Below are 69294 nucleotides of genomic sequence, written 5' to 3' on the forward strand. Positions count from 1 at the left end.
TTCTCCCTGTCTCCCCAGTCTCCAGTCCCGCATTGCCCGTCACCTCAGGGTCCTTACATGCTCTGCCTCCCTGCAGAGTCTCCTCACACGCTTTGCCTGTCTACCAAGTCTCCATTACGGCACTGCCTGGCTCCACAGGCTCCACATCCGCTCTGCATGTCTCTCGAGTCTCCAGTCCCGCTATGCCCGTCTACCCAGTCTCCATTTCCGCACTGCCAGTCCCCGAGACTTCACAACCACTCTGCCTTTCTCTCAATTCTCCAGAACCGCTCTGCAAGTCTCTCAAGATGCAAGCCCATCTCTGCCTGTCTCCACAGGCTCGACTCCCGCTATGTCGGTCTCCCAAGGGGCTCTAGTCTCCGTACTGGCTTTTCCCCCAGAGATGTAGTCACGCTCTGCCTGTGATCCCAGGTTCAAGTAGAGTTCTGCCTGTCTTCCCAGTCCCCAGTCCCGACTTGCCCGTCACATCACAGTCCTGATATGCTCTGCCTCTCCAAGCCCGCTCTGTCTGTCTCTCCAGGCTCCACCCCGGTCTGCCTGGCGATCCAGGCTCCGCTCACGATCGCCCTGTACCCCCTGGGTCCACACCCGCTCTGCCTGCTTTCCCAAGATCCATTCCCGCTCTTCCTGACTGTCGAGTCTCCAATCGCTCTCTCCCTATAACCCTAGGCTGTAAACCCGCCCTGCCTGTCTCCTCGGTTTCCAGTCCCCCTCTGGCCGTCTCTGCAGGCTGCTAACCCCCTCTCTCTGTCTCCCCAGGCCCCAGTCCCGCGCTCTTTGCTCCCAAGTTTCCAGTTACGCTCTGCATGTCCCAATACGATCCTGTCCCGTTCTGGCTATCTCCGGAACTCCAGCCTCGATCTGCCTGTCTCCCTATGCTCCAATTCCGGTCCTCCTGTGTCCCCAGTCACCATTCCTGCTCTGCCTGTTACCCCGACTCCAGTCCCCCTTTGCCTCCCTCACCATGCTCCAGACGCGCTCCCCCGTCTCACCAGACTCGTGTCCCGCTCCGTCGGGCTTTCTAGGCTTCAGTCCCGCTCTGTCCGTCTCCCCAAGCTGCCGTGCCGCTCAATCTGTGCCCCCCCCCCTTCTGCCTGTTACCCCAGGCTCCAGTCCCGCTCTCTGTCTCACCAGGCTCCAACCCTGCTCTGCCTGTCATCCCAAACTCCAGTCCCGCTCTGCCTGTCTCCCGAGACTCCAGTCCCGCTCTGCCGTTATCCCCTGTCACAAGTACACTTCTGCCTGTCTTTGACGCCTCCAGTCCCGCTCTACCTGTATCCCCGGACTCCTGCCGGCTCAGTCTGTCTCCGCAGGCTATAGTCCCGCTCTGCCTGTCTGCCCGAACCCGGTCCCGCTCCGTCTGTCTCCAAAAGCGCCATCCGTCTCTGCAAATCTTCCAGGCTCCAGTCCCGAGCTGTCTGTCTCCCCACTACCCATTCCCGCTCTGCCTGGCTCCCCAATCTCCAGTCACGCTCTGCCTGTCTCCCCAGGCTACTTCCCCGCAATGCCTATCTCCCCTGTCTCCAGTACCGCTCTGCCTGTCTCTGCAGCCTCCAGTCCCGCTCTGCCTCGCTCTCCAGGCTCCAGTCCCGCTCTGCCTGTCTCCCCAGGCTACTTTCCCGCAATTTCTGTCTCCCCGGCTCCTGTCCCGCTCTGCTGTTCATCCCTGTCTCAAGTACCGCTCTGCCTGTCTCTGCAGCCTCCAGTCCCGCTCTGCCTCGCTCTCCAGGCTCCAGTCCCGCTCTGCCTGTCTCCCCAGGCTACTTTCCCGCAATTTCTGTCTCCCCGGCTCCTGTCCCGCTCTGCTGTTCATCCCTGTCTCAAGTACCGCTCTGCCTGTCTCTGCAGCCTCCAGTCCCGCTCTGCCTCGCTCTCCAGGCTCCTGTCCCGCTCTACTTGTATCTCCTGTCTCCAGTCCCGCTCTGCATGTCTCCATAGCCTTCAGTCCCGCTCTGCCAGTTTCCGGAGTCCCCAGTCCCGCTCTGCCTGTTCCCCGGGGCTCCGGTCCCGCAGTTCCGGTATCCCTAGGCCCCAATCGAGGCCTGCCTGTCTCCCCAGAACCATCCCGGCACTGTCTGTCTCCCCTACTCCAGTTCCGATTTGCCAGTCTCCACAGACTCCACTCCCGCTCTGCCTGCGTCCCCAGGATTAATTTCCGCTCTGCCTGTCTCCCCAGTCTCCATCCTCGATTTGCCTGTCTCCTCCGACGCCAGTCCCTCTTTGCCAGTGTCTACTTGCTTGAGACACGGTCTGCCTGTCTCGCGAGACTCCAGTCCCGTTCAGTCTGTCTGCCCAGGCTCCAGTCCGGCTGTGGATGACTTGCCAGGCTGCAGTCCCGCTCTGCTCGCCATCTCTGTTCCTAACGGGATCTGTCTCTCTCCCCAGTCTCCTTACACGCTCTGCCGTCTATCCAGTCACCAGTGCCGCTCTGCCTGTCTCCCTAGTCTCCAGAACCGCTCTGCCTGTCTCGACAGGCTCCACACCCACTCTGCCTGTCTTGGCGGAGTCCAGTCACGCTCTGCGTCTGACCAGTATCCGGTCCCGCTCTGCCCGTCTCCCCAGGCTCCAGTCACGCTCTGCCTGCCTCCCCAGGTTTCAGTCCCGCTCTGCCTGCCTCCCCAGTCCCGCTCTGCCGCTCTCCCCAGGCACAGTCCCGCTCTGCCGCTCTCCCCAGGCACAGTCGCGCTCTGCCGCTCTCCCCAGGCACAGTCCCGCTCTGCCGCTCTCCCCAGGCACAGTCCCGCTCTGCCGCTCTCCCCAGGCACAGTCCCGCTCTGCCGCTCTCCCCAGGCACAGTCCCGCTCAGCCTGCCTCCCAAGGCACTATTGCCGCTCTGCTCGTCTCCCCACGATCCAGTTATCCTGCGCCTGTTTCCCATGTTTCTTGCCGCGCTCTGTCTGTGCCAATCGGCTCCAGTCCCACTCTGTCAGTCTCTCAGGTCTCCAGTCCCATTCTGCCTGTCCCCCCAGGATCCAGTCCCGCTGTGCCTGTATCTCTGACCCCCAAACCCGGTCTGCCTGTCTCCCCAGTCTCCATCCTCGATCTCCCTATCTCCTCCGAATCCAGTCCCTCTTTCCCAGTGTCCACTGGCTTGAGACGCGCTCCGCCTGTCTCCCGAGACTCCAGTCCCATTCCGTCTGTCTGCCCAGTCTCCAGTCCCGCTCCACATGACTTCCCAGGCGCCTGTCCCGCTCTGCTTGTCTCCCCAGGCTCCAGTCCCGCTCTCCCCCTTCCCTCAGGGTCTTAACGTGCTCTGCCCATCTTCCCAGTCTATTTACACGCTCTGCTTGTCAACCCAGTCTCCAGTCCGGCTCTGCCTGTGTCCCTTGTCTCCAGACCCGCACTGCCGGTCTCCCTAGGCTCCAATCCAGGTCTGCCTGCCTCCCCAGATCCATCCCCGCACTGCCTGTTTCCTCCTAATCCAGTTCCGATTTGTCAGTCTCCCCAGGATTCAGTCCCGCTTTGCCCGACTCCCCAGTCTCCTAACCCGCTCTACCTGCCTCCCAAGGCTCCAATCCCACTCTGTCTATATTTTTGGCTACAGACCCCGCTCTGCACCTCTCCCCAGTACAGCACTTTCTGTTTTGCCTGTTCCGCAAGGGCTGTAGACCCCGTACTGGCTGTCCCCCCCATGTCTGTAGTCCCGCTCTGCCTGTGTACCAAGTCTCCAGTCCCGCATTGCGCGTCACCTCAGGGGCCTAACAAGCTCTGCCTCTCGTCCCCGGCTCCTTTAACGGTCTGCCTGTCTACCCAGTCTCCAGTCCGTCTCTGCCTATCTCTCTAGTCTCCAGGCCAGCTCTGCCTGTCTCCAAAGTCTCCACACACGCTCTGCCCGTATACCCAGTCTCTAGACCCGCTCTGCCTGTCTCTCAAGGTTTCAGAGCAGCTGTTCCTGTCTCTTACGCCGCCCCCTTCCCTCTGTATGTCTCCCCAGAGTCCAGTCCCGCTCTCCCTGCCTCCCCAGGCACCAGTGCCGCTCAGCCTGCCTCACAATGTTCTAGTCGCGCTCTGTCTGTCCCTATAGGCTCCAGTCCCGCTATGTCTGTCTCCCTAAACGCCAAGCCCGGACTGCCTGTCTCCCCAGTCACCATCCTCGATCTGCCTGTCTCCTCCGACTCCCTCGTCTCCACACTCGCTCTGCCTGGGTCCCAATCTCCAGACCCGCTCTGCCAGTCTCTCCACGCTCCAGTCCCGCTATGCCTGTGTCCCAAAGCTCCAGTCCCACTTTCCACTTCACCCCAGGGTCCTAACATGCCTCTCGCCCCAGGCTTCATACACGGTCTGCCCGTCTACCAGTCTTCAGCCCTCTCTGCCTGTCTCTCTAGTCTCTAGACCCGCTCTGCCTGTTCCCCGAGGCTCCAGTCCCGCTGTGCCTGTCCCCCCAGGATCCACTCACGCTCTGCCTCTCCAGGATTCAGTCCCATTCTGCCCGTCTCCCCAGTCTCCTAACCCGCTTTACCTGTCTCCCAAGGCTCCAATCCCCATCTGTCTATATTTCTGGCTGCAGAACATTCTCTGCATCTCCCCCCAGTATTGCACTCTCTGTTTTGCCTGTTCCGTAATGGATGTAGTATCCGTACTGGATGTACCGCCAGGGGTGTAGGCCCGCTATGCCTGTCTCCCTAAGCTGAATTATCGCTCTGCCTGTCTCTCCAGTCTCCAGTACCGCATTGGCCGTCACCTCAGGGCCCTAACCTTCTCTGCCCCACTCCCTGGTCTGCAGACCCGCTCTGCCTGTCTCCCAAGTCTCCAGACCCGCTCTGCCAGTCTCTGAAGGTTCCAAATCCGCTCTGCCTTTCTCCCCAGACTCCAGTCCGTGCTCTGCCTGTCTGCCTAGGTTCCAATCCAGGACCACATTTATTCAGAGTCTCTTGTCCAGCTCTGCCTGTCTCCCCGGGCTCCGGTCCAGCTCTGCCTGTGTCGCAGGCTAAAGTCCCCGCTCTGCCTGTCGCCCGAGGGAAACAGTCTCCGTTTTCTCTTTTCCCAAAGTCCAGTAGTCACTGCTCAGCCTGCCTCCCCAGGCTCCAGTCGCGCTCTGCCTCTCATCCCAGGCTACAGTTCCGCTCTGCCCGTCTCTTCACACTCGTCACGCTCTGTCTGTCTCGCCAGGCTCCAGTCCCTCTGTGTCAGTCTTCCCGCTCTGGCTCTCTTCCTAGTGCTACACTCTCTGTTTTGCCTGTTTCCCAGGGGCTGTAGTACCCGCTCTGCCTGTCTCCCCAGGCTCCAGTCCGGCCCTGCCTCCCTCCCCAGGCTTCAGCCACGGTCTCATTGCTTCCCCAGGTACCAGTCGCACTCTACCCGCCAACATAGTCTACTGACTTTCTCTCTCTGTCTCCGTGGCCTCCAATCGCGCTCTGCCTGTATTCCGAGTCTCCAATCCCGGTCTGCATGTCTCCCCAGGCTCCAGTCCAGCTGTGACTGTTTTCACTGACTTCTAACCCGCTCTGCCTGTCTTCAAAGTCTCCGATCCAACTCTCCCTGTCTCCCCAGATTCCAGTCCCGCTCTGCCTGTCTACTCAGGTTCCAGTCTCGCACTCAGTGTCTCCCCAAGCTCCACACCCCCTCTGCCAGTATTCGCAGGCTCCAGTCCCGCACTGCCCATCTCCCCAGTCCCTCTCTGCCTGTGTCCCCGGGTCCCACAGCCTCTCTGCCATTTCTTCGAGGGCTCTAGTTCCACTCTGCCTGTCACCTCAGGAACCATCTCTGCTCTTGCTGTTTCCACAAGCTCCGGTCGCGCTCTTCCAGCCTCCGAGTGCCCAAGTTCCGCTCTGCCTGTCTCCCCAGGCTCCAGTTCCGCTCTGCCTGTCTTCCAGGCTCCAACCCCGCTCTGCCTCACTCCCCAGAATCAGGTCCTGCTCTGTCTGTCTCCTCTCGTCTCCTCCCCCGCCCTGCATGTCCCCCAGGCTCAGTCCCGCCCTGCCTGTCTCCCCAGGCTCCAGTCCCGTTCTTTGCGTCTCCCCAGGTTCCAGTCCCCCGCTGTCGGCCTCCCCAGAATTCCAGTCCCGCCGAGCCTCCCCAGGCTCCAGTCTCCTTCTTTGCGTCTCCCCAGGTTCCAGTCCCTTCGCTGTCTGCCTCCCTAGGCTCCATTCCTGCTCTCTCTGTATTTCCTGGGCTACGGTCCCCGCCCTGCCTGTCTAACCAGGCTCAGCCCCGCCCTGCCTGTCTCCCAAGGCTCCAGTCCCGTTCTTTGCGTCTCCCCAGGCTCCAGTCCTGCTCTGTCTGTATTCACAGGGCTACAGTTCCCGCTCTGATGTTTCACCAGAGCTCCAATCTCCGTTTCTTCCTGTTGCCCCAGTGCTGCAGTCCCGGCACTGCCTCTCTCACCAGGGCTGTATTTCCCGCTATTTCTGTGTCCACAGGCTCCAGTCCCCCTCTGCCTGACTCCCCAGGCTCCAGTCCCGCTCTGCCTGAATCACCAGGCCCCAGTCTCGCTCTGCCTGACTCACCAGGCTCCAGTCCCGCTCTGCCTGACTGCACAGGCTCCAGTCCCGCTCTGCCTCACTCCCCAGGCTCCAGTCCCGCTCTGCCTGACTCACCAGGCTCCAGTCCCGCTCTGCCTGACTCACCAGACTCCAGTACCGCTCTGCCTGACTCCCAAGGCTCCAGTCCCCCTCTGCCTGACTCACCAGGCTCCAGTCGCGCGTCGCTTGCCTCCCAGTCTCAATTTTTTCTCTGCCCGTATTCCGAGACCCCAATCCAGTTATGCATGTCTTCCCAGTCTCCATTCCCGCTTTACATGGTTCCAAGGTTCCAGTCCCGCTCTGCCGTTCTCCCTTGTCTCAAGTACCGTTCTGTCCGTCTCTTCAGCCTCTAGTACCTCTCTGCCTGGCTCCCCAGGCTCCAGCCCAGCTCTGCCTGTCTCCCCAGGCTGTAATGCCGGTCTGCCTGTCTCCCCAGGCTCCAGTCCCGCTCGGCCTGTCTCCCCAGGCTCCAGTCCCGCTCTGCCTGTCTCCCCAGGCTCCCTTCCCGCTCTGCCTGTCTCCCCAGGCTCCAGTCCCGCTCTGCCTGTCTCCCCAGGCTCCCTTCCCGCTCTGCCTGTCTCCCCAGGCTCCCTTCCCGCTTTGCCTGTCTCCCCAGGCTCCAATCCCGCTCTGCCTGTCTCCCCAGGCTCCAGTCCCGCTCTGCCTGTCTCCCCAGGCTCCAGTCCCGCTCTGGCTGTCTCGCAGGCCACAATCCCCCTCTGCCTGTCACCTCAGGCTACAATCCCGCTCTGCCCTTCTCTTCACACACGAGTCATGCTCTGTCTGTCTCGCCAGGCCACATTCCCTCTCTGTGTATCTTTCCTGGGATAAAAACCCCGCTCTGGCTCAATTACTAGTGCTACAGTCTCTGTTTTGCATGTTTCCCAAGGGATTTAGTCCCCGCTCTGCCCGTCTCCCAAGGCTCCTAACAAGCTCTGCCTATCTCCTCAGACTCACGTTCCGCTCTGCCTGTCTCCACAGGCTTCAGCCACGGTCTGACTGTCTCCCCAGACACCAGTCCCAGTATGTCTGTCTCCGTAGTCTCCAATCGCGCTCTGCCTATATTCCGAGTCTCCAAATCCGGTCGACATGTCTCCCGAGGCTCCAGTCCAGCCCTGCCTGTTTTCACAGATTCCGAACCCACTCTCACTTACTCCCCCGTCTCCACTCCCGCTCTGCCAGTCTTCCCAGGCGACGGTCCCGCTCTGCCCAACTCCTCAGGCTCCTAACCCTTTCTGCCTGTCTCCCCAAGCTCAGTCCTGCACTGCCTGTGTCCCCAGGCTCCAGTCCCGTTCTTTGCGTCTCCCCAGGCTCCAGTCCTGCGTTGTCTGTCTTCCCAGGGCTACAGACCCCCCTCTGCCTGTCTCCCCAGAGCTCCAGCCTCGTTTTTTCCTGTTCCACCATCGCTGCAGTCCCGACACTGCCTCTCTCACCAGGGCTGTAGTTTCCGCTATTTCTGTGTCCACAGGCTCCAGTCCCGCTCTGCCTGACTCACCAGGCTCCAGTCCCGCTCTGCCTGAATCCCCAAGCTCCAGTCCCGCTCTGCCTGTCTCCCCAGGCCCGAGGCCCGCTCTGCCACACTCACCAGGCTCCAGTCCCGCTCTGCCTGACTCCCCAGACTCCAGTCCCGCTCTGCCTGACTCCACAGGCCCCAGTCCCCCTCTGCCTGACTCCCCAGGCTCCAGTCCCGCTCTGCTTGACTCAACAGGCTCCAGTCCCGCTCTGCTTGTCACCCAGTTTCATTTTTTTCTCTGCCTGTATTCCTAGCCTCCAATCCCGGTCTGCATGTCTTCCCAGTCTTCATCCCAGCTCTGCATGTCCCAAGGTTCCAGTCCCGCTCTGCCATCGGGCAGGAGATTCAGAAGTCTGAGAACACGGACGAACAGACTCAAAAACAGCTTCTTCCCCACTGTCACCAGACTCCTAAATGACCCTTTTATGGACTGTCCTCATTAACACTACACCCTGTCTGCTTCATCCGATGCCAATGCTTATGTAGTTACATTGTATATCTTGTGTTGCCCTATTATGTATTTTCTTGAATTCTGTTCAATTCCCTTTTCTTCCCATGTACTGAATGATCTGTGGAGCTGCTTGCAGAAAAATACTTTTCACTGTACCTCGGTACACGTGACAATAAACAAATCCAATCCAATCCAATCCAATCCTGCATCCCAAGACTCTAGTCCGGCTCCGACCGTTTTTCCAGGTTCCAGTCCCGCTCTGACCTTCTTTCCAGGCTCCAGTCCCGCTCTGCCGTTCTCCCCTGTCTCAAGTACCGTTCTGTCTCTCTCTGCTGCCTCTTGTACCGCTCTGCCAGTCTCCTCAAGCAGTAGTTGCGCTCTACCTATCTTTCCAGGCTCGAGTCCAGCTCTGCCTGTGTTCCCAGTGTCCTGTCCGCTCTGCCTGTCTCCCCTGGCTCTAGTCACGATCTGCCTGTGTCAGAGGCTGCATTCCCACTCTGCCTGACTCCCCAGACACGAGTGCCGCTCTGCCATTCTCCCCAGGCACCCAAACGGCTCTGGCTCTCTCCCCAGAATCCAGTCCCCGTTTGCCAATCTCCCCATGCTCCAGACCCGCTCTGTCTGAATCCCCAGTCTCCAGCCCCGTTCTGTGCGTCTCCACAGGCTTCAGTCCTGGCTCTGCCTGTCTACCCAGTCTCCATCCCCGCACTGCCTTCCACCCAGACTCTTCAACCGCTCTGCCTGTCTCCCCAGGCTTCAATCCCGCTCTGCCTGTCACCTCAGGGCTGGATCCCCAGGGCTGTCGTTCCCGCACTGCCTGTCTCCCCAGGTTTCAGTCCCGCTTTGCCTGTCACCTCAGGCCTGGATCCCCAGGGCTATAGTTCCCGCACTGCCTGTCGTCCCAGACTCCAGTCCCGCTCGGCCTGTCTCCGCAGGCTCAAGCGTCGCTCTGTCTCTCTCTCTCTCCAGGCTCCATTCCAGCTCCGCCTGTCTCCCCATACTCCTTCCCCGCAGTTCCTGTTGGGCCATGAATGCAATTTCCGTTTTGCCTGTTCCCCCAGGGCTGTAGTCCCCAATTTGCCTGTCTCCCCATGCTCCATTCAAGATCTGCTTCTCTTCCCAGCCATCCAACACGCTCTGTCTATCTCCCCAGACTCCGGTCACGCTCTCCCTGTCTCCCCTGATTCCAGACCCGCTCTGTCTGTCTCCCCAGGTTCCAGACCCGCTCTCTGTGTCTCCCGAAGCTTCACTCCTCCGCACGTCTCCCCAGGCTCCAGTCCCGCTGTGCCTGTCTCCTCCGGCTCTAGTCGCGCTCTGTCAGTCACCACAGGCCCCAGCCCCTCTCTGTCTGTATTCGCTGAGCGACAACGCCCGCTCTGCCTCACTTCCGAGTGCGACAGTCTCTGTTTTGCCTGTTCCCCAAGGGCTGTAGTCCCCGCTCTGCCCGTCATCCAAGGCTCCTAACAAGCTCTGCATGTCTCCCCAGGCTCACGCCCCGCCCTTCCTGTCTCCCCAGACACCAGTCCCGCTCTGACTGTCTCCGTAGTCTACAATCGCGCTAAGCCTGTATTCCATGGCTCCAAACCAGCTCTTCGTATCTTCCAAGTCTCCAATCGCGCTCTGGCTGTATTCTGAGGCTCCAATCCCTGTCTGCATGTCTCTCCAGGCTCCAGTCCTGATCTGGCCGTCACCCAGGCTCCTAACAATATCTGTCTGACTCCCTAGGCTCCAGCCCCATTCTTTCTGTCTCCCCAGGTCCCAGACCCGCGCTTTCTGCCTCCCCAGGCTCCAGGCCTGCTCTGCCTGTATTCCCAGGGCTACAGTCCCCGCTCTGCCTGCCTCACCAGAGCTCCAGCCTCCGTGTTTGCCTGTTCCACCAGGGCTGCAGTCCCGGCTCTGCCTCTCTAACCAGGGCTGTACTTCCGCTCTGTCTCTGTTCACAGGGTCCAGTCCCGCTCTGCTTGGCTCCCAGTCTCAATTTTTCCCATTCCTTTATTCCTAGGCTCCAATCCCGGTCTGCATGCCTTCCCAGTCTCCATCCCCGCTCTGCATGTTTCCAAGGCACGCTCTTCCCGTCTTCCCAGGCTCCAGTCACGCTCGGCCTCCTCCCCTGTCTCAAGTACAGCTCTGCCTGTCTCAGCAGCCTCCAGAACCTCTCTGCCTGCCTACCCAGGCTCTAGTCAGGCTCTGCCTGTCTCGGCAGTCTCCAAAACCGCTCTGCCTGTCTCCCCAGGCTCCAGTCCCGCTCTGCCTGTCTCGGCAGTCTCCAGAACCGCTCTGCCTGTCTCCCCAGGCTCCAGTCCCGCTCTGCCTGTCTCGGCAGCCTCCAGAACCGCTCTGCCTGTCTCCCCAGGCTCTAGTCAGGCTCTGCCTGTCTCGGCAGCCTCCAGAACCCCTCTGCCTGTCTCCCCAGGCTCCAGTCCCGCTCTGCCTGTCTTCCCAGGCTCCAGTCCCGCTCTGCCTGTCTCCCCAGGCTCCAGTCCCGCTCTGCCTGTCTCCCCAGGCTCCAGGCCGGCTCTGCTTTGTCGCAGGCTACATTCCAGTTCAGCTGCCTCCCCAGGCTCCAGTCCAGCTCTGCCTGTCTTTCCAGTCTCTTGTCCAGCTCTCCCTGACCACCCAGGCTCCAGTCACGCTCCGCCTGCCTCCCCAGGCACCAGTGCCGCTCTGCCATTCTCCCCAGGCACTTAACCTGCTTTGCCTGTCTCCCCAGAGACCAGCCCAGCTCTGCCAGTCTCCCCATGCTGCAGACCCGCTCTGCCGGAATCCCCAGTCTCTCGTCCCCTTCTGCCCGTCTCCGCAGGCTTCTATCGTGGCTCTGCCTGTCTCCCCAGGCTCCAGTCCCGCTCTGCCGGTTTCCTCAGGCTCCAGTACCGCTCTGTATGACCCCTCAATGCCCAGTCCCGCTTTACCGGACTCCGCATGCTCCAGACCCACTCTGCCTGAATCCCCAGTCTTCAGTCCCATTCTGTCCATCTCCGCAGGCTCCAATCCTGGCTCTGCCTGTCTCCCCAGATTCCAGTCCCGTTTTGCCTGTGTCCTCAGGCGCCAGTACCGCTCTGCATGTCCCTCCAGGCGGCAGTCCCGCTCTGACTGACTCCACAGTCTCCAAATGCGCTCTTCTTGTATCCCTTGGGCTGCAATTCCTGTCTGCCTGGCTACCCAGTCTCCATCCCCTCTGCCCGCCTCTCCAGACACCAGACCCGCTCTGCCTGTCACCCCAGGATTCAGTCAATCTCGGCCTGTCTCTCCAGGCTTATGCATCGCTCTGTCAGTCTCCCCAGGCTCCAGTCCGGCTCTCCCGTCTTCCTCGGCTCCGAACCTACTCTGCATTCCTCCCCAGGCTCCTAACACGTTCTGCCTGTTTTGCCATTATCCAGACCCGCTCTACCTGTCTTGCAAGGTTCCAGACCCGCTCTACCTGTCTTGCAAGGTTCCAGTCCCGCTATGCCCGTCTCTCAAGGTTCCAGACCCGCTCTGCCTGTCTTGCAAGGTTCCAGTCCCGCTCTGCCTGTCACCGCAGTCACCAGTCCCGCTCTCCCTGCATCCCCAGAGACCTGTACCGCCCTGCCTATCTGTACAGATTCCAGTCCAGCTCTGCCTGTCTCTCCAGGTTCCAGTCCCGCTCTCTGTGTCTCCCCAAGCTCCACTCCCGCTTTTCCTTTCTTCCCAGGCTCCACTCCCGATCTCTCCATCTCCACAGACTCCTATCCCGCTAATCCTGTCGCCCCTGGCTCGAGTCCTACTCTGCCTGTCTTCTCGGGTCCCATTCCTACTCCTATTTCTTCCCGTTATCCTGTTCCACTCTGCCTGTCATCCCACGATCCAGTTCCGCTCTCGCTGTCTCCCAAGGCACCAGTCCCGCTCTTCCTGTCTGCTCTTGGTCATATCCCGATCCACCTGTCTGCCCAGGCTCCAGCCCCGCTCTGCCTGTCTGCCCAGGCTCCAGCCCCGCTCTGCCTGTCTGCCCAGACTCCAGCCCCGCTCTGCCTGTCTGCCCAGGCTCCAGCCCCGCTCTGCCTGTCTGCCCAGGCTCCAGTCCCGCTCTGCCTGTCTGCCCAGGCTCCAGCCCCGCTCTGCCTGTATGCCCAGGCTCCAGCCCCCCTCTGCCTGTCTGCGCAGGCTCCAACCCCGCTCTGCCTGTCTGCCAAGGCTCCAACCCCGCTCTGCCTGTCTACCCAGGCTCCAGTCCCGCTCTGCCTGTCTGACCAGGCTCCAGCCCCGCTCTGCCTGTCTGCCCAGGCTCCAGCCCCGCTCTGCCTGTCTACCCAGGCTCCAGCCCCGCTCTGCCTGTCTGCCCAGGCTCCAGCCCCGCTCTGCCTGTCTGCCCAGGCTCCAGCCCCGCTCTGCATGTCTGCGCAGGATCCAGTCCCGCTCTGCCAGTCTGCGCAGGATCCAGTCCCGCTCTGCCTGACTTCACAGGCTCTAGTCCCGCTCTGTCTGTCTCCCCAGGTTCCAGTTCCGTGCCGTCTGCCTCCCCAGGTTCCAGTCCTGCTCTCTCTGTATTCCCAGGGCTAGAAGCCCCGCTCTGCCTGCATCCCCAGAGCTACAGTCTCTTTTTTTGCATGTTCCCCAAGCTGTCGTCCCGGCACTGCCAATCTCACCAGAGTTGTAGTTCCCTCTCTGCCTGTGTCTAAAAGCTCTAGTCTCGCTCTGCCTGTCTCACGGGCTCCACTCCCGCTCTTCCGGCTTCCCAGGATCAGTCCCGCTCTGCCTGTCTCCCCCGTCTCCACCCCGCTCTGCCTGTATCCCCAGACTCCAGTGCCGTTCTGCCTGTGTCGCAGGCTACAGTCCCGCTCTGCCTGTCTCCCCAGGATCCAGTCCCGCTCTGCCTGTCTCCCCAGGCTGCAGTCCCGCTCTGCCTGTCTCCTAAAACTCCAGTGCCGTTCTGCCTGTGTCGCAGGCTACAGTCCCGCTCTGCCTGTCTCCCCAGGCTGCAGTCCCGCTCTGCCTGTCTCCTAAGACTCCAGCCATGCTCTGCCGGTCTCCCCAGGCCCCAGTCCCCTGTCTGTCTTCTCTGGGCTACAAACACCGCTTTGACTCTCTTCCTAGAGCTACAGTCTCTGTTTTTCCTGTTTCCCGATGGCTGTAGTCCCCGCTCTGCCCGTCTCCCCAGGCTCCTAACAACATCTGCCTGTCTCCCCACGCTGCAGCCGAGCTCTGCCTGACTCCCCAGGCCCCAGCCCTACTCTACCCGCCTCCCTAGTCCCCTAAGGTATTCTCCCTGTCTCCCCAGACACCAGTCCCGCTCCATCTGTCTCCTTAGTCACCAGTCACGCTCTGTCTGTATCCCTAGACTCGTAACCAGCTCTTCCTATGTTCCAAATGTCCAATCGCGCTCTGCCTGTATTCCGAGTCTCCAATTCCGGTTTGCATGTCTCCCCAGGCTCCAGTCCAGCTGTGCCTGTCTCTCCAGACGCCAGTCCCACTCTGCCTGTCTCTCCAGGCTCCAGTCCCACTTTGTCTCTCCAGGCTCTAGTCCAGCTAGGCAAGACTTCCCAGAATCCAGTGTCGCTCTCCCTCTCTTCGCAGAGTCCAGCCCCGATCTACCTGTCTCCTAACGCTCCAGCCCTGCCCTGCCTGTCTCCACAGGCTCCAGTCCCGATCTGCCTGTCTTCCTCGGATCCAGTCACGTTCTGTCGTTCTCCCTTGTCCCCCGGCACCGCTATTCCTGCCAGTGCAGCCTCCAGTGCCGCTCTGACCGTCTCCCCAGGCTCTACTCGCGATCTACCTGTCTCCCCAGGCTGCAGTCCCGCTCTGCCTGTCTCCCGAGGCTCCAGTCCCGCTCTGCCTGTCTCGCTTGATACCGGCCCGCTCTGCCTGTCTCCCCAGGCTCCAGTCCCACTCTGCTGTCCCCCCATGTTCCAGTTACTCTCTGTCTGTCTGCTCAGGCTGCAGTCCCTCTCAGTCTGTGTTCCCAGGGCTTCAGTCTTCGATCGGCCTGTCTGCCCTGGTATACAGTCTCCGTTTTGCCTCTTGCCCCAGGTCTGTACTTCCCGCTCTGCTTGTCTCCCAGGTTTCCAGGCCCTCTCCGCCTGTCCACCAGTTTCCAGTCACGCTCTGTCTGTTTTACCAGGGCTACAGACCCCGCCCTGCCTTTCCCGCTCTTCCTGTTTCCTCAGGGCTGTAGTTCCCGCACTACCTTTCCTGCCAGCCTCCAGTCCCGCTCTCGCTGTCTCCCCAGTCTCAAGCCCCGCTTTGCCCGTCTACCCAGGCTCCAGTCCTGGTCTCCCGGTCTCTCGAGTCTCCGAAACTGCTGTTCCTGACTCCTCAGGCTCCTAAAACGCTCTGCCTGTGTTCCCAGTCTCCAGTCCTCTTCCTGATTCCGCAGGCTCCAGTCCCGCACTGCGTTCTCCCCACAGACCAGTCACGCTCTGCCGGTCTCCCCAGGCCCCAGTCTATTTCTATCTGTCTTCCCTGGGCTACAAACACCGCTCTGCCTCACGTCCTAGGGCTACAGTCTCTGTTTTGCCAGTTCCCCGAGGTCTGTAGTCCCCGCTCTGCTCGTCTCCCCAGGCTCCTAACAACATCTGTCTGTCTCCCCAGGCCCCAGTCTATTTCAATCTGTCTTCCCTGGGCTACAAACACCACTCTGCCTCAATTCCTAGTGCTATAGTGTCTTTTTTGCCTGTTCCCCGTGGGCTGAAGTGACCGCTCTGCCCGTCTCCCCAGGCTCACGTACACCTCTGCCTGTCCACCAGTTTCAGTCGCGCTCTGTCTCACTTCCCAGAGCTACGGTCCCCGCCCTGCCTTTCTCCGCAGGGCTGTAGTTCTCGCACTGCCTGTCCTCCCAGCTTCGAGTCCCGTTCTCCCTGACTCCCCAGTCTCAAGCCCCGCTGTACAAATCTACCCAGGCTCCAGTCCCGCTCTCCCCGTCTCCCGATACTCCGAACCTGACTCCCCAGGCTCTTAAGAGTCTGTGCCTGTCTCCACAGACAGCAGTACCGCTCTGTCTGTGTCCCTCGTCTCCAATCGCGCTCTGCCTGCACCCCTAGGCTCCGAACCAGCTCTTCCTAGCTTCGAAGTCTCCAATCGCGCTCTGCCTGTATTCCGAGTCTCCAATCCCGGTCTGCATGTTCTCCAAACTCCAGTCCCGCTCCGCCTGTCACTCCAGGCTCCAATCCCATTCTGCCTGTCTCCCGAGGCTCCGAACCTGCTGTGCCTGCCTCCGCAGGCTCGTAAAACGCTCTGCCTGTGTCCATAGTCTCCAGTCCCGCTATTCCCGTCTCCCAAGGTTCGAGTCCCGCTATTTCCGTCTCCCAAGGTTCCAGTCCCGCTCTATCTCTCACCTCAGGCTCCAATACCGCTCTGCCTGTCACCCCAGTCTCCATCCCTTTTATGCCTGTCGGCCCAGGGACACAGTCTCCGTGTTCCGTGTTCCCCCAGGGCGGCAGTCCCAGCTCTGCCTGTCTCCCCAGGCTCCTAGCCCGCTCTGCCTGTCTTTAAAGACTGCGGTCCCGCTCTCCCTGTATCACCAGATCCCAGCCCCGCTCTGCCTCTCACCCCAGGCCCCAGTCCCTCTCTGTCTGCCTTCTCTGGGCTACCGCTCTGCCTCACTTGTTAGTGCTACAGTCTCTGTTTTGCCAGTTTCACGAGGGATGTAGTCCCAGCTCTGCCCGTCACCTCAGGCTCCTAACAACATCTGTCTGTCTCCCCAGGCTCCAGTCCCGCTCTGCTTGTCTCCCAGTCTCAATATTTTTCTCAGCCTGTATCCTGGTCTCCAATCCCGGTCTACATGTCTTCCCAGTCTCCATCCCCACTCTGCATGTTTCCAGGCTTCGTGTCCGGCACTGAATCCCACCCAAGACTCCGGACACGCTCTGCCCGTCAGCCCAGGCTCCAGTCCCGCTCTGCCGATCTCCCGAGGCTCCGAATCTGCTGTGCCTGCCTCCCCAGGCTCCTAAAACGCTCTTCCTGTGTCCCCAGTCTCCAGTCTGTCACCTAAGGCTCCAGCACGCTCTGCCTGTCACCCCAGTTTCCATCCCTTTTATGCCTGTCGGCCCAGGGACACATTCTCCGTCTGACGTGTTTCAGCAGGGCGGCAGTCCCAGCTGTGCCTGTCTCCTGAGGCTCCAATACAGCTCCTTAGTCATCAATCGCGCTCCGCCTGCACTCCTCGGTTCCAAAGCAGATAGTCCTATCTTTCAAGTCTCCAATCGCGCTCTGCCTGTATCCCGAGTCTCCCATCCCGCTCTGCCTGTCCCCCCAGGCTCCGGTCCCGGTCTGCCTGTCTTTCCAGGTTCCAGCCCCGCTTTGCCCGTCACCGCAGGATCCTTACATGCTCTGCCTCTCTCCCCAGTCTCTTCACACGCTCTGCCTGACTCCCAAGTATGCAGACCCGCTCTGCCAATCTCCCCAGGATCGAGTCCCGCTCTGCCAGTCTCCCCAGGATCCAGTCCCGCTATGCCCGTCTCCCCAGGCTCCGTCCCGCTCTGCCTCTCTCCCCATGCTCGAGTCCCGCTCTGGCTGACCCTCCAGGATCCAGTCCCGCTCTGGCTGACCCCCCAGGATCCAGTCCCGCTCTGGCTGACTCCCCAGGATCCAGTCCCGCTCTGGCACCCCCCCCCCCCACCCCCACCCCCACCCCCAGGTTCCAGTCCCGCTGTGCCTGTCTCTCTAACCTCCAATACCCGGTCTGCCTGTCTCCCAAGTCTCCATCCTCGATCTCCCTGTCTCCTCCGACTCCACTCCCTCTTTGCCAGAATCCACGTGCTTGAGACGAGCTCTGCCTGTCTCCCGAGACTCCAGTCCTGTTCATTCTGTCTTCCCAGGCTCCAATCCCGCTCTGCATGACTTCCCAGGCGCCTGTCTCGCTCTGCCTGTCTCCCCAGATTCCAGTCCCGCTCTGGCCGTCACCTCAGGGTCCTAACATGCTCTGCCTCTCTCCCCAGTTCCTCACATGCTCTGCTTGTCTACCCATTCTCCAGACCGGCTATGCCTCTCTCCCTAGTCTCCAGACACGCACAACCGTTCTCCTTAGGCTCCAATCCAGTTTTGCTTGTCTCCACAAATCCATCCCCGCACTGCCTGTTTCCTCCTAATCCAGTTCGAATTTCCACATGCACCAGACCCGCTCTGCCAGTCTCCCCAGGATTCACTCCCGCTCTGCCAGTCTCCCCAGGATTCACTCCCGCATTGCCCGTCACCTCAGCCTCCTTACACGCTCTGCCTGTCTACCCAGTCTCCCGGCCCTCTCTTCCTCCCGCCCTTCGTCTCCAGACCCGCTCTGCCAGTCTCTCAAGGATCCTGTCCCGCACTGCCTGTCTCCCCCTACTCCAGTGTCGATTTCCCAGTCACCCCATACTGCAGACCCTCTCTTCCTGTTCCTCCAGACTACAATCCCGTTCTGCCTGCCTTCCCAGAAATCAGTCCCGCTCTGCCTGTCTCCCAGGCTCCAGTCCCTATCTCACAGTCTCCCCAGGCTCTCTCCCCATGCTCCCGTCCCGATCTGCCATTCGCCCGAGGCTCCAGTGCCGCTCTGCCTGAGTCCTAGGTTCCAGTCCAACTCTGCCTGCCTCCCCTGGCACCAGTGCCGCTCTACTTACCTCCCCACGCTCCAGTGTCGCTCGATCTGTCTCCCAATGCTCTAGTTGCGCTCTATCTGTCCCAATAGGCACCAATCCTGCTATGTCTGTCTCCCAGGCTCCAGTCCAGCTCTGACTGTCCCCCCAGGCTCCAACCCAGCTCTGTTTTGCTTCAGAAACTCCATTCCCGCTCTGCCGGTATCCCCAGTCTCCTAAGTCGCTCTACCTGTCTCCTGATGCTCCTGCCCGGCTCTGTCTATGCTTCCGGGGAAGCGACTCGCCCCCCCCCCCCCCTCGCATCTCCCCCCAGTACTGCTGTCTCTATTTTGCCTGTTCCCCAAGGGCTCTAGATCCGCTCTGGCGGTTCACCCAGGGCTGTGGACCCGCTCTGCCTGTCTCCCCAGTCTCCAGTCCCGCTTTGCCCGTCACCTCAGGGCCCTAATATGCTCTGCCTCTCTCCCCAGGCTTCTTACACGCTCTGCCAGTCCACCTAGTCTCCAGACCCGCTCTGCCAGTCTCTGAAGAATCAAGCCCCTCTCTGTCTGCCTCCACAGGCACCACTGCCGCTCTCCCTGTCACCCCAGGCTCCGTCCCGCTCTGCCGCTCTCCCCATGCTCGAGTCCCGCTCTGGCTGACCCCCCAGGTTCCAGTCCAGCTCTGGCTCCCCCCCCCCGCCCCCGAATCCAGTCCCGCTGTGCCTGTCTCTCTAACCTCTAATACCGGTCTGCCTGTCTCCCCAGTCTCCATCCTCGATTTCCCTGTCTCCTCCGAATCCAGTCCCTCTTTGCCAGAGTCCACCTGCTTGAGACGAGCTCTGCCTGTCTCCCGAGACTCCAGTCCTGTTCATTCTGTCTGCCCAGGCTCCAATCCCGCTCTGCATGACTTCCCAGGCGCCTGTCTCGCTCTGCCTGTCTCCCCAGATTCCAGTCCCGCTCTGGCCGTCACCTCAGGGTCCTAACATGCTCTGCCTCTCTCCCCGGTTCGATACACGCTCTGCTTGTCTCCCCAGTCTCCAGACCGGCTATGCCTCTCTCCCCAGTCTCCTGACCCGCACAACCTTTCTCCCTAGGCTCCAATCCAGTTTTGCTTGTCTCCACAAATCCATCCCCGCACTGCCTGTTTCCTCCTAATCCAGTTCGAATTTCCACATACACCAGACCCGCTCTGCCAGTCTCCCCAGGATTCACTCCCGCTCTGCCGGTCTCCCCAGGCTCCTAACCCGCTGTACCTGTATCCGAAGGCTCCAATCCCCCATCTGCCTATCTTTCTGGCTACAGATCTAGCTCTGCACCTCTCCCCAGTTCTGCATTCTCTGTTTTTCCTATTCCCACAGGGCTGTAGTCCCGCTCTCCCTGTGTCCACAGGCTCAAGTATTGTTCTGCCTGCCTCCCCAGTCTCCAGTCCCGCATTGCCCGTCACCTCAGCCTCCTTACACGCTCTGCCTGTCTACCCAATCTCCCGGCCCTCTCTTCCTCCCGCCCTTCATCTCCAGACCCGCTCTGCCAGTCTCTCAAGGATCCAGTCCCGCACTGCCTGTCTCCCCCTACTCCAGTGTCGATTTCCCAGTCACCACATACTGCAGACCCTCTCTTCCTGTTCCTCCAGACTACAATCCCGTTCTGCCTGTCTTCCCAGGAATCAGTCCCGCTCTGCCTGTCTCCCAGGCTCCAGTCCCTATCTCACAGTCTCCCCAGGCTCTCTCCCCATGCTCCCGTCCCGCTCTGCCATTCTCCCGAGGCTCCAGTGCCGCTCTGCCTGAGTCCTAGGCTCCAGTCCAATTCTGCCTGCCTCCCCTGGCACCTGTGCCGCTCTGCTTGCCTCCCCACGCTCCAGTGTCGCTCGATCTGTCTCCCAATGCTCCAGTTGCGCTCTGTCTGTCCCAATAAGCACCAATCCTGCTATGTCTGTCTCCCAGGCTCCAGTCCCCCTCTGCCTGTCACCTCAGGTTCATGTTCTGCCACTCTCCCCAGCTTATTACACTCTCTGCCCATTTACCCAGTATCCAGTCCCGCTATACCTGTCTCCCTTGTCTCCAGACCCGCTGTGCTGGACCCCCACGTCAGTCACGCTCTGCCGATCTCCCCACGATCCAGTGCCTCTCGGCCTGTCTCCCAAGGTTCTAAGCACCCTCTGTCTGTCCCAATATGCTCCAGTCCCGTTCTGCCTGTCTCCCCACGATCCAGCCCCGCTCTGCCTGTCTCTTTGACCTCCAATCCCGGTCTGCCTGTCTCCCCAGTCTCCATCCACGATCTGCCGGTCTCCTCCGACGCCAGTCCCTCTTTGCCAGTGTCCACTTGCTTAAGACGCGCTCTGCCTGTCTCGCGAGACTCCAGTCCGCTCTTCCTGTCTCCCCAGGCTCTAGTCCCGTTCTGCCGGTGACCTCTGGGTCCTGACGGGATCTGCCTCTCTCCCCCGTATCCTTACACGCGTTGCTTGTCCACCCAGTCTACAGTCCGTCTCTGCCTATCTCCCTAGTCTCCCGTACCGTACTGACGGTCTCACTAGGCTTCCATCCAGGACCGCCTGTCTCCCCAGATTCATCCCCTCTCTGCCTGTCTCCCCCGACAACAGTTCCGATTTGTCAGTCTCCACATGCGCTAGAACCGCTCTGCCCGACTCCCCAGCATTCAGTCCCGCTCTGTCCGTCTCCCCACTCTCCAAACCCGCTCTACCTGTCTCCCAAGGCTCCAATTCCACTCTGTCTATCTTACTGGCTACAGACGCCGCTCTGCATCTCTCCCCTAAACTGAACACTCTCTGTTTTGCCTGTTCCCCATGGACTGTAGTCCCCGTACTGGCTGTTCCTCCAGGGCTGTAGTCCCGCTCTGCCTGTCTCCCCAGGCTCAAGTATAGTTCTGCCTGTCTCACCAGTCTCCAGTCCCGAGTTGCTCGTCACCTCAGAGTCCTGACACGCTCTGCCTGTCTTCCCAGACTCAGTCCTGCTCTGCCTTCCCCCCTCCCCGCTGGTCTCCAGACCCGCTCTGCCTGTCTTTCAACGTTCTACTCCGGCACTGCATGTCTCCCGCTACTCCAGGTCCGTTTTCCCAGTCTCCACATGCCCCAGACCCGCTCTGCCCGTTCCCCCAGACAACAGTCCCTCTCTGCCTGTCTTCCAAGGATTCAGTCCCGCTCTGCCTGACTCCCAGCCTCCAGTCCCTCTCTCACTGTCTCACCAGGCTCTCTGCCGCGTCTCCGCAGAATCCAGTCCCGCTCTGCCAGTCTGCCCAGTCTCCGGTCCCGCTCTGCCTGTCTCCCCAGGCTCAAGTATCGCTCTGCCTGTCCCCCCAGTCTCCAGCCCCGCATTGCCAGTCACCTCAGGATACTAACGTGCTCTGCCTCTCTTCCGCGGCTCCATTCACGGTCTGCCTCTCTCCCCAGGTGCCAGTCCCGCTCTTGGGGAAAATTGATGTACAGAGAGATCTGGGAGTTCAGGTCCATTGAGCCCTGAAGGTGGCAACGCAGGTTGATAGAGTGGTCAAGAAGGCATACAGCATGCTTGCCTTCATCAGACGGGGTAATGAGTACAAGAGTCGGCAGATCATGTTCCAGTTGTATAGGACTTTGGTTCGGGCACATTTGGAATACTGCGTGCAGTTTTGGTCAACACATTATCAGAAGGATGTGGATGCCTTGGAGAGGGGGCAGAGGAGGTTCACCAGGATGTTGCCTGGTATGGAGGGTGCTAGCTATGAAGAAAGTTTGAGTAGATTAGGATTGTTTTCGTTGGAAAGACGGAGGTTGAGGGGGGACCTGATTGAGGTCTACAAAATTATGAGAGGTATGGACAGGGTGGATAGCAACAAGCTTTTCCCAGGAGTGGGGGTGTCAGTTACATGGGGTCACGATTTCAAGGTGAGAGGGGGAAAGTTTAAGGGAGATGTGCGTGGAAAGTTTTTTACGCAGAGGGTGGTTGGTGCCTGGAACGCTTTACCAGCGGAGGTGGTAGAGGCGGGCACGAGAGCATCATTTAACAAGCATCTTGGCAGGTATATGAATGGGCGGGAACAGAGGGAATCAGACCTTGGAAAATAGGAGACAGGTTTAGATAAAGGATCTGGATCGGCACAGGCTGGGAGGGACGAAGGGCCTGTTCCTGTGCTGTAATTTGCTTTATTCTTGTCCTTCCTGTTTCCCTAGTCTCCAGATGCGCACTGCCGGTCTCACTAGGCTCCAATCCAGGTTTGCCTGTCACCCCAGATCCATCCCGCACTGTCTGTTTCTCCCTAGTTCAGTTCCGATTTGTCAGTCTCCATATGCTCCAGTCCCGCTCTGCCTGTCTCGCCAGTCTGCTAACCCGCTCTACCTGTCTCCCAAGGCTCCAATCCCACTCTGTGTATCTTTCTGGCTGCAGACCCCGCTCTGCATCTCTCCCCTGTACTGCACTCTCTGTTTTGCCTGTTCCGCAAGGACTGTTGTATCCGTACTGGATGTTCCCCCAGGGGTGTAGTCCCGCTCTGCCTGTCTCTTCAGCTCAATTATCGCTCTGCCTGTCTCCCCAGTCTCCAGTACCGCATTGCCTGTCACCTCAGGGCCCTAACATTCTCTGCCTCTCACACCAGGCTCCTCACACGCTCTGCCTGTCTCCCAACACTCCAGACCCGCTCTGCCAGTCTTTCAAGGTTCCATATCCGCTCTGCCTATCTCCCCAGACTCCAGTCGCACTCTACCCGCCTTCTCAGTCTCCTAACATTCTCTCTCTGTCTCCCCAGACACCAGTTGCGCTCTGTCTGTCTCCGTAGTCTCCAATCACGCTGTGCCTGTATTCCGAGTCTCCAATTCCGGTCTGCATGTCTTCCTAGGCTCCAGTCCAGCTCTGCCTGTTTTCACAATCTCCTAACCCGCTCTGCCTGTCTTCAAAGTCTCCGACCCCACTCTCCCTGTCTCCCCAGATTCCTGTCCCGCTCTGTCTGTCTACTCAGGTTCCAGTCCCGCAATCAGTGACTCCCCAAGCTCCACTCCCGCTCTGTCAGTCTTCCCAGTCTCCAGTCCAGCTGCGCCCATCTCCTCAGGCTCCTAACCCGCTCTGCCTCTCTCCCCTGTCTCCTTACACGCTCTGCTTGTCTACCCAGACTCCAGTCCGGTACTGCCTGTCTCGCTGGTATCCAGACCCGTTCTGCTTGTCTCTCCAATATCCAACCACGTTCTGCCAGGCTCTCCAGTCTCGGGTCCAGCTCTACCCGTCTCCACAGGCTTCAGTCCCGCTTTGCCCGTAGCCTCAGGGTGCTAACATGCTCTGTCTCTCTCCCCAGTCTCCTTACACGCTCTGCCGTCTACCTAGTCACCACTCCAGCTCTGCCTGTCTCTCAAGTCTCCAGACCCGCTCTGCCTGTCTCCACACGCTCCACCCTCTCTGCCTGTCCCCGCAGAGTGCAGTCCCGCTCTGCCAGTCTGCCCAGTCTCCGGTCCCGCTCTGCCTGTCTCCCCAGGCTCAAGTATCGCTTGCCTGTCTCCCCAGGCTCCACTCACGCTTTACCCGTCACCTCAAGTTTCTAACATGCTCTGTCTCTCTCCCCAGGCCCCAGTCCCGCTCATCCTGAGTCCCAGGCTCCAGTCCCACTCTGCCTGCCTCCCACGGCACCAGTGCCGCTCTGCTTGTCTCCCCACGCTCCAGTTCTGTTCGGCCTGTCTCCCAAGGTTCCAGTCCCGCTCTGTCTGTTCCCATAGGCCCCAGTCCCGCTCTCTCTGTCTCTCGGGTCTCCAGTCCCATTCTGCCTGTCTCCCCAGGATCCAGTCCCGCTGTGCCTCTCTCTCTAACCTCGAATCCTCGATCTGCCTGTCTCCTCCGAATCCAGTCCATCTTTGCCAGAGTCCACTTGCTTGATACGCACTCTGCCTGGCTCTCGAGACTCCAGGCCCGTTCCGTCTGTCTGCCCAGGCTTCAGTCCCGCTCTGCACGACTTCCCAGGCGCCTGTGCCGCTCTTCCTCTCTTCCCAGGCTCCAGTCCCGCTCTGCCCGTTACCTCAGGGTCCCAACGTGCTCTGCCTCTCTTCCCAGTCTCCTTACACGCTCTGCTTGTCTATCCAGTCTCCAGTCCGGCTCTTCCTGTCTCCCTAGTCTCCAGACCCGCACTGCCGGTCTCCCTAGGCTCCAATCCAGGTCTGCCTGTCTCCCCAGATCCATCCCCGCACTGTCTGTTTTCCCCTAATCCAGTTCTGATTTGTCAGTCTCCACATGCTCCAGACCCTCTCTGCCTGTCTCCCCACACTCCAGTCAATCACTGCCTGTCTCCCCGGGATTCACTCCGTTTGCCCGTCTCCACAGTCTCCTAATCCGCTCTACCTGTCTCCCAAGGCTCCAATCCCACACTGTGTATCTTTCTGGCTGCAGACCCCGCTCTGCATCTCTCCCCAGTACTGCACTCTCTGTTTTGCCTGTTCCGCAAGGACTGTTGTATCCGTACTGGATGTTCCCCAGGGGTGTAGTCACGCTCTGCCTGTCTCCCCAGTCTCCAGTACCACATTGCCTGTCACCTCAGGGCCCTAACATTTTCTGCCTCTCACACCAGGCTCCTCACACGCTCTGCCTGTCTCCCAACACTCCAGACCCGCTCTGCCAGTCTTTCAAGGTTCCATATCCGCTCTGCCTATCTCCCCAGACTCCAGTCGCACTCTACCCGCCTTCTCAGTCTCCTAACATTCTCTCTCTGTCTCCCCAGACACCAGTTGCGCTCTGTCTGTCTCCGTAGTCTCCAATCACGCTGTGCCTGTATTCCGAGTCTCCAATTCCGGTCTGCATGTCTTCCTAGGCTCCAGTCCAGCTCTGCCTGTTTTCACAATCTCCTAACCCGCTCTGCCTGTCTTCAAAGTCTCCGACCCCACTCTCCCTGTCTCCCCAGATTCCTGTCCCGCTCTGTCTGTCTACTCAGGTTCCAGTCCCGCAATCAGTGACTCCCCAAGCTCCACTCCCGCTCTGTCAGTCTTCCCAGTCTCCAGTCCAGCTGCGCCCATCTCCTCAGGCTCCTAACCCGCTCTGCCTCTCTCCCCTGTCTCCTTACACGCTCTGCTTGTCTACCCAGACTCCAGTCCGGTACTGCCTGTCTCGCTGGTATCCAGACCCGTTCTGCTTGTCTCCCCAATATCCAACCACGTTCTGCCAGGCTCTCCAGTCTCGGGTCCAGCTCTACCCGTCTCCACAGGCTTCAGTCCCGCTTTGCCCGTAGCTTCAGGGTGCTAACATGCTCTGTCTCTCTCCCCAGTCTCCTTACACGCTCTGCCGTCTACCTAGTCACCACTCCAGCTCTGCCTGTCTCTCAAGTCTCCAGACCCGCTCTGCCTGTCTCCACACGCTCCACCCTCTCTGCCTGTCCCCGCAGAGTGCAGTCCCGCTCTGCCAGTCTGCCCAGTCTCCGGTCCCGCTCTGCCTGTCTCCCCAGGCTCAAGTATCGCTTGCCTGTCTCCCCAGGCTCCACTCACGCTTTACCCGTCACCTCAAGTTTCTCACATGCTCTGTCTCTTTCCCCAGGCCCCAGTCCCGCTCATCCTGAGTCCCAGGCTCCAGTCCCACTCTGCCTGCCTCCCACGGCACCAGTGCCGCTCTGCTTGTCTCCCCACGCTCCAGTTCTGTTCGGCCTGTCTCCCAAGGTTCCAGTCCCGCTCTGTCTGTCCCCATAGGCCCCAGTCCCGCTCTCTCTGTCTCTCGGGTCTCCAGTCCCATTCTGCCTGTCTCCCCAGGATCCAGTCCCGCTGTGCCTCTCTCTCTAACCTCGAATCCTCGATCTGCCTGTCTCCTCTGAATCCAGTCCATCTTTGCCAGAGTCCACTTGCTTGATACGCACTCTGCCTGGCTCTCGAGACTCCAGGACCGTTCCGTCTGTCTGCCCAGGCTTCAGTCCCGCTCTGCACGACTTCCCAGGCGCCTGTGCCGCTCTTCCTCTCTTCCCAGGCTCCAGTCCCGCTCTGCCCGTTACCTCAGGGTCCCAACGTGCTCTGCCTCTCTTCCCAGTCTCCTTACACGCTCTGCTTGTCTATCCAGTCTCCAGTCCGGCTCTTCCTGTCTCCCTAGTCTCCAGACCCGCACTGCCGGTCTCCCTAGGCTCCAATCCAGGTCTGCCTGTCTCCCCAGATCCATCCCCGCACTGTCTGTTTTCCCCTAATCCAGTTCTGATTTGTCAGTCTCCACATGCTCCAGACCCTCTCTGCCTGTCTCCCCACACTCCAGTCAATCACTGCCTGTCTCCCCGGGATTCACTCCGTTTGCCCGTCTCCACAGTCTCCTAATCCGCTCTACCTGTCTCCCAAGGCTCCAATCCCACACTGTGTATCTTTCTGGCTGCAGACCCCGCTCTGCATCTCTCCCCAGTACTGCACTCTCTGTTTTGCCTGTTCCGCAAGGACTGTTGTATCCGTACTGGATGTTCCCCAGGGGTGTAGTCACGCTCTGCCTGTCTCCCCAGTCTCCAGTACCACATTGCCTGTCACCTCAGGGCCCTAACATTTTCTGCCTCTCACACCAGGCTCCTCACACGCTCTGCCTGTCTCCCAACACTCCAGACCCGCTCTGCCAGTCTTTCAAGGTTCCATATCCGCTCTGCCTATCTCCCCAGACTCCAGTCGCACTCTACCCGCCTTCTCAGTCTCCTAACATTCTCTCTCTGTCTCCCCAGACACCAGTTGCGCTCTGTCTGTCTCCGTAGTCTCCAATCACGCTGTGCCTGTATTCCGAGTCTCCAATTCCGGTCTGCATGTCTTCCTAGGCTCCAGTCCAGCTCTGCCTGTTTTCACAATCTCCTAACCCGCTCTGCCTGTCTTCAAAGTCTCCGACCCCACTCTCCCTGTCTCCCCAGATTCCTGTCCCGCTCTGTCTGTCTACTCAGGTTCCAGTCCCGCAATCAGTGACTCCCCAAGCTCCACTCCCGCTCTGTCAGTCTTCCCAGTCTCCAGTCCAGCTGCGCCCATCTCCTCAGGCTCCTAACCCGCTCTGCCTCTCTCCCCTGTCTCCTTACACGCTCTGCTTGTCTACCCAGACTCCAGTCCGGTACTGCCTGTCTCGCTGGTATCCAGACCCGTTCTGCTTGTCTCCCCAATATCCAACCACGTTCTGCCAGGCTCTCCAGTCTCGGGTCCAGCTCTACCCGTCTCCACAGGCTTCAGTCCCGCTTTGCCCGTAGCTTCAGGGTGCTAACATGCTCTGTCTCTCTCCCCAGTCTCCTTACACGCTCTGCCGTCTACCTAGTCACCACTCCAGCTCTGCCTGTCTCTCAAGTCTCCAGACCCGCTCTGCCTGTCTCCACACGCTCCACCCTCTCTGCCTGTCCCCGCAGAGTGCAGTCCCGCTCTGCCAGTCTGCCCAGTCTCCGGTCCCGCTCTGCCTGTCTCCCCAGGCTCAAGTATCGCTTGCCTGTCTCCCCAGGCTCCACTCACGCTTTACCCGTCACCTCAAGTTTCTAACATGCTCTGTCTCTCTCCCCAGGCCCCAGTCCCGCTCATCCTGAGTCCCAGGCTCCAGTCCCACTCTGCCTGCCTCCCACGGCACCAGTGCCGCTCTGCTTGTCTCCCCACGCTCCAGTTCTGTTCGGCCTGTCTCCCAAGGTTCCAGTCCCGCTCTGTCTGTCCCCATAGGCCCCAGTCCCGCTCTCTCTGTCTCTCGGGTCTCCAGTCCCATTCTGCCTGTCTCCCCAGGATCCAGTCCCGCTGTGCCTCTCTCTCTAACCTCGAATCCTCGATCTGCCTGTCTCCTCTGAATCCAGTCCATCTTTGCCAGAGTCCACTTGCTTGATACGCACTCTGCCTGGCTCTCGAGACTCCAGGCCCGTTCCGTCTGTCTGCCCAGGCTTCAGTCCCGCTCTGCACGACTTCCCAGGCGCCTGTGCCGCTCTTCCTCTCTTCCCAGGCTCCAGTCCCGCTCTGCCCGTTACCTCAGGGTCCCAACGTGCTCTGCCTCTCTTCCCAGTCTCCTTACACGCTCTGCTTGTCTATCCAGTCTCCAGTCCGGCTCTTCCTGTCTCCCTAGTCTCCAGACCCGCACTGCCGGTCTCCCTAGGCTCCAATCCAGGTCTGCCTGTCTCCCCAGATCCATCCCCGCACTGTCTGTTTTCCCCTAATCCAGTTCTGATTTGTCAGTCTCCACATGCTCCAGACCCTCTCTGCCTGTCTCCCCACACTCCAGTCAATCACTGCCTGTCTCCCCGGGATTCACTCCGTTTGCCCGTCTCCACAGTCTCCTAATCCGCTCTACCTGTCTCCCAAGGCTCCAATCACCCTCTGTCGATCTTTCTGGCTACAGACCCCGCTCTGCGTCTCTCCCCAGTACTGCACTCTCTGTTTTGCCTGTTCCGTAAGGGCTGTAGTATCCGTACTGGATGTTCCCCCAGGGCTGTAGTCACGCTCTGCCTGTCTCCCCAGTCTCCTGTACTGCATTGCCTGTCACCTCAGGGTCCTAACATTCTCTGCCTCTAACTCCAGGCTCCTCACACGCTCTGCCTGTCTCCCAACTCTCCAGACCCGCTCTGCCAGTCTTTCAATGTTCCATATCCGCTCTGTCTGTTTCCCCAGACTCCAGTCGCACTCTACCTTCCTACCCAGTCTCCTAACTTTCTCTCTCTGTCTCCCCAGACACCAGTTCCGCTCTGTATGTCTCCATAGTCTGTAATCGCGCCCTGCCTGTATTCGGAGTCTCCAACCCCGGACTGCATGTCTTCCTAGGCTCCAGTCCAGCTCTGCCTGTTTTCACTCGCTCCTAACCCGCTCTGCCTGTCTTGAAAGTCTCCGATCCCACTCTCCCTGTCTACCCAGATTCCAGTCCCGTTCTACCCGTCTACTCTGGTTTCAGTCCCGCACTCAGTGTCTCCCCAATCTCCATTCCCGCTCTGCAAGTCTTCTCAGGCTTCCCTCCCGCCCTACCTGTCTCCCCAGGCACAATCCTGCCCTCCCGGTCTCCCCAGGCTCCAGTCCCGTTTTTTACGTCTCCCCAGGTTCCAGTCCTGCTCTGTCTGTATTCCCAGGGCTCCAGTCCCGTTATTTGCATCTCCCCAGGTTCCAGTCCCGCGCTGTCTGCCTCCCCAGGCTCCATTCCTGCTCTGTTTGTATTCCCAGGCCTACAGACCCCTCTCTGCCTCTCTCTAGAGCTCCAATCTCCGTTTTTTCCTGTTCCACCAGGGCTGCAGTCCCGGCACTGCTTCTCTCACTAGGGCTGTAGTTTCCGCTATTTCTGTGTCCACAGGCTCCAGTCCCGCTCTGCCTGACTCACCAAGCACCAGTCCCGCTCTGCCTGACTCCCCAGGCTCCAGTCCCGCTCTGCCTGACTCACCAAGCTCCAGTCCCGCTCTGCCTGACTCCCCAGCCTCCAGTCCCGCTCTGCCTGACTCCCCAGCCTCCAGTCCCGCTCTGCCTGACTCACCAAGCTCCAGTCCCGCTCTGCCTGACTCACCAAGCTCCAGTCCCGCTCTGCCTGACTCCCCAGGCTCCAGGCCCCCTCTGCATATCTCCCAGTCTCAATTTGTTCTCTGCCTGTATTCCTAACCTCCAATCCCGATCTGCAAATCTTCCCAGTCCCATCCCCGCGCTTCATGTTTCCAAGGTTCCAGTCCCGCACTTCCTCCCTCCCAAGTCTCTAGTCCCGCTCTGACCGTATTCCCAGGCACCAGTCCCGCTCTGCCGTTTTCCCCTGTCTCAAGTACCGGTTTGTCTCGCCCTGCAACCTCTAGTACCGCTCTGCCTGTCTCCTCAGGCTATATTTGAGCTCCGCCTGTCACTCCAGGCTACAGAACAGCTCTGCCTGTCTCACCAGGATCCAGTCCCAATCTGCCTGTCTCGCTGGATACCGGCACGCTCTGCCTGACTTCCCAGAGTCCAGCGCCGCTCTGGCTGTGTCGCAGGCTACAGTCTCCGTTCTGCCTGTTGGCCCAGGGATATAGTCTCCGTTTTTCCTTTTCGCACAGAACTTCAGTCCCGCTATGCCTGTCGCCCCAGTCTCCAAACCCGCTGTGTCTGTCTTCTTACACGCCAGTCGCGCTCTGCCGGTCTCCCCAGGCCCCAGTCCCTCTCTGTCTGTCTTCCCTGGGCTACAAACACCGCTCTGCCTCACTTCCTAGTGCTACAGTCTGTTTTGCCTGTTCACGGCCGGCCGTAGTCCCCGCTCTCCCCGTCTCACCAGGCTTCTAACAACATCTGTCTGTCCCCCCAGGCTTCAGCCCCTCTCTGTCTGTCTCCACAGACACCAGTCCCACTCTGCTCGTCTCCTCAGTCTCCAGTCCTGCCCCGCCTGTCTCCCCCGGCTCCAGTCCCGCTCTGCCTTTCTCCGCAGGTTCCAATCCCGCTCTCTTTGTCTCCCCAGGCCCCAGTACCGCTCTGCTTGTCTCCCAGACTGCAATTTGTCTCTGCCTCCAATCCAGATCTGCGTTCATTCCCAGTCTCAATCCCCACGCTGCATGACTTCCGAGGTTCCAATCCCGCTCTGCTTGTCTCCACTGGTTCCAGCCGCGGTCTGTCTGTCTCCCCAGGCCACAGCCCCACTCTCCCCGCCTCCGTAGTCTCCTCATGTTCTCTGCTTGTCTCCCCAGGCACCAGTCCCTCACTGTCTGTCTCCATAGTCACCAATCCCTAGACTGTATCCCTAGACTTCAAACCAGCTCTTCCGACCTTTAAAATCTCCAATCGCGCTCTGCCTGTATCCCGAGTATCCTATTCCTGTCTGCATGTCTCTCCAGACGCCAGTCCCGTTCTGCCTGTCACCCCAAGTTCCAGTCCCGCTCTGCCTGCCTCCCTAGGCTCCAGTCCCACTCTGCCTGTCTCTCCAGGCACCAGTCCCACTCTGCCTGTCTCTCCAGGCACCAGTCCCACTCTGCCTGTCTCTCCAGAATCCAGTCCAGCCTGGCAAGTCTTAGCAGAATCCAATGTCTCTCTGCCTGTCTTCGCAGACTCCAGCCCCGATCAACGTGTCTTATAACGCTCCAGTCCTGCTCTGCCTGACTCACCAGGCTCTTGCCCCGTTCTGTCTGGCTACCCGGGTCCTAGTCCAGCGCCATCTGCCTCCCAAGGCTTCAGTCCTCCTCTGTCTGTATTCCCGGGGCTAGAGGTATCGCTCTGCATGTAGCCCCCAAGCTCCAGTCTCCGTTTTTGCCTGATCCCCCAGGGCTGTCGTCCCGGCACTGCCTGTCACACCCGGGATGTAGATCCCGCTTTTCTGTGTCCACAAGCTCCAGCCCGTGCTCTGTCTGTCTCCCAGTCTCCAATGTTTGTCTGCCTGTATGCCTATGCTCCAATCCCGGTCTGCATTTATTTCCAATCTCCCCGCTGGATGTCTTCCGAGGTTCCAGTCCCGCTCTGCCGTTCTACCCTGTCCCCAGCACCGCTCTGCCTGTCTGTGCAGCCTCCAGTCCCGCGCTGCCAGTCTGTGCAGCCTCCAGTCCCGCACTGCCGTTCTACCCTGTCACCAGCACCGCTCTGCCTGTCTGTGTAGCCTCCAGTCCCGCTCTGCCTGTCTGTGCAGCCTCCAGTCCCGCTCTGCCGTTCTAACCTGTCCCCAGCACCGCTCTGCCTGTTTGTGCAGCCTCCAGTCTCGCTCTGCCTGTCTGTGCAGCCTCCAGTCCCGCTCTGCCTGTCTGTGCAGCCTCCAGTCCCGCTCTGCCTGTCTGTGCAGCGTCCAGTCCCGCTCTCCCTGTCTGTGCAGCCTCCAGTCCCGCTCTGCCTGTCTGTGCAGCCTCCAGTCCCGCTCTGCCGTTCTACCCTGTCCCCAGCACCGCTTTGCCTGTCTGTGCAGCCTCCAGTCCCGCTCTGCCTGTCTGTGCAGCCTCCAGTCCCGCTCTGCCGTTCTACCCTGTCCCCAGCACCGCTCTGCCTGACTGTGCAGCCTCCAGTCCCGCTCTGCCGTTCTACCCTGTCCCCAGCACCGCTCTGCCTGTCTGTGCAGCCTCCAGTCCCGCTCTGCCTGTCTCTTCCTTCAGCCTACAATGCCGATCTGCCCGTCTAATCAGGCTCCACTGCCGCTTTACCTGTCTTCCCAGGCTCCAGTCCCAATCTGCCTGTCACGCTGGACACAGGCCCGCTCTGCCTGTCGTCCCAGAGTCCAGCCCCTCTCTGGCTGTGTCGCAGGCTATCGTCCCCGCTCTGCCTGTCTTCCCAGAGTCCAGCCCCGCTCTGGCTGTGTCGCAGGCTATAGTCCCCGCTCTGCCTGTTGGCCCAGGGATATAGTCTCCGTTTTTCCTTTTCCCACAGAGCTTCAGTTCCGCTCTGACTGTCTCCCCAGTCTCCAAACCCGCTGTGTCTGTCTCCTTACACGCCAGTCGCGCTCTGCCGATCTCCTCAGGTCGCAGTCCCTCTATGTCTGTCTTCCCTGGGCTACAAACAGCGCTCTGCCTCACTTCCTAGTTCTACAGTCTCTGTTTTGCCTGTTCCCCGCCGGCTGTTGTCCCCGCTCTCCCCGTCTCCTCAGTCTCCAGTCCTGCCCCGCCTGTCTCCACAGGTTCCAGCCACGATCTGTCTCTCTCCCCCGACACCAGTCCCACTCTACCTGTATCCCCAGTCTCCTAAGATTCTCTTCCTGTCTCCCCAGACACCAGTCCCGCTCTGTCTGTCTCCCGAGAGTCCAGATCCACTCTGCCTGTCTCCCCAGGCTCCAGTCCAGCTCAGCATGTGTTTCCAGTGTCCTGCCCGCTCTGCCTGTGTCCCTTGGCTCTAGTCACGATCGGCCTGTGTCAGAGGCTGCATTCCCACTCTGCCTGACTCCCCAGACACGAGTGCCGCTCTGCTGTTGTCCCCAGACACCTAACCGGCTCTGCGTGACTCCCCAGAAACCAGTCCCGCTCTGCCAGACTCCTCATGCTCCAGACCAGCTCTTCCTGAATCCACAGTCTCTAGCCCCGTTCTGTACGTCTCCGCAGGCTCCAGTCCTGGCTCAGCCTGTCTCCCAGGCTCCAGTCCCGTTTTGCCTTTCTCCTCAGGGTCCAGTACCGCTCTGCCTGACTGCACAGTCTCTAATCGCGATCTTCTAGTTTCCCTAGGCTCCAATTCCTGATGCCTGTCTACCCGGTCTACATCCCCCCTCTGACCGCCTCTCCAGACACCAGAACCGCTCTGCCTGTCTCCCCAGGCTTCCACCCAGCTCTGCCTGTCACCTCCGGGCTGTATTCCCCGCTCTGCCTGGATCCCTAGGGCTTTAGTTCCCGCACAGCCTGACTTCCTAGCCTCCAGTCCATCTCTGCCTGTCTCTCCAGGCTTACGCGTTGCTCTGTCAGTCTCACAAGGCTCTACCCGTCTCTCTCGGCTCCTAACCTGCCCTGCATGCCTTCCCAGGCTCCTAACATGTTCTGCCTGTTTACCCATTATACAGACCCGCTCTGCCTGTCTTGCAATGTACCAGTCCCGCTATGCCCGTCTTCCAAGGTTCCTGTCCCGCTCTCTCTGTCTCCTCAGGCTCCAACCCCGCTCTGCCTGTCACTGCAGTCACCAGTCACGCTCTGCCTGACTCTACAGACTCCAGTCCAGCTCTACCTGTCTCTCCAGGTTCCAATCCCGCTTTCTGTGTCTCCCCAAAGCTCCACTCCCGCTCTGTCCGTCTTCCCAGGCTCCAGTCCCGATCTCTCTGTCTCCGTAGGCTCCTATCCCGCTCTTCCTGTCCCCCCTGGCTCGAGACCAGCTCTGCCTGTCTCATCGGATCCCATTCCTACTCCTATTACTTCCCGTGCTCCTGTTGCACTCTGTCTGTCACACCACGATACAGTTCCGCTCTCGCTGCCTCCCAAGGATCCAGTCCCGCACTTCCTGTCTGCTCTTGATCATATCACGCTCTGTATGTCTGCCCAGGCACCAACCCCGCTCTGCCTGTCTACAGTAGACTCCTGCCCCTCCCTGTATATCTCCCCAGGCGCAGTCCTGCCCTGCGTGTCTCCCCAGGCTCCAGAACGTCTCCATCCCCGCGATGCATGACTTCCGGCGTTCCAGTCCCGCTCCGCCTGTCTCCCCAGGCTCCAGTCCCGCTCTGCCTGTCTCCCCCGGCTCCAGTCCCGCTCTGCCAGTCTCCCCAGGCTCCAGTCCCGCTCTGCCTGTCTCCCCAGGCTCCATTCCCGCTCTGTCTGTCTCCGCAGGCTCCAGTCCCGCTCTGCCTGTCTCCCCAGGCTCCAGTCCAGCTCTGCCTGTCTCCCTAGGCTCCAATCCCGCTCTGCCTGTCTCCCCAGCCTACAGTCCCGCTCTGCCTGTCTACCCAGGCTCCAGTCCCGCTCTGCCTGTCTCCCCAGGCTCCAGTCCCGCTCTGCCTGTCTCCCCAGGCTCCAGTCCCACTCTGCCTGTCTCCCCAGGCTCCAGTCCCGCTCTGCCTGTCCCCCCAGGCTCCAGTCCCGCTCTGCGTGTCGCCCCCGGCTCCATTCCCGCTCTGCCTGTCTCCCCATGCTCCTATCCCGCTCTGCCTTTCTCCGCAGGCTCCATTCCCGCTCTCCCTTTCTCCCCAGGCTCCATTCCCGCTCTGCGTGTCTACCCCGGCTCCAGTCCCGCTCTGCCTTTCTCCGCAGGTTCCAAACCCGCTCTCTTTGTCTCCGCAGGCTCCATCCCGCTCTGCCTTTCTCCGCAGACTCCATTCCCGCTCTGCCTTCTCCGCAGGCTCCACTTCGCTCTGGGTGACTCCCCAACTCAGATTCGCTCTGCCTGTGTCGCAGGCTGCTGTCCCCGCACTGTTTGTGTCCCCAGGCTCCAGTCCTTCTCTGTCAGTCTTCCCTGGGCTACAAACACCCCTCTGCCTCACTTCCTAGTGCTACAGTCTCTGTTTTGCCGGTTCACCGAGGGCTGTCTTCCCCGCTATGCCCGTCTCCTCAGGCTCCTAACAACATTTGCCTGTTTCCACAGGCTGCAGTCGAGCTCTGCATGTCTCCCCATGCTCCAGTCCAGCTCTGCATGTCTCCCGAGGCTGCAGCCACGGTCTTTCTGTCTCCACAGGCACCAGTCCCTCTCTATCCGCTCCCTTCTCTCCTGAGATTCGCTGCCTCTCTCCCCAGACACCAGTCCCGTTCTGCCTGCCTCCCCAGAGTCCAGTCCCACTCCGCCTGTCTCCCCAAGCTCCAGTCCCACTCCGCCTGTCTCCCCAGGCTCCAGTCCCACTCCGTCTGTCTCCCCAGGCTCCAGTCCCACTCTGCCTGTCTCTCCAGGCATCAGTCCAGCCTGGCAAGTCTTACCAGAATCCAGTGTCTCTCTGCCTGTCTTCGCAGACTCAAGCCCCGATCAACCTGTCTTCTAACGCTCCAGTCCTGCTCTGCCTGACTCACCAGGCTCTTGTCCCGTTCTGTCTGGCTGCCCGGGTCCTAGTCCCGCGCCATCTGCTTCCCAAGGCTTCAGTCCTCCTCTGTCTGTATTCCCGGGGCTAGAGGTATCGCTCTGCCTGTAGCCCCCAAGCTCCAGTCTCCGTTTTTGCCTGTTCCCCCAGGGCTGTCGTCCCGACACTGCCTGTCTCACCCGGGATGTAGATCCCGCTTTTTCTGTGTCCACAGGCTCCAGCCCGTGCTCTGTCTGTCTCCCAGTCTCCAATGTTTGTCTGCCTGTATGCCTATGCTCCAATCCCGGTTTGCATTTATTTCCAATCTCCCCGTTGGATGTCTTCCGAGGTTCCAGTCCCGCTCTGCCGTTCTCCCCTGTCCCCAACACCGCTCTGCCTGTCTGTGCAGCCTCCAGTCCCGCGCTGCCTGTCTGTGCAGCCTCCAGTCCCGCTCTACCGTTCCACCCTGTCCCCAGTCCCGCGCTGCCTGTCTGTGCAGCCTCCAGTCCCGCGCTGCCTGTCTGTGCAGCCTCCAGTCCCGCTCTGCCGTTCCACCCTGTCCCCAGCACCGCTCTGCCTGTCTGTGCAGCCTCCAGTCCCGCTCTGCCGTTCCACCCTGTCCCCAGTCCCGCGCTGCCTGTCTGTGCAGCCTCCAGTCCCGCTCTGCCGTTCCACCCTGTCCCCAGCACCGCTCTGCCTGTCTGTGCAGCCTCCAGTCCCGCTCTGCCTGTCTGTGCAGCCTCCAGTCCCGCTCTGCAGTTCTACCCTGTCCCCAGCACCGCTCTTCCTGTCTGTGCAGCCTCCAGTCCCGCTCTGCCTTTCTCTTCCTGCAGCCTACAATGCCGATCTGCCCGTCTAATCAGGCTCCACTGCCGCTTTACCTGTCTTTCCAGGCTCCAGTCCCAATCTGCCTGTCTCGCTGGATACAGGCCCGCTCTGCCTGCCTTCCCATAGTCCAGACCCGCTCTGGCTGTGTCGCAGGCTATAGTCCCCGCTCTGCCTGTTGGCCCAGGGATATAGTCTCCGTTTGTCCTTTTCCCACAGAGCATCAGTTCCGCTCTGCCTGTCTCCCCAGTCTCCAAACCCGCTGTGTCTGTCTCCTTACACGCCAGTCGCGCTCTGCCGGTCTCCCCAGGTCGCAGTCCCTCTCTGTCTGTCTTTCCTGGGCTACAAACAGCGCTCTGTCTCACTTCCTAGTGCTACAGTCTCTGTTTTGCCTGTTCCCCGCCGGCTGTTGTCCCCGCTCTCCCCGTCTCCTCAGTCTCCAGTCCTGCCCCGCCTGTCTCCACAGGTTCCAGCCACGATCTGTCTGTCTCCCCCGGCACCAGTCTCACTCTCCCCGCATCCCCAGTCTCCTAAGATTCTCTGCCTGTCTCCCCAGAGTCCAGTCCCACTCTGCCTTTCTCCATAGGTCCCAGTATCCATCCGCCTGTCTCCCCAGCTGCAAATACATCACTGCCTGTTTCACGAGGCTCCAGACCAGCTGGGCAAGTTTCCCTGGTTCCAGTCCCGCTCTGTCTGTGTCCCCAGACTGCAGTCCCTCTCAATCTGTGTTCCCAAGGCTTCAGTCCTCGATCGACAGATCGTGCCCCGATCTACCTATCTCCTCACGCCCCAGTCCCGCACTGCTGTCTCCCCAGGTTCCAGTTCCGCTCTGTCTGTGTCCCCAGACTGCAGTCCCTCTCAATCTGTGTTCCTAGGGCTTCAGTCCTCGATCGGCAGATCGTGCCCCGATCTACCTATCTCATCACGCCCCAGTCCCGCACTGCTGTCTCCCCAGGTTCCAGCTCCGCTCTGTCTGTCTCCCAGGTCTCCAGACCCTCTCTGCATGTCCACCAGTTTCCAGTCCCGCTCTGTCTGTCCACCAGTTTCCAGTCCCGCCCTGCTTTTCTCCGCAGGGCTGTAGTCCCGCTCTGCCTGTTTACCCAGGGTTGTCATTATCGCACTGCCTGTCCTCCCAGCCTCCAGTCCCGCTCTCGCTGTCCAGGCTCCTAAAACGCTCTGCCTGTGTCCCCAGTCTCCAGTCCTGCTGTTCCTGTCTTGTAAAGTTCCAGTCCCGCTCTGACTGTCACCCCAGTCTCCATCCGTGTGATGCCTGTCGGCCCAGGGACACAGTCTCAGTTTTGCCTGTTCCCCCAGGGCGGCAGTCCCCGCTCTGCCTGTCTCTCCAGGCTCCAGTCAAGCTCTCGCTGTCTTCCCAGGCTTCTAACCCGCTCTGCCTGTCTTTAAGGACTCCGGTCCCGCTCTTCCTGTTTCCCCAGAATCCACTCGCGCTCTGCCTCTCACCCTAAGCTCAAGTACATCTCTGCCTGTCCACCAGTTTCCAGTCCCCGCTCTGCCTGTTTCATCGTGGCTGTAGTTCCCGCACTGCCTACCCTGGGGACACAGCCAGAGCATTATAGGGGCCTGGGGAGGCAGGCAGAGCAGGCTCGGAGACTCGGGAGTCGGGGAAAGCGGGAATGGAGCACTGCCTGTCCTCACAGCCTCCGGTCCCGTTCTCCCTGTCTCCAAAGGCAACGCCCCGCTCTGCAACTCTATCCAGGCTCCATTCCCTCTCTCCCCAACTCCCGAGTCTCCGAACCTGCTCTGCCTGCCTCCCCAGGCTCCTATAACGCTCTGGCTGTGTCCCCAGTCTCCAGTGTCGCTGTTCCTGTCTGTCTCCCCAGGCACCAGTCCCGCTCTGTCCGTCTTCCCAGGCTCCAGTCCCGATCTATCCGTCTCCGTAGGCTCCTATCCCGCTCGTCCTGTCTCCCAAGGCTCCAGTCCCGCACTTCCAGTCTGCTCTTGCTCAAATCTCGCTCTGCCTGTCTGCAGTAGACTCCTGTCACTCCCTGTCTCACTCCCCACGCTCAGTTCTGCCCTGCGTGTCTTCCCAGGCTCCAGACCCGCTCTGCCTGACTTCCATGGCTCCATTCCCGTTCTGTCTGCCTCCCCAGGCTCCAGGCCCGCTCTGCCTGACTGCCCAGGCTCCAGTCCCGCTCTGCCTGACTCCCCAGGCTCCAGCCCCGTTCTTTACGTCTTCCCAGGATCCAGTCCCGCGCTGTCTGCTTCTCTAGGCTCCAGTCCTGCTCTGCCTGTATTCCCATGGCTACAGTGCCAGCTCTGCCTGTCTCACCAGGGCTGTAGTCCCGCTCTGTCTCTGTCCACAGGCTCCAGTCCGTGTTCTGCCTGACTCACCAGGCTCCAGTCCCGCTCCGCTTGCCTCCCAGTATCAATTTATTCTCTGCCTGCATTCCGAGGCTCCAATCCCGGTCTGCATGTCTTCCCAGTCTCTTGTCCCGCTCTGCCTGTCTCCCAAGGCTCCGTCCCGATCTCCCTGGGTCCCACTGTGCCTGCCTCCCCGGGCACCAGTTCCGCTCTGCCATTCTCCCCAGACACCTGTTCCGTTTGCCAGTCTCCCCATGCTCCAGACCCGCTCTGCATTAATCCGCAGTCTCTCATCCCGTTCTGTCCGTTTGCGCAGGATCTAGTCCTGGCGCTGCCTGTCTCCCCGCTCCAGACCCGCTCTGCCTGTCTCCTCAAGCTGCAGTACCGCTCTGCATGACCCCTCAGACCCCAGTCCCGCTTTGCCAGTCTCCCCAGAGCTCCAGTCTCCGCTTTTGCCTGTTCCCCAGGGCTGTCGTCCCGGCACTGCCTGTCTCCACAGGCTGCAGCCGCGCTCTGCTTGTCTCCCAGTCTCCAATTTTTCACTGCCTGTATATCTAGTCTCCAATCCCGGTCTGCATTTATTCCCAGTCTCCATCCCCACGCTGCATGACTTCCGAGGCATCACTCCCGCTCTGCCTGTCTCCCCAGACTCCAGTCCCGCTCTGCCTGTCACCCCAGGCTCCTAACAACATCTGACTGTCTCCCGAGACTCCAGTCCTGCCCTCCCTGTCTCCCTAGTCTCCTGACCCTCTCTGCCTGTCCAGCTCTGACAGACTCCCCATGCCCCAGGCCCGCTCTGACTATCTCCACAGACTCCAGTCCGGCTTCACGTGTCTCCGCATGTTACAGACCCGCTCAGCCTGAATCCCCATTCTCCCGGACCGCTCTGCGTGACCCCTCAGACCCCAGTTCCGCATTGCGAGTCACACCAGAGCTCCAGTCTCCGTTTTTGCCTGTAACCCCAGGGCTGTCGTCCCGGCACTGCCTATCTCAGTGGGGCTGTAGTTCCCGCTCTGCCTGACTCCAGAGGCTCCAGTCGCGCTCTGCTTGTTTCCCAGTCTCCAATTTGTCTCTGTCGGTATGACTAGTTTCCAATCTGGGTCTGCATTTATTCCCAGTCTCCATCCCCACTTCCGGGAAACCAATCCCTCTCCGCCTGTCTCCCCAGGATCCAATCCCGCTCTGTCTGTCTCCCCAGGATACAGTCCCGCTCTGCCTGTCTCCCCAGGCTACAGTCCCGCTCTGTCTGTCTCCCCAGGCTACAGACCCGCCCTGTCTATCTCCCCAGGCTACAGTCCCGCCCTGTCTATCTCCCCAGGATCCAGTCCCGCTCTGCCTGTCGGCCCAGGGTTCCAATCTCTGTTTTGTGTGTTCTCCCAGGAATGTAGTTCCTTATCTGCCTGTCTCCCCAGGCTCCAAACCCGCTCTGCCTGTCTTCCCAGACACCAGTTTTCTCTGCCAGACTCCCCATGCTCCAGACGCGCTCTGCCTGAATCCCGAGACCCCCGTCCCGTTCTGTCCGTCTCCTCAGGCTCCAATCCCGCTATGCATCACTCAACAGTCCGTAATCGCACTCTTACTGTATCGCTAGGCTCCAATCCCGGTCTGCCTGTCTACCCAGTCTCCATCTCCGCTCTGCCTGTCTCCCCAGACTTCAGACACGCACCGCTTGTCTCCCCAGGTTATTGTAACTCTCTGCCTGTCACCCAGGGCTGGAGTCCCCGCTCTGCCTGGTTCTCCAGGGCTGCAGTTCACGCACTGCCTGTCTTTCCAGCCTCCAGTCCCGCTCGGCTTGTCTCCCCAGGCTCAAGCCCGGCCCTGCCAGTCTCCACAGGCTCCAGTCCCGCTCCCCTCGTCTACATAAGCTCCAAACCTGCTCTGCCTGCCTCCCCAGGCTCCTAACACGATCTGCCTGTCTCTCCAGTGTCCAGTCCCGCTCTGCCCTTCTCCCAAGATTCAAGTCCCACTCTCTCTGTCTCATCAGGCTCCATCCCCGCTCTGTCTGACACCCCAGGCACCAGTCCCTCTCTCCCCACATCCCCAGAGACGGGTCCCGCTCTGCCTCTCTCTCCAGGGTCCATTCCTGCTCCGCCTGTCGCCCCAGTCTCCATCCCCGCTCTGCCTGTCGGGCCACGGTTACAGTCTCTGTTTAGCGTGTTCCCCCAGGAATGTAGTCCCAGATGTGCCTGTCTTCCCGAGCTCCTAACCCGCTATGCCTATCTCAGCAGATTCCAGTCGCCTTCTGCCTGTCTCCCCAGATTCCAGTCCCCCTCTGCCTGTCTCCCCAGTTTCCAGCCCGCTCTGCCTGTGTCCCCAGTCTGAAGTCCCGCTCTGCCTGTCTCCCCAGTTTCCAGCCCCCTCTGCCTGTCTTCCCAGACTCCTAACCCGCTCTGCCTGTCTTCCCAGACACCAGTTCCGCTATGACAGACTCCCCATGCTCCAGACGCGCTCTGCCTGAATCCAGAGACCCCGGTACCGTGCTGTCCGCTGCTCAGACTCCAGTCATGCTCTGTCTGTATTCCCACGGCTACAGTCCCCGCTCTGTCTGTCGCCCCCGAGTTCCAGTCTCCGTTTTTGACTGTACCCCAGGGCTGTAGTTCCCTCTCTGCCTGTCTCCCCAGGCTCCAGTCCCGCTCTGCATCACTCAGCAGTCCCCAATCGCACTCTTACTGTATCGCTAGGCTCCAATCCCGGTCTGCCTGTCTACGCAGTCTCCATCTCCGCTCTGCCTGCCTCCCCAGACTTCAGATACGCACCGCCTGTCTCCCCAGGTTACTATGCCTCTCTGCCTGTCACCCAGGGCTGCAGTTCCCGCTCTGCCTGGTTCTCCAGGGCTGCAGTTCCCGCACTGCCTGTCTTCCCAGCCTCCAGTCCCGCTCGGCCTGTCGCCCCAGGCTCAAGCCCGGCTCTGCCAGTCTCCACAGGCTCCAGTCACGTTCCCCTCGTCTCGATGAGCTCCAAACCTGCTCTGCCAGCCTCCCCAGGCTCCAAACACGATCTGCCTGTCTCCCCAGTCTCCAGTCCCGCTCTGCCTGTCTTGTAAGGTTCCAGTCCTGCTCTCTCTGTCACATCAGTCTCCAACCCCGCTGTGTCTGACACTCCAGGCACCAGTCCTGCTCTACTCGCATCTCGAGAGACGAGTCCCGCTCTGCCTCTCTCTCCAGGGTCCATCCCCGCTCTGCCTGTCGGCCCAGGGTTACAGTCGCTGTTTTGCGTGTTTCCCCAGGAATGTAGTCCCAGATCTCCCTGTTTTCCCAGGCTCATAACCCGCTCTGCCTGTCTCCCCAGATTCCAGTCTCCCTCTGCCTGTCTCCCCAGGCTACAGTCCCGCTCTGCCTGCCTCCCAATACTCCAGTCAAGCTCTGTCGTTCTCCCGTGTCTTACGTAACACTCTTCCTGTCTCTGCAGCTTCCAGTGCCGCTCTGCATGTCTCCCCAGGCTCCAGTGCCGCTCTGCCATTGTCCCCAGGCATCTATCCTACTCTGCCTGGCTTCCCAGGGTCCGGTTCTCACTGCCTGTCTCTCCAGACAAGAGCGCCGCTCTGCCCTTCTCCCCGGGCAGCTATACTGCGCAGCCTGGCTTCCGAGTCTCCATCGAGCTCAACCTGTGTTCCCAGTCTCCTGTTCCGCTCTGCCTGTCTCCCCAGGCACCTATCCAGCTCTGCCTGTCTCCCCAGGCTCCAGACGCGCTCTGCCTGAATTGCGAGGTTCCGGTAGCGTTCTGTCCGTCTCCCCAGGCTCCACTCCTGTTCTGCCTGTATTCCCAGAGCTACAGTCCTCGCTTTGCCTGTCGCCCCAGAGTTCCAGTCTCCGTTTTTGACTGTACCCCAGGGCTTTGATCCTGGCTTTGCCTGTCCCCCCCAAGGCTCCAGTCCCGCTCTTCCTATCTCCCCAGGCTCCAGTCCCGCTCTTCCTGTCTCCCCAGTCTCCAGTCCCGCTCTTCCTGTCTCCCCAGGCTCCAGTCCCGCTCATCCTATCTTCCCAGGCTCCAGTCCCGCTCTTCCTATCTCCCCAGGCTCCAGTCCCGCTCTTCCTGTCTCCCCAGGCTCCAGTCCCGCTCTTCCTGTCTCCCCAGGCTCCAGTCCCGCTCTTCCTATCTTTCCAGGCTCCAGTCCCGCTCTGTCTGTCTCCCCAGGCTCCAGTCCCGCTCTGCCCATCTCCCCAGGCTCCAGTCCCACTCTGCCTGTCTCCCCAGGCTCCAGTCCCGCTCTGCCTGTCTCCCCAGGCTACAGTCCCGCTCTGACCATCTCCCCAGGCTCCAGTCCCACTCTGCCTGTCTCCCCAGGCTCCAGTCCCGCTCTGCCTGTCTCCCCAGGCTCCCTTCCCGGTCTGCCTGTCTCCCCAGGCTCCAGTACCGCTCTGCCAGACTCAATAGTCTCCAATCGCGCTATTCCTATATCCCTACGCTCCAATCCCGGTCTGCCAGTCTTTCGAGCCTCTGGTCCTGCCCGGCTTTTCTCCCCAGGCTCCATTCCCGCTCCCCCCGTCTTCCTAAGCTCCTAAACTGCTCGGCCTGCCTCTCCAGGCTCCAAACACACTCTGCCTGTGTCCCCAGTCTCCAGTCCCGCTCTGCCTGTCTTGCAATGTTGGAGTCACGCTATGCCCGTCAACCAAGTTCCCAGTCCCGCTCTCTCTGTCACATCAGGCTCGTGCCCCGCTCTGTCTGACACCCCAGGCACCAGTCCTGCTCTGCCTGTCCGCACAGGGTTGCAGTCTCTGTTTTGCGTGTTCCCCCAGGAATGTAGTCCCCGACATGTCTGTCTCCCCAGGCTCCAGTCCAACTCTGCCGATCTTCCCAGGTTCCTGGCCCGCTCTGCCTGTCGTCCCAGACTCCAGTCCCGCTCTCCGTTTCTCCAAAGATTCAAGACCCACTCTGCCTGTCTCCATCGGCTCCAATGGCGCTCTGCCTGTCTCCCCGGGTCCCAGTCCTACTCTGGCATTTCTTCTTGTGCCCCTGGTCCACTCTGCTTGTCACGCCAGGAACGAATTCCGCTCTGGCTGACTCCCAAGGCAGCAGTCGCACTCTTCCTGTCTCCAAATGCTCAAGTCCCGCTCTGCCTGTCTCCACAGGCTCCAGTCACAAGAACATAAGAACTAGGAGCAGGAGTCGGCCATCTGGCCCCTCGAGCCTGCTCCGCCATTCAATGAGATCATGATTGATCTTTTGTGGACTCAGCTCCACTTTCCCGCCCAAACACCATAACCCTTAATCCCTTTATTCTTCAAAAAACTATCTATCTTTACCTTAAAAACATGTAATGAAGGAAACTCTACTGCTTCACTGGGCAAGGAATTCCATAGATTCACAACCCTTTGGGTGAAGAAGTTCCTCCTAAACTCAGTCCTAAATCTACTTCCCCTTATTTTGAGGCTATGCCCCCTCGTTCTGCTTTCACCCGCCAGTGGAAACAACCTGCCCGCATCTATCCTAACTATTCCCTTCATAATTGTAAACGTTTCTATAAGTTCCCCGCTCATCCTTCTAAATTCCAACGAGTACAGTCCCAGTCTACTCAACCTCTCCTCATAATCCAACCTCTTCAGGTCTGGGATTAACCTAGTGAATCTCCACTGCACTCCCTCCAGTGCCAGTACGTCCTTTCTCAAGGAAGGAGACCAAAACTGAACACAATACTCCAGGTGTGGCCGCACTAACACCTTATACAATTGCAACATAACCTCCCTAGTCTTAAACTCCATCCCTCTAGCAATGAAGGACAAAACTCCATTTGCTTTCTTAATCACCTGTTGCACCTGTAAACCAACTTTTTGCGACTCATGCACTAGCACACCCAGGTCTCCCTGAACAGCGGCATGCTTTAATATTTTATCGTTTAAATAATAATCTCGTTTGCTGTTATTCCTACCAAAATGGATAACCTCACATTTGTCAACCTTGTATTCCATCTGCCAGACCCTAGCCCATTAACTTAACCTATCCAAATCCCTTTGCAGACTTCCAGTATCCTCTGCACTTTTCGCTTTACCACTCAGTCCCGCTCTGCCTGTCTCCCAGGTTCCAGATTTTCTCTGCCTCTATGCCTTGCTCCTATCCCGGTCTGCATTTCTTCCCAGTATCCATTCTCGCTCTGCATGACTTCCAAGGTTCCAGTTCCGCTCTACCTGTCTCCCGAGGCTCCAGTCCCGCTCTGCCTGTCTCCGCAGGCTTCAGTGCATCTCTGCCTGTTACCCCATGGCTGCAGTTCCCGCACTGACTGTCTTCCCAGCCTCCAGTCCCGCTTGGCCTGTCTCCCCAGGCTCAAGCCCGGCTCTGCCTGTCTCCACAGGCTCCAGTCCCGCTCCCCCCGTCTTCTTAAGCTCCTAAACTGCTCGGCCTGCCTGTCCAGTCCCCTAACACGCTATGCCCGTCTCCCAAGAATCGAGTCCGGCTCCGCCTGTCTCCCAAGGCTCCAACACCGCTCTGTCTGTCACCCAAGGCTCCAGTCCCGCTCCGCCTGGCTCCCTAAGCTCCAACACCGCTCCGCCTGTCTCCCCAGGCTCAAGCCCGGCTCTGCCTGCCTCCCCAGGCTCCTAACACGCTCTGCCTTTGTCCCCAGTGTCCAGTCCCGCTCTGCCTGTCTTGCAAGGTTGAAGTCACGCTATGCCCGTCTCCCAAGATTCCAGTCCCCTCTCTCTATCACATCAGGCTCCAACCCCTCACTCCAGGCGGCAGTCCAGCTCTGCCTGCATCCCCAGAGACGAGTCCCGCTCTGCCTGTCTCCCCAGTCTCCAACCCCGCTCTCTCTGTCACTCCGGGCTAGATTCCTGCTTTCCCAGCATGCCTGGAGACGATTCCCGCTCTGCCCCTCTCTCCAGGCTCTATTCCGGCTGTGTGTGTGTCGTGGTTCCCCAGGACGACAATTTGTTCGTACCTATTAAAACACCGAGAGTCTGAGGAGCGATCTTTCAAGCAGTGAACTTTATTTTCCTAGCACAAGAAAACAAAGCTGGGATGTCCGGAACAATCCCAAGAGCCTCAGGGCTTACTGTCTTTTATGTACATTTCAACTCCATATCTCAAACTCTTATCTTACTTTACAGCCCTCTTATCTTGCTTTCCAATCTGACCTTGCTTTGGCCACCATTGTTTTTAGTTGGCCCTTTATCTGTCCCATTCGAGATTGGTCGCTCCCTATTTCCTCTCTTTGCTTCTTAAACCATGGTGGCTATAACTCTTGTCCTTATCTTGCTCCTGTGTAAACTTCCCTGCTTGTGAAACAATCGTGGTTTTGCTGACTTAGGCCGAATGTATAGAAAAACATGCTCACTCTATTCTTGTCTTTTTATGGCCATTATTTATGGTCAACCATTAAGTTGAGCCACTGAGCAGTATTCATTGTTCTCCCAAGTGACTATTATTTGTCTTTGTTAATTAGTAAATGCTATACTACTTTTCTGGGTCTTCTGCTTTAATCATATTAACTATACTTGATTACATTAGGTCACACGAGGTTACCCTAGGTTACATACTCATCTCAATACTCACCTAAATCTACTTTATCATTTCACTAAAACCTATGATTCTGAACTTCATACCTAACTCATACAATATCCAGTACAAATTCCCTTACATGTGTCTCCCCAGACCCCAGTCCCGCTTTCCCTGCCTCCACTGGCTCCAGTCCCGTTCTGTCTGTACTCCCAGGGCAAGAGAAACCGCTCTGCCTGTCTCCCCAGAGCTCCAGTCTCCGTTTCTGACTGTTCCCCCCAGGGCTGTAGTCCCGGCACTGCCAGTCTCACCCGTGATGTAGTTCCCGCTCTGCCTGTCTTCCAAGTCTCAAGTCCCGCTCTGCTTGTCTCCCAGCCTCCAGATTTTCTCTCCCTGTCTGCCTTTGCTCCTATCCCGGTCTGCATTTCTTCCCAGTCTCCATCCACGCTCTGCATGCCTTCCAAGACTCCAGTCCCGCTCTGCCCGTCTTCCCAGGCTCCACTCACGCTCTGCCTGACTCCCAGGCTGCAGTCCCGCTCTGCCTGTCTGCCCAGGCTGTAGTCCCGCTCTGCCTGTCACGCAGGCCCCAGCCGCACTCTGCCTGCCTCCCCAGACACCAGTGCCGCTCTGCCCTTCTCTCCAGGCACCTATCCCGCTCTTCCTGCCTCCCCATTCTCATGTCCCGCTCTGCCTGTCTCCCCAGGCTCCAACCCCGCTCTGCCTGTCACGCAGGCACCAGCCGCACTCTGCCTGCCTCCCCAGACACCAGTGCCGCTCTGCCCTTCTCCCCAGGCACCTATCCCGCACTGCCTGGCTCCCCAGGCTCTGGTACTCTCTGCCTCTCTCTCCAGACATGAGTGCCGCTCTGCCCTTCTCCCCAAACATCTATGCTGAGCAGCCTAGCTTCCGGAGCTCTATCGAGCTCAGCCTGTGTTCCCAGTCTCCTGTTCCGCTCTGCCTGTTTCCCCAGCGTCGGGACGCGCTCTGCCTGAATTGGGAGGTCGCGGTACCATTCCGTCCGTCTCCCCAGGCTCCACTCCTGCTCTGTCTGTATTCCCAGGGTCCAGTCCCCGCTCCGCCTGTCGCCTCACAGTTCCAGTCTCCATTTTTCACTCTACCCGGGGCTTTAATCCTGGCTCTGCCTGCCCCCCCCCCCGCAATGCACCAGTCCCGCTCTTCCTGTCTCCCCAGGCTCCAGTACCGCTCTGCCTTACTCAACAGTCTCGAATCTCGCTCTTCCTGTATCGCTAGGGTGCAGTCCCGCTTTTCCTGTCTCCCCAGGCTCCAGTACCGCTCTGCCTTACTCAACAGTCTCGAATCGCGCTCTTACTGTATCGCTAGGGTCCATTCCCGCTTTTCCTGTCTCCCCAGGCTCCAGTTCCGCTCGGCTTCTCTCCCCAGCCTCCAGTTCCGCTGTGCCTCTCGGCACAGAGTTACAGTCTCTGTTTTGCGTGTTCCCCCAGGAATGTAGTCCCCGACGTGCCTGTCTCCCCAGGCTCCAGTCCAACTCTGCCTGTCTTCCTTGGGTCCTAACCCGCTCTGCCTGTCGTCCCAGACTCCAGTCCCGCTCTACCTATCTCCAAAGATTCCAGTTCCCCTCTGCCTGTCTCCATAGGCTCAAGTCCCGCACTGCGTGTCATCCAGGCTCCAACCCCGCTCTGCCTCACTCCCCAGAATTCAATTCTGCTCCGCCTACCTACCCTCGACTCCTGTGCCGTCTTTCCTGTCTCCCCAAGCTGAGTCCTGCAGTTCCTGCCTCCCCAGGCTCCAGTCCGGCTCTGCCTGTCTCCCCAGAGCTGCAGTCTCCATTTCTGCCTCTTCCCCCCAGGGCTGATGTCCCGGCACTGCCAGTCTCACCCGGGATGTAGTTCCGCTCTGTCTGTGTCCACATGCTCCAGTCCCGCTCTGCTTGTCTCCAAGTCTCCAGATTTTATCTGCCTGTATGCCTTGGCTCCTATTCTGATCTGCATTTCTTCCCAGTCTCCATCCTCGCTCTGCAAGTCTTCCGAGGTTCCAGTTCCGCTCTGACTCTCTCCCGAAGTTCCAGTCCCGCTCTGCCTCTCTCCCTAATCCCTTGTCCCGCTCTGCCTGCCTCCCCAGACTTCAGACACATACCGCCTGTCTCCCCAGGCTTCAGTGCCTCTCTGCCTGTCACCCCAGGGCTGGGATCCCCGCTCTGCCTGGTTTCCCAGGGCTGCAGTTCCCGCAATGCCTGCAATTCCAGCCTCCAGTCCCGCTCGGATTGTCCCCCCAGGCTCAAGCCCGGCTCTGCCAGTCTCCACAGGCTCCAGTCCCGCTCCCCCCATCTTCCTAAGTTCCTAAACTGCTCGGCCTGCCTGCCCATGCCGCTAACACGCTCTGCCTGTCTTGCACGGTTGAAGTCACGCTATGCCCGTATCCCAAGCGGGCTGGTTTAGCTCACCCAGCTAAATCGCTGGCTTTCCAAGCGGGCCAGTAGCACGGTTCGATTCCCGTACCAGCCTCCCCGGAGAGGCGCCGGAATGTGGCGACTAGGGGATTTTCACAGTAACTTCATTGAAGCCTACTCGTGTCAATAAGCGATTTTAATTTTCATTTCATTTTTCAATATTCCAGTCCGGATCCGCCCTTCTCCCCAGGCTCCAACACCGCTATGTCTGTCACCCCAGACTCCAACACCGCTATGTCTGTCACCCCAGGCTCCTTCCCCGCTCTGTCTCTCTCCCCAGGCTACAGACTCGCTCTGTCTGTCTCCCCAGGCTACAGACCCGCTCTGTCTGTCTCCCCAGGCTACAGACCCACTCTGTCTGTCTCCCCAGGCTACAGTCCCGCTCTGTCTGTCTCCCCAGGCTCCAGACCCGCTCTGTCCGTCTCCCCAGGCTCCAGACCCGCTCTGCCTGTCTCCCCAGGCTCCATCCCCGCTCTGCCTGTCTCCCCAGGCTCCATCCCCGCTCTGCCTGTCTCCCCAGGCTCCATCCCCGCTCTGCCTGTCTCCCCAGACACCAATCCCAATCTGCCAGTCACCCTATGCTCCAGAACCGCTCTGCCTTGCTCTCTGGAATCCAGTCCCGCTCTGTCAGTTTCCACAGGCTGCAGTCCCGGTCTGCCTGTCTCCGCTGGCTCCAGTTGCTCTCAGTCTGTATTCTCAGGGCTACAGTCCTTCATTGAAGCCCACTCGTGACAATAAGCGACTTTCATTTCATTTCATTCAGTCGCCGCTCTGTTCGTCAGCCCAGCTATACAGTCTGCATTTTGCCTGTTCCCGCAGGACTGCAGTTGCTACTCTGCCTGTCTCCCCAGTCACCAGTCTCGCTCTAACTGTCTCGCAATGTTCCAATCCCGCTATGCCTGTCTCCCAAGGTTTCACTGCCGCTCAATCTGCCAACTCAGTCTCCAATCCCGCTCTGCCTGTCTCCTCAGTCTCCATCCCCGCTCTGCCTGTCTAAACAGTTTCAAGTCCCGCTCTTCCTGTCTCCCTACGCTCCAGTCCCGCTCTGCCTGTCTTCAACGGTTCCTAACCCGCTCTGCCTGTCTCACCAAGTTCCACTCCCGCTCTACCAGTCTCCCCAGTCTCCTCACTCGCTCTGCCTGTCGCCCGGGCCCCACCACTGCTCTGCCATTTCACCCTGTGCTCCAGGTTCCTTCTGCCTGTCTACCCAGGATCTAGTTCCTCTCTGGCTGTCTCCCCAGGCTCCAGGCTCGTTTTCCCTGTCTCAACATGTTCAAGCCTGCTCTGCCTGTCGCCCTAGGTTCCAGTCCCGCTCTGCCTGTCTTCCAGGCTCCAACCCCGGCTGTATCTCACTCCGCAGAGTCCAGTCGTGCTCCACCTGGCTCCCCTAGACTCGGCCTGCCTGTCTCCCCAGGCTCAGTCCTGCGCCGCCTGCCCCCCCCCCCCCCCCCCCCCCCGTCTCCAATCCCGCTCTGTCCTTCTCCCCGAGCTCCAGTGCCACTCTGTCCGTCTCCCCAGGCTCCAGTGCCGCTCTGTCTGTCTCCCCAGGCTCCAGACCCGCTCTGTCCGTCTCCCCAGGCTACAGACCCGCTCTGTCCGTCTCCCCAGGCTCCAGTGCCGCGCTGTCCGTCTCCCCAGGCTCCAGTGCCGCTCTGTCCGTCTCCCCAGGCTCCAGTGCCGCTCTGTCCGTCTCCCCAGGCTCCAGTGCCACGCTGTCTTCCTACCCAAGCTCGTCTCCGGTTCTGCTTGTGCGCTTTGGGCTGTCCTCCCGCACATTGTGTCTCACTAGGGCTGTAGTTCTCGCTCTGTCTGTGTCCACAGGCTTCAGTCTGCGCTCTCCCTGTCTCCCCAGTCTCCAGTCCCGTTATGACAGATTCCTAGACTCCGGAGTCCCAGCCCTACTCCGGCATTTCTTCCCTTCTGCCAGTTTCACTCTGCCTGTCACTCCAGCCTCCAGTCCCGCTCTGCCTGTGTTGCAGGATGTAGTCCTACTCTTCATGCGTCGCCAGATACCAGTGCCGTTCTGCCATACTCCCCATGCTCCAGAACCGCTCTGTCTGTCTCCCCAGTCTCCAATCGCGCTTTGCCAGTCTCCCCAAGCCTGCCTGACTCCTCAGACTCCAAACACGCTCTGCCTGACCTGCAACGTCCCAGTACCGCTATGCCTCTATCCCAAGGTTCCAGTCCCGCTCTGTCTGTCACTTCAGGCTCCAATCCCTGTCTGCCTGACATAACAGGCTCCAGTCCCACTCTGCCTGCCTCCCAGAGACCTGAACCGCTCTGCCTGTATCTCCAAGCTACACATTCCGGCTCCGCCTGTCTCCCCACACTCCTGTCCCGCTCTGCCTGCCTGACCAGACTCCAGTCCCGCACAGCCTATCCAGCCAGTCTCATTCCCCGCTCTGCCTGTTGGCCCAGGTATACAGTCTCCATTTTGCCTCTTCGACCAGGGTTATAGTCCCGGCATTGCCTGTATCACCAGGGTTGTAGTTCCCGCTCTGCTGTGTCCACAGGCTCATGGCCGTGCTCTGCTTGTCTCCCTAGGCTCCAGTCCCGCTCCGCCTTTCTCCCCAGATTTCAGTGCAGCATTGTCTGCCTCTCACATGACACCTCCCCCCAAGAAAAAGGAACAGACCATCAACTTCCTTTTTCACTTTTGCACCACCCACTAAGAAATGTACACAGTAAATATACTTTTCCGTTTCACAGAAAAAAACAACACACGCAAACAGGCATAATAATAAAGTCCATCTTTCCCATTCATCTTCTTCCAACCGAAATATTTCTCGATTGACAGTCTCTTTGAACAAGAAAGTCAATGCACGATCCATTCCTCTACGCCTCGGCAATTCTCTTTAAAGTTAGAAACTTCAGTTCAATCTAATAGAACATAAGAACATGAGAACTAGGAGCAGGAGTAGGCCATCTGGCCCCTCGAGCCTGCTCCGCCATTCAATTAGATCATGGCTGATCTTTTGTGGACTCAGCTCCACTTTCCGGCCCGAACACCATAACCCTTAATCCCTTTATTCTTCAAGAAACTATCTATCTTTACCTTAAAAACATGTAATGAAGAAGCCTCAACTGCTTCACTGGGCAAGGAATTCCATAGATTCACAACCCTTTGGGTGAAGAAGTTCCTCCTAAACTCAGTCCTAAATCTACTTCCCCTTATTTTGAGGCTGTGCCCCCTAGTTCTGCTGTCACCCGCCAGTGGAAACAACCTGCCCGCATCTATCCTATCTATTCCCTTCATAATTTTAAATGTTTCTATAAGATCCCCCCTCATCCTTCTAACGAGTACAGTCCCAGTCTACTCAACCTCTCCTCATTATCCAACCCCTTCAGCTCTGGGAATAACAGAGTCCCTTGCAATTCTCCAATACAGGAGCGTCGGTTATAACAGCTTTCAGGCAGTCACATGCCTGTTGAAAGTCCGCTGTCCATTGACATTGTCGACGTTTCTTTAGCAAGTCCATCAGTGGAGTAATCGCGCCACAAAACGTTTGCACAATGGTTCGATCAAATCCATTCATGCTAAAAAATCGCATTATTTCCCTTTGTCTTGATGGTATCGGAAACTCCTCAATGAAAGTGATTCGGGCTTCTCCAAATTCACTTTCGGCTAGGTTCATCGCCAAACCCGCCACCTGATGTCGATCGAAGAACCCCATACGATGTTTTAAATGTTCTTTCCATATCTGGAAGTTGGTAATAAAAGCAGATTGTCCCACTTTCTCAATTCAATCCTTTAAACGTGGGATAGGATAAGAGTCCATTCTTGTAACTGCATTAACCTTTCGATAGTCCACACACAACGCTTGGGTACCGTCTGGTTTAGGTACCATCACTATGGGTGAGCTCCATTGGCTGCAACCCACTTCCATTATGCCATTTTCAGCATACTCTCAATCTCTCTGTTAACCTGTGCCAATTTTAAAGGATTAAGTCTGTGTGGATGTTGTTTGATCGGAACAGCATTTCCCACATCTCCATTATGTATGGCCATTTTAGTACTCCCCAATTTATATCTACAAACCTGCCCATGTGATATCAATAACTCTTTCAGGTTAGTTCGTTTTCCCACTGGAAGGTAACTTAACAACTCATCCCAATTTTGAAGAACATCCTCATTTCCGAATTTAATTTGAGGTGTGGCAAATTCACAGTCATCTGGATTTCGTTCGTCAATTTGAGTGAGAATCATGAAAACCTCCTTTTTCTCTCCTTCCCTTTCAAAGTACCTTTTAAGCATATTCACATGACACATTCAGTGAGTCTTCCTTCTATCTGCTGTTTTTACCACATAATTCACCTCAATGAATTTCCTTTCAATCTGATAATGTCTACGAAACCTAGCTTTTAAAGGTTCACCTACCACTGGTAACAATACTAAAACTTTATCCCCACTGACAAAACTAGGAACTTTGGATTTCTTGTCTGCTACCCGTTTCATCACATTTTGTGCAACTTTCAAATGTCTCGCTAATTCACCTGCTCTATTTAATCATTCCCTAAAATTTGAAACGTAATCCAAAAGTGTAATTTCCGATTTCTCACCCGCCAATGTTTCCTTAATCAATTTAAGTGGTCCTCTTACCTCATGACCAAAAATGAGTTCACAAGGGTTAAATTTGGTTGACTCATTCGGTGCATCCCTAATTGCAAACAATACGAATGGAATTCCTTTATCCCAGTCCTCTGGATAATATTGACATTACGCCCTCAAAATTGCCTTTAATGTCTGATGCCACCTTTCTAACGCTCCCTGCGATTCTGGATGGTATGCAGTTGATTTAAATTGTTTTATCCCTAAGCTATCCATAACTTCTTTGAATAACTTTGAAGTAAAATTTGAACCTTGATCCGATTGAATTTCTGTGACTGGTCCATATCTAGTAAAGAATTGAAGTAACTCCTTCACAACCCTTTTAGCTGTAATATTACGTTCTGGAATGGCCTCTGGAAAACTAGAAGCCACATCCATTTTAGTCAAAAGATATTGATTAACACTTTTTGTTTTAGGAAGCGGTTCTACACAATCGATGAGAGACAGTTATAAAAGGTTCCTCAAATGCTGGAATAGGCATTCAGGGCGCTGGTTTTATCACTGCTTGAGGTTTCCCTTGACATTTGTGACATGATTGACAAAATTTAACTACATCTTTATGTCGTCCAGGCCAATAAAAATGTTTCTGGATGTTAGTTTGAGTTTTCCTGATTCCCAAATGACCTCCCACTGGTACCTCATGTGCAACTCGCAACACCTCCTTTCTATACCCTACCGGCAATACTACTTGATGAACTTCTGCCCACTTTTCATCAGCCTGCATATGTACAGGTCTCCATTTTCTCATCAAGACATCACTTTACGGTAATAACACTCTTGTGAACGCTCAGATTCCTCTTCCGTCTATGCTTTCTGATGTATCCGGTTTATTTCTGCATCTTTCTGTTGTAACATCTTTCTGTTGTTTCTCCTCTTGTCCTAACCTGTGACTTTGCGACCGGGTAACTACACAATCCGGAAAATCCCAGGATATTCGTCCTTCAACCCTTCACTTGTCTGATTTTCCACTGGTATATCAACCACAGTAGGCATCACTCCCATCTGCGCTCCAGCTATATCATTACCCAAGATGAACTGTATTCCTGGATAAGATAGTTTATCTATTACTCCTACTAACCACTTCACCACTCTTCACTGGACTTTCCAACCTTACCTTACAGAATGGAACGCTACTCCTCTCACCCTGAATTCCACATATCACCACCTTTTCTGGCAACATTCTTCCAAAGTTACACAAGTTCCCTGTACACACACGACTGCATGGCAAAACTTGGTTCCAACTCCATCTACAAGTTTGCTGACGATACAACCATAGTGGGCCGGATCTCGAATAACGACGAGTCCGAATACAGGAGGGAGATAGAGAACCTAGTGGAGTGGTGTAAGGACAACAATCTCTCCCTCAATGCCAGCAAAACTAAAGAGCTGGTCATCGACTTCAGGAAGCAAAGTACTGTACACACCCCTGTCAGCATCAACGGAGCCGAGGTAGAGATGGTGAGCAGTTTCAAATTCCTAGGGGTGCACATCACCAAAAATCTATCCTGGTCCACTCACGTCGACGCTATCACCAAGAAAGCACAACAGCGCCTATACTTCCTCAGGAAACTAAGGAAATTCGGCATGTCCACATTAACCCTTACCAACTTTTACAGATGCACTATAGAGAGCATCCTATCGGGCTGCATCACAGCCTGGTATGGCAACTGCTCGGCCCAGGACCGCAAGGAACTTCAGAGAGTCGTGAATACCGCCCAGTCCATCACACGAACCTGCCGCCCATCCATTGATTCCATCTACACCTCCCGCTGCCGGGGGAAAGCGGGCAGCATAATCAAAGATCCCTCCCACCCGGCTTACTCACTCTTCCAACTTCTTCCATCGGGCAGGAGATTCAGAAGTCTGAGAACACCCACGAACAATCTCAAAAACAGCTTCTTCCCCACTGTCACCAGACTCCTAAATGACCCTGTTATGGACTGACCTCATTAACACGACACCCATGTATGCTTCATCCGATGCCAATGCTTATGTAGTTACATTGTATATATTGTGTTGCCCTATTATGTATTCTCATGTATTTTCTTGAATTCTGTTTAATTCCATTTTCTTCCCATGTACTGAATGATCTGTTGAGCTGCTTGCAGAAAAATACTTTTCACTGTACCTCGGTACACGTGACAATAAACAAATCCAATCCAATCCAATCCAAGTTACATAATTCCTCATCTCTTGCCATTAATGTTTGACTAGCCCCTGTATCTCTTAAAATTTTGACTTCTTTACCAACTCCTCCTGATACACATGAGTAAACATTACCCACACAAGTACATTCTTTAATGACATCTGGCACCTTCTTAACAATTACTTCTTGAACTGGCTGCACAATCGATTACACCTACTTCGCTTCCCTTGGGCTTTCCTTTACCACTCCAACAAATCCCACTGTCTTATCCTGTTTTACCACATCAGCCTTCCTAGCGCTTTTATTCAACCACCAACACTGCGGAGCAGGCTCGAGGGACCAGATGGCCTACTCCTGCTCCTAGTTCTTATGTGACTTTATATGGCCTAGTTTATTGCAGTGAAAATATTTGAAACTTTTCATCTCTTTTCACCCTCCTGGATTTCTTTTTTAAACTGAGATACACTCTCTTTATTATCTCCCAGCAGATCACCTTTACCTTTACCACTTGAATATTTCTCATGTCCCCAGTTTCTATCCCTCACCGGCTGAAACTGGTGTCGGAAACCAATCTTTGATTTCTGAACAAATTCATAATCATCTGCCATTTCTGCTGCTAATCTCACAGTTTTAACCCCCTGTTCTTCAACATGACTTCTCACTACATCAGGAATTGATTTTTTAAACTCCTACCAAAGTATAATTTCTCTGTGAGCTTCATACGTTTGATCTATTTTCAAAGATCTTATCCACCTATCTAAATTACTCTGTTTGAGCCTTTCAAACTCCATGTATGTTTGACCAAATTATTTCCTTAAATTTCTAAACCTTTGTCTGTAAGCTTCAGGCACTCGCTCATATGCACTTAAGATGGATTTCTACGCCTCCTCATACGTTCCAGATACATCCTCCGGCAGTGATGCAAACACTTCACTAGCTCTACCTACCAGCTTTGTTTGAATCAGTAACACCCACATGTCCTGTGGCTATTTCATTTCTTTAGCTACCTTCTCAAATGAAATTTAAAAGGCTTCCACTTGCTGCTCGTCAAATTTTGGCAATGCTTGTACATATTTAAATACATTCCCACCAAGCCTTCGACTATGACGCCCCTTCTCACTATCCTCATCTCTATTATGCAACTGTACGTTTCCCTTTATGGCTGCCAATTCTAATTCACTTTCATGTTTCATGGCCATTTGCTGAAGTTCAAACTCCCTCTCTATATCTTATTCCCTGATCTGTATCTACCTTTCTTTTTCTTTTTGTTCTGCTACGGCTATTCTTTCTTTTCTTTTCTCCTTTCTCTCTTCTTTCTTCTCTCTCTTTTTCTTTTTCCTCTTTTGCGGAAAATACGGAGGCATGGGATTCAGAATGATTTAGCAGTTTGGGTTAGAAATTGGCGAGCTGATAGAAGACAAAGAGTGGTGGTTGATGGGAAATGTTCTGACTGGTGTCCAGTTACTAGTGATGTGCCACAAGGATCTGTTTTGGGGCCACTGCTGTTTGTCATTTTTATAAATGACCTGGAGGAGGGCGTAGAAGGATAGGTGAGTAAATTTGCAGATGACACTAAAGTCGGTGGAGTTGTGGACAGTGCAGAAGGATGTTACAAATTACAGAAGGACATAGATAAGCTGCAGAGCTGGGCTGAGAGGTGGCAAATGGAATTTAATGCAGAAAAGTGTGAGGTGATTCATTTTGGAAGGAATAACAGGAAGACAGAGTGCTGGGCTAATGGGAAGATTCTTGGTAGTGTTGATGAGCAGAGAGATCTCGGTGTCCATGTACATAGATCCCTAACAGTTGCCATCCAGGTTGAGAGGGTTGTTAAGAAGGCGTACGGTGTGTTAGCTTTTATTGGGAGAGGGATTGAGTTTCGGATCCATGAGGTCATGTTGCAGCTGTACAAATCTCTGGTGCGGCCGCATTTGGAGTATTGCGTGCAGTTCTGGTCATGGCATTATAGGAAGTATGTGGAAGCATTGGAAAGGGTGCAGAGGAGATTTACCAGAATGTTGCCTGGTATGAAGGAAGATCTTATGAGGGAAGTCTGAGGGACTTGAGGCTGTTTTCGTTAGAGAGAAGAAGGTTAAGAGGTGACTTAATTGAAGCATACAAGATGTTCAGAGGATTAGATAGGGTGGACAGAGAGCCTTTTTCCTCGGATGTTGATGTCTAGCACGAGGGGACATAGCTTTAAATTGAAGGGACATAGATATAGGACAGATGTCAGAGGTCGGTTCTTTACTCAGAGAGTAGTAAGAGTGTGGACTGCCATGCTTACAACAGTAGTGGACTCGTCAACACTAAGGGCATTCGAATGGGCATTATCTAGACATGTGGGTGATAAGGGTATAGTGTAGATGTGCTTTAGAGTGGTTTCACAGGTCGGCGCAACATCGAGGGCCGAAGGACCTGTACTGCGCTGTTATGTTCTATGTTCTCTCTCTCTCTCTTTCTTTTTCCTCTCTCTCTCTCTTTCGTATTCAAGCCGCTTTAATTCTTTATCATGTTCCAATTGTTTAATTTGCAACTGAATTTGTGCCATTTCGAATGAGTCGACTCTATCTCAGGCAACTTTAAATGCTTAACCACTGCCATAATTACCTCAACTTTTTGCATTTTGTCCGGTAATATTAACTGCAATGTTTTTGCCAAATCTAACCGTCTGCTTTTCGTCAATGTCCGTAAGGTACTGCGTGTGACATTCTCCACCCCCAAAAACGTCTGAGCCTCTGAAAGAGCCATTGTTCACAACACTCTCCCCACTTAAACTAAAATGCCATTCCGGAAAAGCAACAATCCTTCACTGTCTTTATGCTCACAAAAGCCAATCCAATAAATAGACTTTCATGCCCTTCGAGCCCCCAATTGTTATGGGAGCGGCGTTTTCAGAACCCAAAAATGTATAATGGGGTTGAACCAACCTCTCCCTTTAATGTATTGTTGCTTTTGAAGCACACGGCTTGGTCTCCAGATGTGGTATTACAATTATGGACACGTGGGTTTTAAACACAAAACAATGTTTATTCCATGAATTCAACTTAACCTTTTGAAATAAACATTGGATCCCTTAACACCCCTTACTTCAAAGATAACCCCGAAAATAATACAACACTAAATAATCCCTCAAAATGTTCCTTCAAACCTCCAAAAGACTTAACACCTTTAAACAGAAACACATCAGGTTAAAGACATTACTATTATGCGTTTAAATCACCCAAATGATTCAGAGATAGTCTTTCCTGGCAGAGATCACCGCATCCAGCTTCCTGCAAACACAGACACACCCAAGCTCTTTTTCTTCATGCAGCACTCAGCAAACCAGCCAGGCACTTTTTAGCTGCTCTCTCAAACTGAAACAAAACTCCCAAAAAGCAGAATTGAGCTCAACTCATCTGCCCCCACACTCTGACATCACTACAGTAATATGAGCTGCTTTAGTTCTTAAAGGTACATTGCTTAAACATCCATTTAATAAAGGTACTCTCACATGACAATGTCTTCCCAGACTCCAGTCCCGCTCTGACTACCACCACAGCTTCCAGTTCCGCTCTGCCTGTCACTCCAGGCACTAGTACCGCTCTATCTGTCACCTGAGGCTCCGATCCCGCTCTGCCTATCACCCCAGGCTCCTGTCACGCTCTGTCTGCCTGCCCAGATACTAGTCCCGCTCTGCCTGTCCACCCAGACTCAATTCCCGCACTGCCTGTCTACCCAGTCTCCATGCCCACAATACCTGTCGGCCCCGGGATACAGTCTCCGTTTTGCCTGTTCGACCCGGGCTGTAGTCCCGGCACTGCCTGTCTCACCAGGGCTGTAGTTACCGCTCTGTCTGTGTCCACAGGTTCCAGTCCGTGCTCTGCCTATCTCCCAAGACACCAATTTTTTTCTGCCTGTGTTCCTAGGCTCCAATCCCGGTCGGCATGTCTTCCCAGCCTCCATCCTCGCTGTGCATGTCTTCCCAGACTCCAATCCCGCTCGACCTGTCACCGGAGGTGCCAGTTCCGCTCTGACTGACTCCCCAGGCCCCATTCCCGCTCTGCTTGTCTCCCCAGGTTCCATTCCCGCTCTGCCTGTCACCGGAGGTGCCAGTTCCGCTCTGACAGGCTCCCTAGGCCCCATTCCCGCTCTGCTTGTCTCCCCAGGTTCCATTCCCGCTCTGCCTGTCACCGGAGGTGCCAGTTCCGCTCTGCCAGGCTCCCCATGCTCCAGACCCACTCCGTCTGCCACCACAGGCTCCAAATCCGCTCTGACTTTGCCCCCAAGCTCCAGTCCTTATCGGTCTGTGTTCGCAGGGCTAAAGTACCCATTCTGCCTGTCGGCCCAGGTATACAGTCTCCGTTTTGCTTGTGTCCCCCAGGGCTGTAGTTCCTGCTCTGCCTATCTCGCCAGACTCCAGTCCCGCTCTGTCTGTCTCCCAAGGTTTCAATTCCGCTCTATCTGTCACCTCAGTCTCCAGCCCAGCTCGCCCTGCATCCCTATATGCCAGTCCCGCTCTGCCAGTCTCCCCAGTCTCCATCCCCGCTCTGCCTGTCGACCTAGGGATACAGTTTCCGGTTTGCCTGTTCCCGCAGGGCTCTAGTCCCCGCCCATCCTGTCTCCCGGACTCCTGGCCAGCGCCCCCTGTCTCCCCAGATTCGTCCCGCTCTGCTTGACTCCCTGGACTCCTGTCCCGCCCTGCCTGTCTCCCCAGCTCAGCCCTGCCCTGCATGTCTCCCCAGGCTCCGGCCCTGCTCTGTCTGTCTCCCCTACACTCCGACCCCGCCCTGCCTGTCTCCCCACGCTCCGTCCTGCCCTGCCTGTCTCCCCAGGCTCCGGTCCCGCCCTGCCTGTCTCCCCAGGCTCCGGTCCCGCCCTGCCTGTCTCCCCAGGCTCCGTCCTGCCCTGCCTGTCTCCCCAGGCTCAGTCCTGCCCTGCCTGCCTGCCCAGCCGCCTCTTTCGCTCTCCATCTCTCCGAGTCTCCAGTCTCGCTCTCTCCGACGCGTCAGTTTTCAGTGCCGCGTTGTCTGCCTCCCCAGGCTCCAGTCCTACTCTGTCCGTATTCCCAGGGCTCCAGTCCCCGCTCTGCCTGTTTCACCAGAGCTCCAATCTCCGTCTTTGTCTGTTCCCCCAGGGCTGTAGTCCCGTCACTGCCTCTCTCGCCAGAGCTTTTGTTCCCGCATTGTTTCTGTCCACAGGCTCCAGTCCGTGCTCTGACTGACCCACCAGGCTCCAAGCCCGCTCTGCTTGTCTCCCAGTCTCCAAATTGTCTCTGCCTGTTTTCCTGGGCCCCAATCCCTGTCTGCATGTCTTCCCAGGCTCCAGTCCCGCACTGCATGTTTTCCCAGATTCCTGCCCTGCCCTGCCTGCCTCCCCAGGCTCCAGTCACGTTTTCTCAGCATCCAGCCCGGCTCTGCCGTTCTCCCCTATCTCGCGCTGCCTGTCTATGCAGCCTCCAGTCGCTCTCTGTCTGGCTCCCCAGATTCCAGCCCAGCTCTGCCTGTCTTTCCAGTGTCTTTTCCTGCTCTGCCGGTCTCCCCAGGCTCCAGTCCGTCTCTGACTGTCTACGCAGGCTCCAGTCCCGCTCTGCCTGTGTCGCAGGCTACAGCCCCACTCTGCTCTCCAGACACTAGTCCCCATCTGCCAGTTTCTACAAGCTCCAGACCCGCGCTGCCTGTCTCGCTGAGGAATTGAAAAAAAGACAGTGATACAAAATGGGATAATTAGTCAGGATAATGTAGAGGATAGACCCGGGTATAGGAGCCGGAGAGTAGTGTAATGAGTTGATCAGGGAATGAACAAAGGAACTGAGTAAAGCATGGCCAAAAAGGGAGGAGGGGGAGTTGCTAGGGCGAGAATGCTGAGTGAAAGCCCCCCCCCCCCCCCCAAGGGCTGAGGAATGTGAAATGAGCCAATTAGGATAGATGGCCAGGTCAATAAGTATAGGGACAGCCTATGGGAATCTTGCATTCATTACTGTAGCCTTATTTGGTGGTATGTATGTGAAACTTGATGCACCTTGAATGTATCTGTACAGCTTTGTGCTTTTTGGCTCACTCTCGCTATTTCAGGAGTCTGTGGTTGTATCCTGTGCTTGTAATAGAGTGAGTCACCCCAGCCAGCTTGTTAAAATAAACAATAATTGATTCCTGCAAATGCGTCTCAAATTTTTATGAGGCCAGACTGCCGGCAAAAGAATCAGGATTGTCATCCCCAGACTCCAGCCCCGCTCCGTCTGTCTCCCCAGACTCCAGCCCCGCTCCGTCTGTCACCCCAGACTCCAGCCCCGCTCCGTCTGTCTCCACAGACTCCAGCCCCGCTTCGTCTGTCTCCACAGGCTCCAGCCCCGCTTCGTCTGTCTCCACAGACTCCTGCCCCGCTCCGTCTGTCTCCCCAGACTCCAGCCCCGCTCCGTCTGTCTCCACAGACTCCAGCCCCGCTCCGTCTGTCTCCACAGACTCCAGCCCCGCTCTGCCTGTCTTCCCAGGGCTACAGTCTCCGTTTTTACCTCTTCCCCAGGGCTGTAGTTCCCGCTCTGCCGGTGTCCCCGGCAACAGTCCCGCTCTGTCTGACTCCCCGGGCTCCAGACCCGCTCTGTATGACTCCGCAGGCTCCAGACCCGCTATGCCTGACTCAACAGACTCCAATCGCGCTCTGCTTATCTCCCCAGGCAGCATTCCCGCTATGCCTGTCTCCCCAGGCTCAAATTGCGCTCTACCTGTCACCCAGGCTCCTAACACGCTCTGCCTGTCTTCTGAGACACCGTCCCGCTCTCCCTGACTTCCCAAATTCCAGTCCCGCTCTGCCTGTCTCGCCAGGTTCTAATCCCTCACTCTGTGTCTCCCCAAGCTTCAGTCCCACTTTTCCTGTCTCCCCAGGCTCCAGTCTCGCTCTGCCCGTCTCCCCTGTTCCCACTATTGCTCTGCCATTTCTTCCCGTGCTCCAGTTCCACGCTACCACCTCCCCAGGATACAGTTCAGCTCTGACAAAGTCCTTAGGCTCCGGTCCTGCTCTGCCTGTCTAACTAGACTCCTGTCCCACCCTGCCTGTCTCCCCAGGCTCAGTCCTGCCCTGCATCACTCCCCAGGCTCCAATACCGCACTGTCCGCCTCCTAAGGTTCCAGTCCCGCTCTGTCTGGCCCCCAGGCTCCGGTCCTGCTCTGTCTGTACTGGCCGGGCAACAGTCCGTTCACTGCCTGTCTCTCCAGGGCTCCATGTCCGGTTCTGCCTGTTCCCCCGGGGCTGTAGTCCCGGAAATGCCTGTCTCCCCAGGCTCCAGCCCGTGCACTATCTCTCTCCCAGACTCCATTTTTTCTCTGCATGTGTTCCTATGCTCCAAATCCCGGGCTGCATGTCTTCTCAGTCTCACCCCGCACTTCCTGGCTCCTCAGGCTCCAGCCCCTCTCTGAATGTCTCCTATGACTGCCATTCTTCCCTGTCTCAAGAACCTCTCTGCCTGTCTCTGCAGCATCCAGTCACGCGCTGCGTTGCTCTCTGGGCACCAATCCCGCTCTGCCTTGTTCCCCAGGCTCCACTCCAGATCTGCTGTACGTCCAGTATCTTGGCCCGCTCTGCCTGGCTCCACAGGCTCCAGTGCCGCTCCCTCTGTCTCCACAGGCTCCAGTCACGCTCCCTCTGTCTCCACAGGCTCCAGTCCCGCTCCCTCTGTCTCCACAGGCTCCAGTCCCGCTCCCTCTGTCTCCACAGGCTCCAGTCCCGCACCCTCTGTCTCCACAGGCTCCAGTCCCGCTCCCTCTGTCTCCACAGGCTGCAGTCCCGCTCCGTCTGTCTTCCCAGGCTCCAGATCCGCTCTGCCTGTCTCCCCTAGACTCCTGTCCCGCAGTGCCAGTCTCGTCAGGCTCAACCCAGCCCTGCCGGTCTCCCCAGGCTCCAATCCCGCTCTGTCCGTCTCCCAATGTTCCAGTCCTGCTCGGTCCGTATTGCCAGGGCAACAGTCCGCTCCCTGCCTGTCTCTCCAGAGCTCCATCTCCGATTTTGCCTGTTCGCTCGGGGCTGTAGTCCCGGCACTGCCTGTCTCACCAGGGCTGTAGTTCCCGCTCTGTCTGTGTCCACGGACACGAGTCGCGCTCTGCTTGTCTCCCAGTCTCTAATTTCTTTCTGTCTATATTCCTGGTCTCCAATCCCGGTCTGCATGTCTTCCCAGACTCCATTCCCGCTCTCACCTCTTTACAGGCTCCAGTAGAGCGCTGCCGTTCTCCTCTGTGTACAGCACCTATCTGCCTGACTCTGCTGCCTCAAGTCCCGCTCTGCCTGTCTCCCCAGGCTCCGGTCCCGCTCTACACTTCTTCCCAGGCACCTATCCCGCTCCGTCAGTTTACCCAGGCTCCAGTCCAGCTCTACCTGTCCTCCCAGTCTCTTGTCCCCCTTTGCCAGTCACCCCATAATCCAGTGCAGCTCTGACTGTCTTCCCAGACACCAGTCCCGCTCTGAATGTCTACCCAGACTCCTGTACCGCTCCGCCTGTCTGTTCAGACTACATTCCCGCTCTCCCTGTCTCCACAGTCTCCAATCCCGCTCTGCCTGTCGGCCCAGGGATACAGTCTCCATTTTGCCTGCAACCTCAGGGCTGTAGTTCCCGCTCTGCCTGTCTGTCCAAGCTCGAGTCCAGCTCTCCCCGTCTTCCCATGCTCCTAACCCGCTCTACCTGCCTTCCTAGATACCGGACCCGCACTCCCTGCCTTCCCAGATTCCAGTCTTGCTCTGCCTGTCACCCCAGGTTCCAGTTCCGCACTCTGTGTCTCCCCAAGCTGCACTCCCACTCCGTCAGCCTCCCCAGGCTCCAGTCCCGCTCTGCCGGCCTTCCTAGACACCGGTCCCGCTCTCCCTGCCTTCCAGATTCCAGTCCTGCTCTGGCTGTCTCCCCAGGTTCCAGTTCCGCACTCTGTGTCTCCCCAAGCTCCACTCCCATTCCGCCCGCCTCCCCAGGCTCCAGTCCCGTTCCGCCTGCCTCCCCAAGCTCCACTCCCATTCCGCCCGCCTCCCCAGGCTCCAGTCTCGCTCTGCCTCTCTCCCCAGGCTCCAGTCCCATTCCGCCCGCCTCCCCAGGCTCCATTCCCGCTCTGCCTGTTTCCCCGGGACCACGTGTTGGTCTGCCATTTCCTCCTGTGCTGCAGTTCCACTCTGCCTCATTTCCAGGATCCAGTTCCGCTCAATCTGACTCCCCAGGCGCCAGTCCTGTTCTGCCTGATTCCCCTATACTCCAGTCCAGCTCTGCATCACTCCCCAGGCTCCAGTCCCGCTCTGTCCTCCTCCTCTGGTCCCAGTCCAGCGCATCTGCCTCTCCAGGCTCCAGTCCCGCTCTGTCCTCCTCCTCTGGTCCCAGTCCCGCGCTTCTGCCTCTCCAGTCTCCAGTCCTGCTCTGTCTGGATTTCCAGGGCTACAGACCCCGCTCTGCCTGTCTCCTCAGAGCTCAATCTCCGTTTTCCCTCTTCCCCCAGGTCTGTATTCCCTGAACTGCCTGTCACCCCAGACATCAGTGCCGCTCGGCCTTTCTTCCCAGGCACCGACCCGCTCTGCCTGACTCACAAGACACCAGTCCCGCTTTGCCAGTCTCCCCAAGCACCAGACACGCTCTGATTGTCTCCCCTGACTCTCGTCCCGCTTTGTAAGTCTACCATCCTCCAGACCCGCTCTGCCTGTGTCCCCAGACTCCAGTCCCGCTCCGTCTGTCTCCACAGGCTCCAATCCCGCTCTGTCTGTCTTCCTGGGCTGCCGTCAACAATTCTGCCTGTATCCCTGGGCTGCCGTCCCCAATTCTGCCTGTATCCCTGGGCTGTAGTTCTCGATCTGCCTGTCTCCACCGGCAACAATCCCGCTCTTCCTGTCACTCCAGGCTCCAGTACCGCTCTGTCTGTCTCCTTGGGCTCCAGATCCGCTGTGCCTGATTCCCCAGACACCTGTAACGGTTTTCCAGTCTTTCCAGTCCCCAGTCTTGCTCTGCCTCTATCCCCATGCTCCAGATGTGCACTGACTGTCTCCCCAGACACTTCTCCCGCCATGCCTGTCTCCCCAAGATCCAGCCCAGCTCTCCCTGCCTTCCCATATTCCAGTCCCGCTCTGCCTGTCACCCCAGCCTCCAGTCCTGCTCTGTGTATCTTGCCAGGGCTACAGTCCGTCCTCTGGCTGTCTCCCCGTGCTGCGGTCCTGCTCTGCTTGTCTCCCAGTCTCCAATTTTTCTTTGCCTGTATTCCTAGGCTTCAATCCCGGTCTGCATGTCTTCCCAGGCTCCAGTCCCGCACTGAATGTCTACCCAGACTCCTGTACCGCTCCGCCTGTCTGTTCAGACTACATACCCGCTCTCCCTGTCTCCACTGTCTCCAATCCCGCTCTGCCTGTCGGCCCAGGGATACAGTCTCCATTTTGCCTGCAAACCCAGGGCTGTAGTTCCCGCTCTGCCTGTCTGTCCAAGCTCGAGTCCAGCTCTGCCCGCCTTCCCATGCTCCTAACCCGCTCTGCCTGACTCCCTAGACACCGGACCCGCACTCCCTGCCTTCACAGATTCCAGTCCTGCTCTGCCTGTCACCCCAGGTTCCAGTTCCGTCCTCTGGCTGTCTCCCCAAGCTCCACTCCCACTCCGCCCGCCTCCCCAGTCTCCAGTCCCGCTCTGCCTGTTTCCCCGGGACCACGTGTTGGTCTGCCATTTCCTCCTGTGCTGCAGTTCAACTCTGCCATCTTTCCAGGATCCAGTTCCGCTCAATCTGACACCCCAGGCTCCGGATCTGTTCTGCCTGTTTCCCCTATACTCCAGACCAGCTCTGGATCACTCCCCAGGCTCCAGTCCCGCTCTGTCCTCCTCCTCTGGTCCCAGTCCCGCGTTTCTGCCTCTCCAGCCTCCAGTCCTGCTCTGTCTGGATTTCCAGGGCTATAGACCCCGCTCTGCCTGTCTCCCCAGAGCTCAATCTCCGTTTTCCCTCTTCCCCCAGGGCTGTATTCCCTGAACAGCCTGTCACCCCAGACATCAGTGCCGCTCGGCCATTCTTCCCAGGCACCTACCCGCTCTGCCTGACTCACCAGACACCAGTCCCGCTTTCCCATTCTCCCCAAGATCCAGACACGCTCTGATTGTCTCCCCTGACTCTAGTCCCGCTTTGTAAGTCTACCATGCACCAGACCCGCCCTGCCTGTGTCCCCAGTCTCCAATCCCGCTCTGCCTGTCTACCCAGACTCCTGTACCGCTCCGCCTGTCTGTTCAGACTACATTCCCGCTCTGCCTGACTCCACAGTCTCCAATCCCGCTCTGCCTATCGGCCCAGCGATACAGTCTTCAGTTTGCCTGTAACCCCAGAGCTGTCGTTCCGCTCTGCCTGTCTGCCCAAGCTCCAGTCCAGCTCTGCCTCTCTTTGCATGCTCCTAACACTCTCTACCTGCCTTCCTAGACACCGGCCCCGCTTTCCCTGTCTTCCCAGATTCCAGTCCCGCAATGCCTATCTCCCCAGGTTCCAGTCCCGAATGTGTGACTCCCCAAGCTCCACTCCCGTTCTGCCCGTCTCCCCAGTCTCCAGTCTGGCTCTGCCAGGCTCCCCAGGTTCCAGTCCCGCTCTGCCCGTCTCCCCATGCACCTAACCCGCTCTGCCTGTCTCGCCAGGCTCCAGTCTTGCTCTGCCCTTTCTTCCTGTGCTCCAGTTCTACTCTGACATCTTCCCAGGAGCCAGTTCCGCACTATCTGACTCCCCAGGCTCCGGTCCTGTTCTGCCTGTTTCCCCTAGTCTCCAGACCCGCTCTGCACCTCTCCCCAGGCTCCAGTCCCGCTCTGTCCTCCTCCTCAGGTTCTCACGCATTTCTGCCTCTCCAGGTTGAAGTACTGCTTGTCTGTATTTCCAGGGCTACAGACCCCGCTCTGCCTGTCTCCCCAGAGCTCAATCTCCGTTTTTACCACATCCCCCAGGGCTGTATTCCCGGAACTTCCTGTCTCCCCATGCGCCACTACCACTCAGCTTGACTGCCAGTCTCCAATTTCTGACTGCCTGTGTTCCTGGGCTCCAAATCCCGCACTGCCTGTCTTCCCAGGCTGCTGTCCTGCTCTGCCGCACTTCCCTGTCGCAAGTACAGCTCTGCTTGTCTCTGTAGCATCCTGTCCCGCTCTGTCTGTCTTCCACGGCTCCAGTCATACTCTGGCTGTCTCCCCATGCTGAAATCCCGCTCTGCCTGTTTCCCCAGACTCCAGTCCCGCTCCGTCTGTCTCCACAGGCTCCCGCTCTGTCTGTCTTCCATTACTTCAGTCCCCATTTCTGCCTGTATCACTGGGCTGTTCTTCCCGATCTGCCTGTCTCCCCCGGCAAAAGTCCCGCTCTTCCTGTCACTCCAGGCTCCAGTAGCGCTCTGTCTGTCTCCCCAGGCTCCAGTCCCGCTGTGCCTGACCTCCCAGACACCTGTCCCGGTTTCCCTGTCTTTCCAGTCCCCTGTCTTGCTCTGACTCTATCCGCAGGCTCCAGACCTGCGCTGCCTGTCTCCCCAGACACATCACCCGCCATGCCTGTCTCCCCAGGCTACAGTCCCACTCTGCCTGTCTCCCCAGGCTACAGACCCGCTCTGTCTGTCTCCCCAGGCTACAGTCCCGCTCTGCCTGTCTCCCCAGGCTACAGTCCCACTCTGCCTGTCTCCCCAGGCTCCAATATTGCACTGTCCGCCTCCCTAGGTTCCAGTCCTGCTCTGACCGTATTCCCAGGGCTGTAGTCCCGGAAATACCTGTCTCCCCAGCCTCCTGCCCCGCTCTGCTTGTCACCCAGTCTCCAATTTTTATCTGCCTGTACTCCTTGGCTCAAAATCCCGGTCTGCATGTTTTCCCCAGTCTCCATCCCCGCCCTGCCTGATTTCCCAAACTCCAGTCCCGCTCTGCCTGTCTCCCTGGGCCCCAGTCTTCCTCTGCCATTTCTTTCAGTAAAGATAGATAGTTTTTTGAAGAATAAGGGATTAAGGGTTATGGTGTTCGGGCCTGAAAGTGGAGCTGAGTCCACAAAAGATCAGCCATGATCTCATTGAATGGCGGAGCAGGCTCGAGGGGCCAAATGGCCGACTCCTGCTCCTAGTTCTTATGTTCTTATGTTCTTATTTTCCAGGCCTCGGCCCTGCTCTGCCCGTATTGCCAGGGCAACAGTCCGCTCACTGCCTGTCTCTCCAGCGCTCCATCTCCAGTTTTGCCTGTTCGCCCGGGGCTGTAGTCCCGGCACTGCCTGTCTGCCCAGACTCCAGTAGCGCTCTGCTTGTCTCCCAGTCTCCAATTTTTCTCTGCCTGCATTCCTAGGCTCCAATCCCGGTCTGCATGTCTTCCCAAACTCCAGTCCCGCTCTGCCTGGGTCCCCAGGCTCCAGTCCAGCTCTGCCTGTCCTCCCAGTCTCTTGTCCCGCTCTGCCTGTTTCCCCATACTCCAGACCCGCTCTGCCTGTCTCACCAGACTCCTATCCCGCTCCGTCTGTCTCCATAGGCTCCAGTCCCGCTCTGACTGTCTTCCCAGACACCTGTCCCGCTCTGCCTGTCTCCACAGGCTCCAGTCCAGCTCTTGCTGTCTTCCCAGGCTCCAGTCCCGATCTGACTGTCTTCCCAGGCTCAACTCCCGCTCTGTCTGTCTCCACAGGCTCCAGTCCAGCTCTTGCTGTCTTCCCAGGCTCCAGTCCCGATCTGACTGTCTTCCCAGGCTCAACTCCCGCTCTGTCTGTCTCCCCCGTCTCCAAGCCCGCTCTGTCTGTCTTGCAAGTTTCCAGTCCAGCTCTGCCTGTCTCCCCAAGTTCCAGTCCCGCTCTGTCTGTCTCCCCAGAATCTAATCCAGCGCTGCCTGTCTACCCAGACTCCTGTGCCGCTCTGCCTGTCTGTTCAGACTACATTTCCGCTCTGCCTGTCTCCACAGTCTCCAATCCCGCTCTTCCTGTCGGCCCAGGGATACAGACTCCATTTTGCCTGCAAACCCAGGGCTGTAGTTCCCGCTCTGTCTGTCTGTCCAAGCTCCAGTCCAGCTCTGCCTGTCCCCACATGCTCATAACCCGCTCTGCCTGCCTTCCTAGACACCGGTACCGCTCTCCCTGTCTTCCCAGATTCCAGTTCCCGCTCTGCCTGTCTCCCCAGGTTCTAATCCCCGCACTCTGTGTCTCCCCAAGCTCCACTCCCACTCTGCCCGTCTCCCCAATCTCCAGTCTCGCTCTGCCCGTCTCACCAGGCTCCTAACCCGCTCTGCCTGACTTCCCAGACTCCAGTCCCGCTCTGTCTGTATTGCCAGATCTACAGTCCCCGCTCGGCCTGTCTCCCCAGAGCTCATTCTCCGTTTATGCCTGTTCCCCCAGGGCTGTACTCCGGGAAATACCTGTCTCCCCAGATTCCAAACCCGCTCTGCTTGTCTCCCAGGCCCCAATTTTTCTCTGCCCGTCTTCCCAGGCTCCAGTCAAGCTAGGCCGTTATTTCTTGTCTCAAGTACCGCTCTGCCC

This window comes from Scyliorhinus canicula, chromosome 3 (genome assembly GCF_902713615.1).
Source record: "Scyliorhinus canicula chromosome 3, sScyCan1.1, whole genome shotgun sequence".
Taxonomy (NCBI): domain Eukaryota; kingdom Metazoa; phylum Chordata; class Chondrichthyes; order Carcharhiniformes; family Scyliorhinidae; genus Scyliorhinus; species Scyliorhinus canicula.